At 49.3% G+C, this 70,181-nt stretch overlaps 5 protein-coding genes and 1 pseudogene across 5 annotated transcripts; 2 read left to right on the top strand and 4 right to left on the bottom strand.

The window, feature by feature from the left end:
- Window positions 1-12,714: 12,714 nt before the first annotated feature.
- LOC124789190 (eukaryotic translation initiation factor 3 subunit A-like) lies at window positions 12,715-13,221 on the bottom strand. Its single transcript, XM_047256484.1, has one exon. It carries the CDS (start codon window positions 13,219-13,221, stop codon window positions 12,715-12,717), a length of 507 nt encoding a protein of 168 aa, XP_047112440.1.
- Window positions 13,222-18,513: 5,292 nt separating this feature from the next.
- On the bottom strand, window positions 18,514-20,916 carry LOC124789189 (glycine-rich cell wall structural protein 1.8-like). Its single transcript, XM_047256483.1, has one exon. The coding sequence runs from the start codon at window positions 20,914-20,916 to the stop codon at window positions 18,514-18,516; it is 2,403 nt and encodes an 800-aa protein (XP_047112439.1).
- Window positions 20,917-22,149: 1,233 nt separating this feature from the next.
- LOC124789188 (protein qua-1-like) lies at window positions 22,150-22,809 on the bottom strand. The gene has a single exon (XM_047256481.1). It carries the CDS (start codon window positions 22,807-22,809, stop codon window positions 22,150-22,152), a length of 660 nt encoding a protein of 219 aa, XP_047112437.1.
- Window positions 22,810-22,849: 40 nt separating this feature from the next.
- LOC124789187 (glycine-rich cell wall structural protein 1.0-like) lies at window positions 22,850-25,688 on the bottom strand. The gene is made up of 2 exons (XM_047256480.1): window positions 25,542-25,688; window positions 22,850-23,785 (listed from the first exon to the last, which is right to left on the bottom strand). The coding sequence occupies exons 1-2, from the start codon at window positions 25,686-25,688 to the stop codon at window positions 22,850-22,852; spliced, it is 1,083 nt and encodes a 360-aa protein (XP_047112436.1).
- Window positions 25,689-27,513: 1,825 nt separating this feature from the next.
- On the top strand, window positions 27,514-30,253 carry LOC124789184 (basic proline-rich protein-like). Its single transcript, XM_047256478.1, has 2 exons — window positions 27,514-27,532; window positions 28,479-30,253. Exons 1-2 carry the CDS (start codon window positions 27,514-27,516, stop codon window positions 30,251-30,253), a joined length of 1,794 nt encoding a protein of 597 aa, XP_047112434.1.
- A 31,857-nt stretch (window positions 30,254-62,110) lies between these two features.
- LOC124790844 lies at window positions 62,111-62,228 on the top strand (annotated as a pseudogene).
- Window positions 62,229-70,181: the final 7,953 nt, after the last annotated feature.

Genomic DNA, 70,181 nt, shown 5'->3' with positions numbered 1-70,181 from the left:
CCTTTCCCATCCTCTTCCCCTCCATCTTAACTCCTCCCTTTCCCATCCTCTTCCCCTCCCTCTTAACTCCTCTCTTTCCCATCCTCTTCCCCTCCCTCTTAACTCCTCTCTTTCCCATCCTCTTCCCCTCCCTCTTAACTCCTCTCTTTCCCATCCTCTTCCCCTCCCTCTTAACCTCCCTTCCTCCTTTCCTCCTCCCTCATCCCTTCCCCCAGTCTTCCTCCTTTCCTCCCCCCTCATCCCTTCCCCCAGTCTTCCTCCTTTCCTCCCCCCTCAACCCTTCCCCCAGTCTTCCTCCTTTCCTCCCCCCTCATCTCTTCCCCCATTCTTCCTCCTTTCCTCCTCCCTTCCCCATTCTTCCTCCTTTCGTACTCCCTTCCTCCTCCTTTCCTACTCCCTTCCTCCTTTCCTCCTCCTTTCCTCCTCCCTTCCTCCCCCCTTCCTCCTCCCTTCCTCCCCCCTTCCTCCTTTCCTCCTCCCTTCCTCCTTTCCTCCTCCTTTGCTACTCCCTTCCTCCTTTCCTCCTCCCTTCATCCTTTCCTGCTCCTTTCCTCCTCCCTTCCTCCCTTCCTCCTTTCCTACTTTCCTGCTCCTTTCCTGCTCCCTTCCTCCTTTCCTGCTCCCTTCTTCCTTTCAGCTCCCTTCCTCCTTTCAGCTCCCTTCCTCCTTTCAGCTCCCTTCCTACTCCCTTCCTGCTCCCTTCCTCCTCCCCTGCTCCCTTCCTCCTCCCCTGCTCCCTTCCTCCTCCCTTCCCCCTTTCCTCATCCCTTCCCCATTTCCTCATCCATTCACCCTTTTCCCCTTCTCTTCCCCTGTCATCCCTCCTTCATCCTTTCTCTGCCTTGCATGACCTTTATTTCCTTTACACGTACTATATCCTTCCTCATCTTTTTTCCCAACTTCCCTTTTCCCCCTCCCCCTACCCCATACCCCTTCCATGCCATTTCTCCTTTCACCTATTTGCCCTCTTAACCAATTTCCCCAATCTCTCTATCCCACACTCTGTCTTTATCCTCTTGTCATTTGCTACCTCTATCCATCACTTCTCTTCCTTGCGACCCCTTCCCCTTCACATTCCATATCTTTTTCCCCTTCTGGTTTTCACTCCCACATTCCCCTCTGGCCCCCATATCCCCCCAGCCATTCCCCTCTGGCCCCCACATCCCCCCTGCCATTCCCCTCTGGCCCCCACATCCCCCTGCCATTCCCCTCTGGCCCCCACATCCCCCCTGCCATTCCCCTCTGGCCCCCACATCCCCCCTGCCATTCCCCTCTGGCCCCCACATCCCCTCTAGCCCCCACATCCCCTCTGGCCCCCACATCCCCTCTGGCCCCCACATCCCCCCTGCCATTCCCCTCTATCCCCCACATTCCCCCTGCCATTCCCCTTTGGCCCCCACATCCCACCTGCTATTCCCATTTCCCCCTACCCTTCCCATTTCCCCCCTACCCTTCCCATTTCCCCCCCTGCCCTCCCACTTCCCCCCTGCCCTCCCATGTCCCCCTGCCCTTCCATATCCCCCTGCCCTTCCATGTCCCCCTGCCCTTACCATCTGCCCCACATCCCCCCTGCCATTCCCCTCTGGCCCCCACATCCCCCCTGCCATTCCCCTCTGGCCCCCACATCCCCCCTGCCATTCCCCTCTGGCCCCCACATCCCCCCTGCCATTCCCCTCTGGCTCCCACATCCCCCCTGCCATTGCCCTCTGGCCCCCACATCCCACCTGCTATTCTCATTCCCCCTACCCTTCTCATTTCCCCCCTACCCTTCCCACTTACCCCCTGCCCTCTCACTTCCCCCCTGCCCTCCCACATCCCCCCTGCCCTCTCACTTCCCCCCTGCCCTCCCACATCCCCCCTGCCCTCCCACATCCCCCTGCCCTTCCCTATTCCCCTATGCACTCGCACATGCCCCCTGCCCTTCCCTTTTCCCCCTATGCTCTCGCACATGCCCCCTGCCCTTCCCTTTTCCCCTATGCCCTCTCACATGCCCCCTGCCCTTCCCTTTTCCCCTATGCCCTCTCACATGCCCCCTGCCCTTCCCTTTTCCTATATGCCCTCTCACATGCCCCCTGACCTTCCCTTTTCCCCTATGCCCTCGCACATGCCACTTGCCCTTCCATTTTCCCCTATGCCCTCGCACATGCCATCTGCCCCTCTCATTTCCCCTATGCCCTCCCACATCCCCCCTGCCCTTTCCCTTTCCCCTCTGCCCTTTCCCTTTCTGCTCTGCCCTTTCCCTTTCCCCTTTTCCCTGTGCCTTCCCACATCACACCTGCCCTTTCCCCCCTGCCCTCCCACAACCCCCTGCCCTTTCCCCCCTGCCCTCCCACAACCCCCTGCCCTTTCCCCTCTGCCCTCCCACAACCCCCTGCCCTTTCCCCTCTGCCCTCCCACAACCCCCTGCCCTTACCCCTCTGCCCTCCCATAACCCCCTGCCCTTTCCCTTTCCCCCTCTGCCCTCCCACATCCCCACTGCCCTCCCACATCCCCCCTGCCCTTTCCCTCTCCCCTCTGCCCTCCCACATCTCCCTTGCCCTTTCCCCTCTCCCTTTCCCTTTCCCCTCTCCCTTTCCCCTTGCTCCTCTGCCCTCCCACATCTCCCTTGCCCTTTCCCCTCTCCCTTTCCCCTTGCTCCTCTGCCCTCCCACATTCCCCCTGCCCTTCCCCTTTCCCCCTGCCCTTCCCCTTTCCCCCTGCCCTTCCCCTTTCCATTCTGCCCTCCCACATCCCCCCCTGCCCTTCCCCTTTCCATTCTGCCCTCCCACATCCCTCCTGACCTTCCCCTTTCCATTCTGCCCTCCCACATCTCCTTCCACTTCTCCTCCCCTTCTCCTCCCCCTTGCCCTGCCACATCCCTCCCACCCTTCCCGTTTCTCCTCACTCCCCCTCGTCCCTCCCACCCTTCCCCTTTCCCCTCACCCCCCCTCATCCCTCCCACCCTTCCCCTTTCCCCTCACCCCCCCTCATCCCTCCCACCCTTCCCCTTTCCCCTCACTCCCCCTCGTCCCTCCCACCCTTCCCCTTTCCCCTCACTCCCCCTCGTCCCTCCCACCCTTCCCCTTTCCCCTCACTCCCCCTCGTCCCTCCCACCCTTCCCCTTTCCCCTCACTCCCCCTCGTCCCTCCCACCCTTCCCCTTTCCCCTCACTCCCCCTCATCCCTCCCACCCTCCCCTTTCCCCTCACTCCCCCTCCTCCTTCCTGCCCTTCCCGTTTCCCCTCACTCCTTCCATGTCCACCCTGTCATTCCACTTTCTCCTTTGCCCCCACTTCCCCCTGCCTTTCCCCTCTCCCCGTCTGCCCCCATGTACCACTGCGTTTCCCTTCTGCCCAACTCAACCCATTGCCTTTCCCCCCTGCCTAACTCAATCCACTGCCTTTCCCCTCTGCCCCCAAGACCCACTGCCTTTCCCCTCTGCCCCCTCCAAGACCTACTGCCTTTTCCCTCTGCCCCCTCCAAGACCTACTGCCTTTTCCCTCTGTCCCCCTCATGACCTACTGCCTTTTCCCTCTGCCCCCCCAAAACCCACTGCCCCCCAAGACCCACTGCCTTTTCCCTCTACCCCCCCAAGACCCACTGCCTTTCCCTTCTGCCCCTTCCCCACGTCCCCCCTGCCTTTCCCCTCCGTCTCCTTTGCCTTTCCCCTCTGTCCCCCAAAGTCCCACTTGCCTTTCCCCTCCCCCCCATGCCTTTCCCCCCTGTCCCCCATTCCCCTTCGTCCCCCTGCCTTTCCCCTCCGTCCCCCATTCCCCTCTGTCCCCCATTCCCCTCCGTCCCCCCGCCTTTCCCAACCGTCCCCCAAAATCCCACCTGCCTTTCCCCTCCATCCCCCTGCCTTTCCCCTCCATGCCCCAAAGTTACCCCTGCCTTTCCCCTCCGTCCCCCCCTGCCTTTACCCTGTGCCTCTCATGTCCCACCTGTACTTTCCCTTTCACCTCTGCCACCCAAGTCCCACCTGCCGTTCCCCTCTGACCTCCCACATCCCCCTCTGCCATTACCACGTGATCTCACACATCCCCCTCTGACCTCACACGTCCCCCTCTGCCGTCCCTCTCTGACCCCACACGTCCCCCTCTGCCGTCCCTCTCTGACCCCACACATCTCCCTCTGACCCCATACGTCCCCCGGCCGTCCCCCTCTGACCCCACACGTCCCCCTGCCGTCCCCCTCTGACCCCACACGTCCCCCTGCCGTCCCCCTCTGACCCCACACGTCCCCCTGCCGTCCCCCTCTGACCCCACACGTCCCCCTGCCGTCCCCCTCTGACCCCACACGTCCCCCTGCCGTCCCCCTCTGACCCCACACGTCCCCCTGCCGTCCCCCTCTGACCCCACACGTCCCCCTGCCGTCCCCCTCTGACCCCACTCGTCCCCCTGCCGTCCCCCTCTGACCCCACTCGTCCCCCTGCCGTCCCCCTCTGACCCCACTCGTCCCCCTGCCGTCACCCTCTGACACCACACGTCCCCCTGCCGTCCCCCTCTGACCCCACACGTCCCCCTGCCGTCCCCCTCTGACCCCACACGTCCCCCTGCCGTCCCCCTCTGACCCCACACGTCCCCCTGCCGTCCCCCTCTGACCCCACACGTCCCCCTGCCGTCCCCCTCTGACCCCACACGTCCCCCTGCCGTCCCCCTCTGACCCCACACGTCCCCCTGCCGTCACCCTCTGACCCCACACGTCCCCCTGCCGTCACCCTCTGACCCCACACGTCCCCCTGCCATCCCCCTCTGACCCCACACAGTCCCCCTCTGCCCTCACAGGTCCCCATCTGCCGCCGCATCTGACCTCCCACACCCCCTTTGCTGTTCCCCTCTAACCTCCCACACCCAATTTGCTGTTCCCCTCTAACCTCCCACACCCAATTTGCTGTTCCCCTCTAACCTCCCACACCCCATTTGCTGTTCCCCTCTAACATCCCACACCCCCTTTGCTGTTCCCCTCTAACCTCCCACACCCCCTTTGCTGTTCCCCTCTAACCTTCCACACCCCCTTTGCTGTTCCTCTCTAACCTCCCACACCCCCTTTGCTGTTCCCCTCTAACCTCCCACACCCCCTTTGCTGTTCCCCTCTAACCTCCCACACCCCTTCTGCCATTCCCTCTGACCTCTCCCGTCCCCTCTGCCATTACCCTGTGACTTCCCACACCCACCCTCAGACGTTCCCCTGTGACTTCCCACTCCCACCCTCAGACGTTCCCCTGTGACTTCCCACACTCACTCTATGCTGTTCCCCTGTGACTTCCCACACCCACCGTATGATGTTCCCCTGTGACTTCCCACACCCACCGTATGCTGTTCCCCTGTGACTTCCCACACCCACACTGCCATTCCCCTGCTCTCCCAGCTCCCACCCTCACTCCCTCTGCCCTCCCAGGTCCCACTCCAGCTCCTCCTCTGCCCTCCCAGGTCCCACCCCAGCTCCTCCTCTGCCCACCCAGGTCTCACCCCAGCTCGTCCTCTGCCCTCCCAGGTCTCACCCCAGCTCGTCCTCTGCCCTCCCAGCTCTCACCCCAGCTCCTCCTCTGCCCACCCAGCTCTATCCCCAACTCCCTCTCTGCCCTCCCAGCTACCACCCCAACTCCCTCTCTGCCCTCCCAGCTACCACCCCAACTCCCCCTCTGCCCTCCCACTGGCTACCCCAAGTCCCCCTCTGCCCTCCCACGTCCCCCCAAACAACCCAACCCCCTCTCTGCCCTCCCACCTCGCCCAACTTCCTTTTATGTGCATCTGCCTCCCCCAACTCCATTTTTTGCCCACCCACCTCCCCCGAACTCCGTTTTTTGCCCATCCACCTCCCCCGAACTCCCTTCCTGCCCTCCCACATCCCCCAACCACTGTCAACCCCCTCCCTGCACTCCACCTCCCCCAAATTCCTCTCTGTGCTCCCACCACCCCCCAGCTTCCCCTTTGCCCTTCCAACTCCCCGTCTGCCCTTCATCATTCCCCCAACTCCCCCTCTGCCTTCAATTCTCCCCCAGCACCCCCTCTGCCCTCCCACCTCCTCCAACTACCCCAACGCCCCCACCTCCCCAACTACCCCACTGCCCTCCCACCTCCGCCCTCCCACCTCCTCTGCCCTCCTATATCTTCCACTTCTCTCCCACAGCCCCCACTGGCCTCCAACTACCCCCTCTGCCCTACCATGTCAACCCCTACCCTCCCTCATTCCCCTCTACCCTCCTACGGCCCCATTTCCCCTACCATATACCCCTGTTCCTCACACATTCTCCTCTGCCCTCCCACTACCACTCTTCCCTCCCACGTCTCCCTTTGCTCACCCGCACTGCAATCCATTCTCTTATAATCCCCTCCCCCCACAATCTCCCTGTTTTTCCACCTATCAGCACGTTGTTTGCAGCCCATTCCGTAACTTGTTCACCCATCAGTTCACCTGAAGTGCCTCCTTGCATACTACATGGCGCTACCTTCCCTGTCCCGACCCCTTTCTCCCTCATCTCGGTCCCTTTCTCTTCTCCTGTTTCTTCCCCCTTGGCCCCTTTCTCCCGCCCATCGGCCCCTTTCTCCTGCCCCTCGGCTCCTTGCCGGCTGGCTGCAGTATTTTTACTGCAGAGCTGGTGGCCATCTTGCGCGCTCTTGAGCATATGCGTTTCTGCTCAGGTAGGTCCATCGTCATCTGCAGTGACTCCCTGAGCAGCCTTCAGGCCATCGACCGCTGCTATCCCTCTTCTCCTCTGGTGTCCTCTATTCAGGAGCCTGTTTCCGCCATTGCCCGTTCTGGACGTTCGGTGGTCTTGGTTTGGACGCCAGGTCATGTTGGCATCCCGGGGAACGAACGTGTTGACAGGCTGGCCAAAGGGGCGCTCGACGCCCCAGCTTTGGAGATCGGCCTCACGGCTCCCGATCAGCAGCTGGTGTTGCGCCGTAAGGTGCTTGGGATGTGGTCTGCTGAGTGGCGAGGCTTGACAATGCCTAATAAACTGCGGGCTGTCAAGGAGACGACCGATGTGTGGTGCTCCTCCCTGCGGTCTTCTCGCAGGGACTCTGTTATCCTGTGTCGGCTCCGCATCGGCCATACATACCTGACGCACGGCCATCTTTTGCGTCAGGAGGATCCCCCCCTGTGTCGGTGTGGGTCCCGGCTGACGGTCGCCCACATTTTATTGGAGTGTCCCCGACTGCGCACCCTTCGGCAGTCTTTTAATTTCCCGGGCACCTTGCCTTTGATTTTATGCGACGATGCCTCCATGGCTGACAATGTTTTACATTTTATCCATGCTAGTCCTTTTTATGGATCCATTTAGGGGGTCCTGCACTTTTCCGTTTCTGTGTCTTTTGTCCTCGCGTCTCTCCATATTTGTTGCTGTTTTGGTGTCTCATCGGATGGTTGACTCTTTCCCTTTTTTTGATGTCGTGGTCAGTCAACCAGTCTCCTGGCCATCTTCTTTTCTTCTATTTCTTTCTGTCTGGTGTTCGTCTGTACTCTTCTTTTCTGTAGTGTTCGTTGCCTAATTTGTGTTCTTTAGCACCTGGGGGGGGGCAGTCTCCTTCCCCTTGGGGTTTTATCTGCTCTGCGACTTTGTCTCGCTTGTTTTTGGAATGGGGGACTGATGACCTTAGCTGTTGAGTCCCCCTTAAACATCCCAACAACCACCACCACCACCCTTTCTCCCGCCCCTCGGCCCCTTTCTCCCGCCCCTCGGCCCCTTCGTCCCGCCCCTCGGCCCCTTCGTCCCGCCCCTCGGCCCCTTCGTCCCGCCCCTCGGCCCCTTCGTCCCGCCCCTCGGCCCCTTCGTCCCGCCCCTCGGCCCCTTCGTCCCGCCCCTCGGCCCCTTCGTCCCGCCCCTCGGCCCCTTCATCCCGCCCCTCGGCCCCTTCGTCCCGCCCCTCGGCCCCTTCGTCCCGCCCCTCGGCCCCTTCGTCCCGCCCCTCGGCCCCTTCGTCCCGCCCCTCGGCCCCTTCGTCCCGCCCCTCGGCCCCTTCGTCCCGCCCCTCGGCCCCTTCGTCCCGCCCCTCGGCCCCTTCGTCCCGCCCCTCGGCCCCTTCGTCCCGCCCCTCGGCCCCTTCGTCCCGCCCCTCGGCCCCTTCGTCCCGCCCCTCGGCCCCTTCGTCCCGCCCCTCGGCCCCTTCGTCCCGCCCCTCGGCCCCTTCGTCCCGCCCCTCGCCCCCCTCTCTCCCGCCCCTCGCCCCCCTCTCTCCCGCCCCTCGCCCCCTATCTCCCGCCCCTCGCCTCCTCTCTCCCGCCCCTCGGCCCCTCTCTCCCGCCCCTCGCCTCGGCCCCTTTTCCCCCCTCACCACGGCCCCTTTTCCCCCCCTCACCACGGCCCCTTTTCCCCCCTCGCCATGACCCCTTTTACCCCCACTCGCCTCGGCCCCCTTCCCCCCTTTGTCTGCCGCTTTCCCCCACCTCTGCCCCTTTCCCCGTCTCGGCCCCTTTCCCCCCGTCTCGGCCCCTTTCCCCCCCTCTTCGGCCAATTCCCTCCCCTATTCGGCCCCTTTCCCACCCTCTTCGGCCAATTCCCTCCCCTGTTCGGCCCCTTCCCCCCCTCTTCGTCCATTTCCCCCCACCTCGTCCCCTTTCCCCCCGCCTCGTCCCCTTTCCCCCCGCCTCGGCCCCTTTCCCGTACCCTTTCCCCACATCATTACTGTTTCCCTTCCCGTTACAGCTCCTTGCGCCAATTGCCTCCATCATGGCCCTTTTTTTCCATCTAGGTTCCTTGACCCCATCACAGTGACTTCCTTTCCTGTTGTTTCCCTTTCCTCCCGTATTCCCACCATCATGTCTACTCACTCCCATTGCCGCCTCTTCGTCCTATCCTCCTCTACCACCCATTGCAGGCCCTACCAAACCCGATGCAGCCCTTTCCCCCATCATGGATCTTTGTGCCCCCAAAGCAGCCTCTTCCCCCCATTGTGGTTCATCCCCTCGTTGCACCCCCTTCTACCCCCCCCCCCGTTGTCCTTTCCCTCCCCAAGTCGTGGTTCCTCCCCTCTTTATAGCCACATCACCCTGTTGTGTCCCCTTCCCTCCTCCCCCCCCCCCCCCCCCAATCACATCCCCTTTCCCTTGTCATGGCACCTTACCACCCATTCCCATTCTTTGTGCCCTCTCGTACCTACCTCCCACTGTCCGTCATCATGGCATTGGAACTCTCACATTTCCACTGCTGTGGCCCCTCCCCTCACTGTGGCCTCTCCCCCCAACGCAGCCCCTGCCCTCATTTTGGATCCTTCCTCATTTTGGATCCTTCCTCATTTTGGATCCTTCCTCCTTTTGGCCTCTACCCTCATTCAGACCTTTTTGAAGCTCCTCATATCCCATTCCACCCATCTGGGTCCCTGCCACATGTTGTGATCACCTTTCGCCCCCCCCCCCCCCAGTGGTCACCTCCCACTAGCCGCATTCACCTCCCCCTCATGGTCAACTCCCACTACTCCTGTTAACCTCCCCCGCCCTCGTAGCTGCCTCCCACTGGTCTTGGTGACATCCCCTCTCCCTGTTGTAGTTCCTCCCCGCCCCCCCCCCATCGCAGTCTCCTCGTTCTATTGCAATGCCCTCCCTTTTTCATGGTATTCTCTCCCTGTCGCTATTCTCTCCACTATTGCTATCCCATCCCCCATCTCGATCCCCTCTCCCCCCTCAGTCTTCCTTTCTGTCTTTGGCCTCTCTACCATCTGAATCCTCTCTACCGTCTCAGGTCCCTCTACCATCTCGGGTCCCTCGACCGTCTTGGGCCCCTCTTGCGCATTAGTCCACTCGCTCCCTTGTGGTCCCTTCTCCTGCCTTGATCCTCTCTCCCATCGTGGTCCCATCATGTCCCATTTCCTGCCTCGATCCCCTCTCTTGTGTCAGCCCTTTGACCCTGTCATGCTCACCTCTCCCTGTCACAGTCTCCTAACCCTGTCACAGTTCCCTCACCCATCTCAGAGCCCTCACCCATCACGTTCCCCTCCCACCATTGTGCCCCCTCATGCTATCATGGCTCCCCCATTCACAGCAACATGACCTCCTGTATTGCCCCTCCCCTGCAGATGCCCCTCCACTTTTGATGCCCCTCCCCTGTAGATGCCCGTTCCTCTACTGTGGTCCCTTCTCACTGGTGCTGTCCCCCCATTATGGTCTGTTCCTCCTGTTGCTACCCTCTTCCCTTTGTGGTCCCTCCCTGCCATCGCAGCCCCTCCCTGCAATTGTGGCGCCTACCTGCTGTCATGGCCCCTCCCTGCCTTGCAGCACCTCTTCCCATCGTGGCCACTCCTCATCATTGTGGCACTCCTCCCATGTGTCTCCACCCTCTGCCACATCTTGTACCCCCTAATTGTGGTCCCTTTCCTCCTCTGTATTAGACCCTTTGAACCAAGCCATTGCTCCTCCTTCCCCCTTCACTGGTCCTCCCCCACCCATAGCTCTCCCCCCTTTACTGATACTTCCCCACCCATAGCTCTTCCCTCCCCTTTTGCTGATCCTCCCACACCCATCTGTCTTGGCTCCTTGCCCCAACTATTTGTGGCACCTACCCCCAACTGTCGTGGCCCCAACCCTGCCATTGTCGTGTACCTTACCCCACATCTTCCTGTCATGGGTCTGCCCACTCTCGTGTGTCCACTAGGCTCTTTGACACTCTGTCCTGTCTGCCCACTCGTCCCTCCAACCCCCTCTGCTATTTCTGCTCGCTGAGCCCTCCTTCTCCCTCTCCTCTGTCTGCCTGCCTGCTTCCTTCTCCATCTACCTGTCCATTCTCTCCTTAACGGTTCCCTCTTTCTGTTCAAACCCCACACTGTACCAAACCCCTCATATCCCACTTCCATATCCCATTTCCTTTCGCTCCCTCATTCTTCCTTCTGGATGATGTTCCCTCTTTCACATCTACCTTCCCATTTCCACCTTCTCTCTCTCTCTCTCTCTCTCTCTCTCTCTCTCTCTCTCTCTCTCTCTCTCTCTATGATCTTCACCCTCCTGTGTCCTTTCTCCTCCTACATTGTTTACCTTCTTGAGTCCCTTCCCCTACTGCATCCTTACCCATCCTGCGTTCTTCCCCCACTTGCGTTCATCCCCCTCCTGCGTTCTTCCCCCACTTGCGTTCTTCCCCGTCCTGCGCCCTTCCCCGTCCTGCGCCCTTCCCCGTCCTGCGCCCTTCCCCGTCCTGCGCCCTTCCCCGTCCTGCGCCCTTCCCCGTCCTGCGCCCTTCCCCGTCCTGCGCCCTTCCCCGTCCTGCGCCCTTCCCCGTCCTGCGCCCTTCCCCGTCCTGCGCCCTTCCCTGTGCTGCACCCTCGCACGTCCTGCATCCTGTCCTTGCCCGTCCTGCCTCATTCTTCTATCCAGGTGTCCTTCCAAGCTCCCACATCATCCCCCCACCAGCCTTCCCCTCCAGTCTCCATTCCCCTCCAGTGCCCACCCTGTCCAGCGTCTCTTTCCCCATTATGCATCAGTCCCCATGCGATATCCTCCACCTGCTGTCACCTCCCCCTGCCGCATCCACCCACCTGCCGCGTCCACCCCATGCCACGTCCACCCCCCGCCCCATCCACCACCTGCCGCGTCCACCTCCTGCCGCGTCCACCCCCCCTGCCGCGTCCACCCCCCTGCCGCGTCCACCCCCCTGCCGCTTCCACCCCCCTGCCGCGTCCACCCCCCTGCCGCGTCCACCCCCCTGCTGCGTTCATCCCCTGCCGCACTGCAGCAGTCCCAAGTTTTTCCGCTCGTATGTCTTTCTTCCCTTCTGCCTCATTCCATCTCCCACGTCCTTCACTCCTCCTACCTCATTCCTCCCTCACATCCTTCATCCCCTATGTGTTTCCTCACTGTGTCTTTGACCCCCTCCACGATCTTCAATCCACGTGATCTCCTCCGACAACCTCCTCCCCCCCTCCTGTGTAGTGCTGAGCCCTCCTGCAATGCCCTCCCCCCTCCCATAGAGTCCTGCCTCTTGCATAGAATCCTCCTCCTGTATAGTCCTCCCCTCCAACATAGTCCTCCCATTCATACGGAGCCCTTCCCATTCCCACGTAGTACCTACCCTTCTCACATTGTCCTTTTCCCTTCCACGCAATCCTTCCCATTCCCACATAGTACTTCCCCTTCTCGCATTGTCCTTTCCCCTCCCACGCAATCCTTCCCATTCTCGAGTAGTTATCTCTCTCCCACGTAATCTTTCCCCACACATACATTTAATTCCACTGTCGCATAGTCTTTTCCCCTCCCTCAAGATAGTTATTTCCCCTCCTCCAAATAATTATTTACCTTCTGGATAGACTTTGCCCCCCTCATAGTCTGTACCCTCCCACAAACCTTTCTGGCTTCCTTTCCCCCCCTCATAGTCTGTACCCTCCCACAAACATTTCTGGCCTCCTTTCCCCACCTCGTCCTCATCCCTTTCTGGCCTCCTTTCCCCACCTCGTCCTCATCCCTTTCTGGCCTCCTTTCCCCACCTCGTCCTCATCCCTTTCTGGCCTCCTTTCCCCACCTCGTCCTCATCCCTTTCTGGCCTCCTTTCCCCACCTCGTCCTCATCCCTTTCTGGCCTCCTTTCCCCACCTCGTCCTCGTCCCTTTCTGGCCTCCTTTCCCCACCTCGTCCTCATCCCTTACTGGCCTCCTTTCCCCACCTCGTCCTCATCCCTTACTGGCCTCCTTTCCCCACCTCGTCCTCATCCCTTACTGGCCTCCTTTCCCCACCTCGTCCTCGTCCCTTACTGGCCTCCTTTCCCCACCTCGTCCTCGTCCCTTACTGGCCTCCTTTCCCCACCTCGTCCTCGTCCCTTACTGGCCTCCTTTCCCCACCTCGTCCTCGTCCCTTTCTGGCCTCCTTTCCCCACCTCGTCCTCGTCCCTTTCTGGCCTCCTTTCCCCACCTCGTCCTCGTCCCTTTCTGGCCTCCTTTCCCCACCTCGTCCTCGTCCCTTTCTGGCCTCCTTTCCCCACCTCGTCCTCGTCCCTTTCTGGCCTCCTTTCCCCACCTCGTCCTCGTCCCTTTCTGGCCTCCTTTCCCCACCTCGTCCTCGTCCCTTTCTGGCCTCCTTTCCCCACCTCGTCCTCGTCCCTTTCTGGCCTCCTTTCCCCACCTCGTCCTCGTCCCTTTCTGGCCTCCTTTCCCCACCTCGTCCTCGTCCCTTTCTGGCCTCCTTTCCCCACCTCGTCCTCGTCCCTTTCTGGCCTCCTTTCCCCACCTCGTCCTCGTCCCTTTCTGGCCTCCTTTCCCCACCTCGTCCCTTTCTGGCCTCCTTTCCCCACCTCGTCCCTTTCTGGCCTCCTTTCCCCACCTAATCATAGTCCCTATCTGTCCTCCTTTCCCCACCTAATCATCGTCCGTTTCTGTCGTCCTTTCCCCACCTAATCATCGTCCCTTTCTGTCCTCCTTTCCCCACCTAATCATCGTCCCTTTCTGTCCTCCTTTCCCCACCTAATCATCGTCCCTTTCTGTCCTCCTTTCCCCACCTAATCATCGTCCCTTTCTGTCCTCCTTTCCCCACCTAATCATCGTCCCTTTCTGTCCTCCTTTCCCCACCTAATCATCGTCCCTTTCTGTCCTCCTTTCCCCACCTAATCATCGTCCCTTTCTGTCCTCCTTTCCCCACCTAATCATCGTCCCTTTCTGTCCTCCTTTCCCCACCTAATCATCGTCCCTTTCTGTCCTCCTTTCCCCACCTAATCATCGTCCCTTTCTGTCCTCCTTTCCCCACCTAATCATCGTCCCTTCCTGTCCTCCTTTCCCCACCTAATCATCGTCCCTTCCTGTCCTCCTTTCCCCACCTAATCATCGTCCCTTTCTGTCCTCCTTTCCCCACCTAATCATCGTCCCTTTCTGTCCGCCTTTCCCCACCTAATCATCGTCCCTTTCTGTCCGCCTTTCCCCACCTAATCATCGTCCCTTTCTGTCCGCCTTTCCCCACCTAATCATCGACCCTTCCTGTCCTCCTTTCCCCACCTAATCATCGACCCTTCCTGTCCTCCTTTCCCCACCTAACCATCGTCCCTTCCTGTCCTCCTTTCCCCACCTAACCATCGTCCCTTCCTGTCCTCCTTTCCCCACCTAACCATCGTCCCTTTCTGTCCTCCTTTGCCCACGTCGTCCTCATCCGTTTCTGTCGTCCTCCTTTGCCCACGTCGTCCACATCCGTTTCTGTCGTCCTCCTTTCCCCACGTCTTCCACATCCGTTTCTGTCCTCCTTTCCCCACGTCTTCCACATCCGTTTCTGTCCTCCTTTCCCCACGTCTTCCACATCCGTTTCTGTCCTCCTTTCCCCACCTCGTCCTCGTCCCTTTCTGTCCTCCTTTCCCCACCTCGTCCTCGTCCCTTTCTGGCCTCCTTTCCCCACCTCGTCCTCGTCCCTTTCTGGCCTTCTTTCCCCACCTCGTCCTCGTCCCTTTCTGGCCTCCTTTCCCCACCTCGTCCTCGTCCCTTTCTGGCCTCCTTTTCCCACCTCGTCCTCGTCCCTTTCTGGCCTCCTTTTCCCACCTCGTCCTCGTCCCTTTCTGGCCTCCTTTCCCCACCTCGTCCTCGTCCCTTTCTGGCCTCCTTTCCACACCTCGTCCTCGTCCCTTTCTGGCCTCCTTTCCACACCTCGTCCTCGTCCCTTTCTGGCCTCCTTTCCACACCTCGTCCTCGTCCCTTTCTGGCCTCCTTTCCACACCTCGTCCTCGTCCCTTTCTGGCCTCCTTTCCACACCTCGTCCTCGTCCCTTTCTGGCCTCCTTTCCCCACCTCGTCCTCGTCCCTTTCTGGCCTCTTTTCCCCACCTCGTCCTCGTCCCTTTCTGGCCTCCTTTCCCCACCTCGTCCTCGTCCCTTTCTTTCCTCCTTTCCCCACCTAATCATCGTCCCTTTCTGTCCTCCTTTCCCCACCTAATCATCGTCCCTTTCTGTCCTCCTTTCCCCACCTAATCATCGTCCCTTTCTGTCCTCCTTTCCCCACCTAATCATCGTCCCTTTCTGTCCTCCTTTCCCCACCTAATCATCGTCCCTTTCTGTCGTCCTTTCCCCACCTAACCATCGTCCCTTTCTGTCGTCCTTTCCCCACCTAACCATCGTCCCTTCCTGTCGTCCTTTCCCCACCTAACCATCATCCCTTCCTGTCCTCCTTTCCCCACGTCGTCCTCATCCCTTTCTGACCTCCTTTCCCCACGTCGTCCTCATCCCTTTCTGACCTCCTTTCCCCACGTCGTCCTCATCCGTTTCTGTCCTCCTTTCCCCACGTCGTCCACATCCGTTTCTGTCCTTCTTTCCCCACGTCGTCCTCATCCGTTTCTGTCCTCCTTTCCCCACGTCGTCCACATCCGTTTCTGTCCTCCTTTCCCCACGTCGTCCACATCCGTTTCTGTCCTCCTTTCCCCACGTCGTCCACATCCGTTTCTGTCCTCCTTTCTCCACCTCGTCCTCATCCATTTTTGTCCTCGTTTCCCCACCCCGCCCTCATCCCATTCTGGCCTCAGTCCTCCCCTCATCCCTTTCTGGCCTCAGTCCTCCCCTCATCCCTTTCTGGCCTCAACCCCCCACCTTGTCCTCTTCCTTTTCTAGCCTACTTCCACCACTCCTGTCTTTGTCTCCTCGTACCCCTTTCTGACCCCCTTCCCAGACCCCTGTCTTCGTCCCTTTCTGACTTCCATTTTCTGCCCTTATCCACTTTCCCCTCACTCACATCTTCTGTGCCTGCCGTCTTTCGTTTCTCGCCTCCTTCTTTTCCCCCTGCTCTCATTCATTTCTCGCCTCCTTCTTTTCCCCCTGCTCTCATTCATTTCTCGCCTCCTTCTTCTCCCCCTGCTGTCATACACTTCTCGCCTAATTCTTCTCCCCCTGCCCTCATTCCTTTCTCGCCTCCTTCTTCTCCCCCTGCCCTCATTCCTTTCTCGCCTCCTTCTTCTCCCCCTGCCCTCATTCCTTTCTCGCCTCCTTCTTCTCCCCCTGCCCTCATTCCTTTCTCGCCTCCTTCTTCTCCCCCTGCCCTCATTCCTTTCCCTCCTCCTCCTTCTCCCCCTGCCCTCATTCCTTTCCCTCCTCCTCCTTCTCCCCCTGCCCTCATTCCTTTCCCTCCTCCTCCTTCTCCCCCTGCCCTCATTCCTTTCCCTCCTCCTCCTTCTCCCCCTGCCCTCATTACTTTTTCACCTCCTCCTTCTCCCCCTGCCTTCATTCCTTTCTCGCCTCCTCCTTCTCCCCCTGCCCTCATTCCTTTCTCGCCTCCTCCTTCTCCCCCTGCCCTCATTCCTTTCTCGCCTCCCCCTTCTCCCCCTGCCCTCATTCCTTTCTGGCCTCCTCCTTCTCCCCCTGCCCTCATTCCTTTCTCGCCTCCTCCTTCACCCCCTGCCCTCATTCCTTTCTCGCCTCCTTCTTCTCCCCCTGCCCTCATTCCTTTCTCGCCTCCTTCTTCTCCCCCTGCCCTCATTCCTTTCTCGCCTCCTCCTTCTCCCCCTGCCCTCATTCCTTTCTCGCCTCCTCCTTCTCCCCCTGCCCTCATTCCTTTCCCTCCTCCTCCTTCTCCCCCTGCCCTCATTCCTTTCCCTCCTCCTCCTTCTCCCCCTGCCCTCATTCCTTTCTCGCCTCCTCCTTCTCCCCCTGCCCTCATTCCTTTCTCGCCTCCTCCTTCTCCCCCTGCCCTCATTCCTTTCTCGCCTCCTCCTTCTCCCCCTGCCCTCATTCCTTTCTCGCCTCCTCCTTCTCCCCCCTGCCCTCATTCCTTTCTCGCCTCCTCCTTCTCCCCCTGCCATCATTCCTTTCTCGCCTCCTCCTTCTCCCCCTGCCCTCATTCCTTTCTCGCCTCCTCCTTCTCCCCCTGCCCTCATTCCTTTCTCGCCTCCTCCTTCTCCCCCTGCCCTCATTCCTTTCTCGCCTCCTCCTTCTCCCCCTGCCCTCATTCCTTTCTCGCCTCCTCCTTCTCCCCCTGCCCTCATTCCTTTCTCGCCTCCTCCTTCTCCCCCTGCCCTAATTCCTTTCTCGCCTCCTCCTTCTCCCCCTGCCCTAATTCCTTTCTCGCCTCCTCCTTCTCCCCCTGCCCTCATTCCTTTCTCGCCTCCTCCTTCTCCCCCTGCCCTCATTCCTTTCTCGCCTCCTCCTTCCCCCCCTACCCTCATTCCATTCTCGCCTCCTCCTTCCCCCCCCTGCCCTCATTCCTTTCTCGCCTCCTCCTTCTCCCCCTGCCCTCATTCCTGTCTCGCCTCCTCCTTCTCCCATGCCCTCATTCCTTTCTCGCCTCCTCCTTTTCCCCCTGCCCTCATTCCTTTCTCGCCTCCTCCTTCTCCCCCTGCCCTCATTCCTTTCTCGCGTCCTCCTTCTCCCCCTGCCCTCATTCCTTTCTCGCCTCCTCCTTCCCCCCCTGCCCTCATTCCTTTCTCGCCCCTTTCTTCTCCCCCTGCCCTCTTTCCTTGCTCGCCCCCTTCTTCTCCCCCTGCCGTCTTTCCTTCCTCGCCTCCTTCTTCTCCCTTGCCCTCTTTCCTTTCTCGCCTCTTTCTTCTGCCCCTGTCCCCTTCCCTTTCTCACTTCCTTCTTCTGCTCCTGTACCCTTTCCTTTCTCACTTCCTTCTTCTGCTCCTATCCCCTTTCCTTTCTCAATTCCTTCTACTGCTCCTTCTCCACTTTCCTTTCTCGTTTCCTTCTTCCGCCGTGTCTCCTTTCCTTTCTCGCCTCCTCCTTCCGCCCGTGTCTCCTTTCCTTTCTCGCCTCCTCCTTCCCCCCGTGCCACCTTTCCTTTCTCGCCTCCTCCTTCCGCCCGTGTCCCCTTTCTTTCTCGCTTCCTTCTATCGCCCGTGTCCCCTTTCTTTCTCGCTTCCTTCTATCGCCCGTGTCCCCTTTCTTTCTCGCTTCCTTCTATCGCCCGTGTCCCCTTTCTTTCTCGCTTCCTTCTATCGCCCGTGTCCCCTTTCTTTCTCGCTTTCTTCTATCGCCCGTGTCCCCTTTTTTTCTAGCTTCCTTCTATCGCCCGTGTCCCCTTTCTTTCTCACTTCCTTCTATCGCCCGTGTCCCCTTTCTTTCTCGCTTCCTTCTGTCACCCGTGTCCCCTTTCCTTTGTCGCTTCCTTCTTCCGCCCCTGTTCCCTTTCCTTTCTCACTTCCTTCTTCCGCCACTGTCTGCTTTCCATTCTCACTTCCTTCTTCCGCCACTGTCTGCTTTCCATTCTCACTTCCTTCTTCCGCCACTGTCCCCTATCCATTCTCACTTCCTTTTTCTCCCCTGTCCCCTTTCCTTTCTCACTTCCTTTCTCCACCCCTGTCCTCTTTCCTTTCTCGTTTACTTCTTCTGCCCCTTATCACCCCCTTGCCTCTCTTCTCGCCTACTTGCCCCCTTGTCGCCTACTTGCCCCCTTGTCGCCTACTTGCCCCCTTGTCGCCTACTTGCCCCCTTGTCGCCTACTTGCCCCCTTGTCGCCTACTTGCCCCCTTGTCGCCTACTTGCCCCCTTGTCGCCTACTTGCCCCCTTGTCGCCTACTTGCCCCCTTGTCGCCTACTTGCCCCCTTGTCGCCTACTTGCCCCCTTGTCGCCTACTTGCCCCCTTGTCGCCTCCTTGCCCCCTTGTCGCCTACTTGCCCCCTTGTCGCCTACTTGCCCCCTTGTCGCCTACTTGCCCCCTTGTCGCCTACTTGCCCACTTGTCGCCTCCTTGCCCACTTGTCGCCTCCTTGCCCACTTGTCGCCTCCTTGCCCCCTTGTCGCCTCCTTGCCCCCTTGTCGCCTCCTTGCCCCCTTGTCGCCTCCTTGCCACCTTGTCGCCGACTTGCCCACTTGCCGCCTCCTCGTCGCCCCCTTGCCTCCTCGTCGCCCCCTTGCCCCCTCGTCGCCCCCTTGCCCCCTCGTCGCCCCCTTGCCCCCTCGTCGCCCCCTTGCCCCCTCGTCGCCCCCTTGCCCCCTCGTCGCCCCCTTGCCCCCTCGTCGCCCCCTTGCCCCCTCGTCGCCCCCTTGCCCCCTCGTCGCCCCCTTGCCCCCTCGTCGCCCCCCTTGCCCCCTCGTCGCCCCCTTGCCCCCTCGTCGCCCCCTTGCCGCCTCGTCGCCCCCTTGCCCCCTCGTCGCCCCCTTGCCCCCCCTTGCCACCTTGCCCCCTCGTCGCCCCCTTGCCCCCCCTTGCCACCTTGCCCCCTCGTCGCCCCCTTGCCCCCTCGTCGCCCCCTTGCCCCCCCTTGCCACCTTGTCGCCTGCTTGCCACCTTGTCGCCTCCTTGCCCCCTTGTCGCCTCCTTGCCCCCTTGTCGCCTCCTTGCCCCCTTGTCCCCTCCCTGCCCCCTTGTCCCCTCCCTGCCCCCTTGTCTCCTCCCTGCCCCGCCTCTCGCCCCGTCCCCTTGTCGCCCCCTTGCCCCGCCTCTCGCCCCGTCCCCTTGTCACCCCCTTGCCCCGCCTCTCGCCCCGTCCCCTTGTCGCCACCTTGCCCCGCCTCTCGCCCCGTCCCCTTGTCGCCACCTTGCCCCGCCTCTCGCCCCGTCCCCTTGTCGCCACCTTGCCCCCTCGTCGCCCCCTTGCCCCCTCGTCGCCCCCTTGCCCCCTCGTCGCCCCCTTGCCCCCTCGTCGCCCCCTTGCCGCCTCGTCGCCCCCTTGCCCCCTCGTCGCCCCCTTGCCCCCCCTTGCCACCTTGTCGCCTGCTTGCCACCTTGTCGCCTCCTTGCCCCCTTGTCGCCTCCTTGCCCCCTTGTCGCCTCCTTGCCCCCTTGTCCCCTCCCTGCCCCCTTGTCCCCTCCCTGCCCCCTTGTCTCCTCCCTGCCCCGCCTCTCGCCCCGTCCCCTTGTCGCCCCCTTGCCCCGCCTCTCGCCCCGTCCCCTTGTCACCCCCTTGCCCCGCCTCTCGCCCCGTCCCCTTGTCGCCACCTTGCCCCGCCTCTCGCCCCGTCCCCTTGTCGCCACCTTGCCCCGCCTCTCGCCCCGTCCCCTTGTCGCCACCTTGCCCCGCCTCTCGCCCCGTCCCCTCGTCGCCCCCTTGCCCCTCCTCTCGCCCCGTCCCCTCGTCGCCCCCTGGCCCCGCCTCTCGGCCCGTCCCCTTGCCCCGCCTCTCGCCCCGTCCCCTCGTCACCCCCTTGCCCCGCCTCTCACCCCGTCCCCTCGTCGTCCTCTCGCCCCGCCCCCTTGCCCCGCCTCTCGCCCCGCCCCCTTGCCCCGCCTCTCGCCCCGCCCCCTTGCCCCGCCCCCTCGCTTCGCCCCCTTGCCCCGCCTCTCGCCCCCTTGCCCCGCCTGTCGCCCCCTTGCCCCGCCTCTCGCCCCCTTGCCACGCCTCTCGCCTCGTCCCCTTGTCGCCCCCTTGCCACGCCTCTCGCCTCGTCCCCTTGTCGCCCCCTCGCCCCGCCTCTCGTCCCGCCTCTCGTCCCGTCCCCTCGCCCCGCCTCTCGTCCCGTCCCCTCGCCCCGCCTCTCGTCCCGTCCCCTCGCCCCGCCTCTCGTCCCGTCCCCTCGCCCCGCCTCTCGTCCCGTCCCCTCGCCCCGCCTCTCGTCCCGTCCCCTCGCCCCGCCTCTCGTCCCGTCCCCTCGCCCCGCCTCTCGTCCCGTCCCCTCGCCCCGCCTCTCGTCCCGTCCCCTCGCCCCGCCTCTCGTCCCGTCCCCTCGCCCCGCCTCTCGTCCCGTCCCCTCGCCCCGCCTCTCGTCTCGTCCCCTCGCCCCGCCTCTCGTCTCGTCCCCTCGCCCCGCCTCTCGTTTCGTCCCCTCGCCCCGCCTCTCGTCTCGTCCCCTCGCCCCGCCTCTCGTACCGTCCCCTCGGCCCGCCTCTCGTCCCGTCCCCTTGCCCGCCTCTCGTCCCTTCCCCTTGCCCCGACACTCTCCCCTCCCTGCTCCGCCATTCGCCCCTCCCTGCCCCGCCACTCGCCCCTACCTGCCCCGCCACTCGCCCCTCCCTGCCCCGCCACTCGCCGCTCCCTGCCCCGCCTCCCGCCTCCTTGCCCCACCTCCCGCATCCTTTCCCCGCCTCCCGCCTCCTTTCCCCGCCTCCCGCCTCCTTTCCCCGCCTCCTTTCCCCAACTCTCGCCTCGTCCCCTTCTCTCCTCCTTGCCCACATCCTGCCTCGTCCCCATATCTCCTCCTTGCCTGCATCTTGCCTCGTCCCCTTATCTCCTCCTCTCCTACATCTTGCCTCGTCCCTTTCTCTCCTCCTTGCCCGCATCTTGCCTCGTCCCTTTCTCTCCTCCTTGCCCGCATCTTGCCTCATCCCTTCCCCTCCTCCTTCCCCCACCCGTGTTCTTATCCATTTCTTGCCTCTTCCTGCCTCTGTACCCCCCTGTCCTCGTCCCTTTCTCACGTCCTTTCTCTGCCCTGTCCGCATCTCCTTATCCTCGTTCCTTATTGACATTCTTTCCTTCTCCTATTGCCCTTTCACTTCTTAACCTCCTTCCTTTCTCCCATTTCTACTTCACTTCTTGACCTTCTTCCCTCCTCCCACAGCCTCTTCAGTCCGTGGCCTTCTTCCCTCCTCCCAAAGCCCCTTCAGTCCGTGGCCTTCTTCCCTCCTCCCAAAGCCCCTTCACCTCATGATCTTCTTTCCTCCTTCCAAAGCGTCTTCACTTCATGATCTTCTTTCCTCCTTCCAAAGCGTCTTCACTTCATGATCTTCTTTCCTTCTCCTCACCTGTTCCCTTCTTGTCCTCTAGCCACCGTCCCCCACTTGACATTCGCACTCATCCATTCCCATCCATTCTCAATATCCTGCCCACTTTTTCCCCTCCATTGTCTTTGTTCCTTTTCGACCATGTTTTCCTTTCCATGTCCTCTTTCCTTTCTAACCTAGTTTCCCCTCGGGATTGTCGTTACTTGGACCCTTTTCGACATCGTTTGCACTCCCAGGTCGACCCTTTTTCGCCTCATTTCCCATCCTGAGTCGACCTTTTTTGACGTCATTTTCTCTCCCAATTCCTTAACCCAGTTAGACTTCTTTTCTCCTCCCTCATCTTCATCATTTAACTGACCTCGTTTGCCCTCCAATTTTCTCCCGTTTTGACCTCTTTTCCTCTCCCTAATCTTCCTCCCTTTTTGACCTCTTTTGCCCTCCTTTTTTGACCTCATTTCCCCCTCCATCATTTTCCTCTTTTTTTGACCTCTTCTCTCATCCCTCATGTTGCTCTTTTTTGACCTCTTCTCTCGTCCCTCATCTTCCTCCCTTTTTGACCCTGTTTCCTCTTCGTTATTTTCACCCACTTTTGGACTCTGTTCCCCTCCATCGTCCTTGGCCCTATTTAACCTTGTTTCCCGTTCCTCATCTTAGGATCTGTTTGATCTCGTTTTCCCTCATGTCCCTTGTAGACCATATCTCCTCATCCCCAAATTTGTCCATTGCTGACGTTGTTTCTTCCTCCCATGTCCTTGTTGCTGTCACCCTTGTCCTCATTGATCCCTCCACTGTCCTTGTTTGTGCCATCAGTATCCTCATTACTCTCTCCACTGTCCTTGATGCTATCACCTCTCTTCTTGTTGCCTGCTCCATTGTCCTTGCTGCTAGCATCTCTGTCCTTGCCGCTACTGTCTCCGTCCTTGCCGCTACCGTCTCCGCCCTTGCCGCTACCGTCTCCGCCCTTGCCGCTACCGTCTCCGCCCTTGCCGCAACCGTCTCCGCCCTTGCCGCAACCGTCTCCGCCCTTGCCGCAACCGTCTCCGCCCTTGCCGCAACCGTCTCCGTCCTTGCCGCTACCGTCTCCGTCCTTGCCGCTACCGTCTCCGTCCTTGCCGCTACCGTCTCCGTCCTTGCCGCTACCGTCTCCGTCCTTGCCGCTACCGTCTCCGTCCTTGCCGCTACCGTCTCCGTCCTTGCCGCTACCGTCTCTATTCTTGTTGGCCCGCTCCCTCGCCCTTTTGGCCCGCTCCCTCGCCCTTTTGGCCCGCGCCCTCGCCCTCGCCCTTTTGGCCCGCGCCCTCGCCCTTTTGGCCCACTCCGTGGCCCTTTTGGCCCACTCCGTGGCCCTTTTAGCCCACTCCATCGCCCTTTTGTCCCACCCTCTCCTGTATACGTCCCCTCCACTATCCTATTTCCCCCCTCCCTCTGCATCGTTGTTGCCCCCCTCCCCCCGCGTCGTCGTTGCCCCCTCCCTCCACATCGTCGTTGCCCCCTCCCTCCGCATCGTCGTTGCCCCCTCCCTCCGCATCGTCGTTGCCCCCTCCCTCCGCGTCGTTGCCCCACCCTCCGTGTCGTCGCCCCCCTCCCTCCGCGTCGTCGCCCCCCTCCCTCCGCGTCGTCGCCCCCCTCCCTCCGCGTCGTCGCCCCCCTCCCTCCGCGTCGTCGCCCCCCTCCCTCCGCGTCGTCGCCCCCCTCCCTCCGCGTCGTCGCCCCCCTCCCTCCGCGTCGTCGCCCCCCTCCCTCCGCGTCGTCGCCCCCCTCCCTCCGCGTCGTCGCTGCCCCCTCCCTCCGCGTCGTCGCCCCCCTCCCTCCGCGTCGTCGCTGCCCCCTCCCTCCGCGTCGTCGCTGCCCCCTCCCTCCGCGTCGTCGCTGCCCCCTCCCTCCGCGTCGTCGCTGCCCCCTCCCTCCGCGTCGTCGTTGCCCCCTCCCTCCGCGTCGTCGTTGCCCCCTCCCCCCGCGTCGTCGTTGCCCCCTCCCCCCGCGTCGTCGTTGCCCCCTCCCCACGCGTCGTCGTTGCCCCCTCCCCCCGCGTCGTCGTTGCCCCCTCCCCCCGCGTCGTCGTTGCCCCCTCCCCCCGCGTCGTCGTTGCCCCCTCCCCCCGCGTCGTCGTTGCCCCATCCCCCCGCGTCGTCGTTGCCCCATCCCCCCGCGTCGTCGTTGCCCCATCCCCCCGCGTCGTCGTTGCCCCCTCCCCCCGCGTCTTCGTTGCCCCCTCCCCCCGCGTCGTCGTTGCCGCCCCCTCCGCGTCGTCGTTGCCACCCTCCCTCCGCGTCCTCATTGTCCCCTTTCCCTCCCTTTGTGTCCCCGTTGCCCCCTTCGTCCGTATCCTCATTAGCCACCTACATCCGCTTCCTCTTTGAACCCCTCCATATCCTTGTTGCTCTCTACTCTCACTTCAGTGTCGTCGTTCTCTACTCTCACTTCAGTCTCATCGTTCTCTACTCTCACTTCAGTCTCATCGTTCTCTACTCTCACTTCAGTCTCATCGTTCTCTACTCTCACTTCAGTCTCATCATTCTCTACTACCAATGCAACCTTGTCATCGCCCCTCCTGCTGTTTCCTCATCAGGTCTACCACTGTATGTTTTCATGAGCATAGGATACTGAATGGTGCACCCACAGTACACCAAATATACTAAGTGTTGTCAAGGAGACAACGAATGTGTGGCAGTCATCCACGAAAACCACTCACAGGGACTCCATTGTCACTTGCTGCTCCGCATTGGCTACACTTGGCCAATACATGGTCACCTCCTCCACTGTGAGGACCCAGATTGCTGTCGTGGCTCGCGCATGACTGTTATCCTCATCTTGTTGGACTACCCAATTTTAGCTGCTCTGTGGCGGACTTATAGGGGGATTATATCATGCTGTCTAAGAGTGGGCCTCTGGCCTTCTCTCTCAGGCCTCCACTGTCCCCACATTTTAACTTTTCTGCACTCTTTCTTTGCTGTTTGTTTGCCTATGTGTGTTCATCTCACCTTCTCTTTTAGGCTGGAGATTTTAGTGGTTTGCATAGTGTCTAGCTCATCCTTTCTTATTCTTCTGATCGGGCAGCCTCGACCATCTGCTATATTATTTTAATATCTTCCACTACTTTTCCGTTTAGTGTATGTTTTCTCGTTTTGGTTAGCTTCTTTTGTTTTCTCTTTCTTTGTGATTCCCCATTAGTTTACCAACCTGTCTCTTTCCCCAACTCCTTGGGAATTGTTTTAACTTGAGCCTTCTTTCCATCTGGAGAAAGAAACTGATAACCCTATAGTTTGTTTCCTTTATCTTCCAAATCAACCAACCAATCCTCATCAGCCTCCACTCTGTTGTGTCTTTGTTTGTCAGGCCCCTCCCTCCACATTCATGTTGACTTCCATCCTCGTCCATCCACCTCCCTCCTATACTTTATTCTTTCCTCACACCCTTCATCCTACCTCCTATACCTTATTCTTCCCTCACACCCACCCTCCTATGTCCTTGACCTTGTTCTTCTCTCACACCCTCCCTCATACTCTCATTACCCTCCTCCCTTCCTGTCCTTGTTCCTCACTTATTCCCTCCCCCAATATCCTTCTTCCCTTATTTATTCCCTCCCTCACTATCCTTCTTACTCACTTATTCCCTCCCCCAATATCCTTCTTCCCTTATTTATTCCCTCCCTCACTATCCTTCTTACTCACTTATTCCCTCCCTCACTATCCTTCTTCCTCACTTATTCCATCTGTCTCTCCCCAGCCTTCTTCCTCACTTATTCCATCTGTCTCTCCCCATCCTTCTTCCTCACTCATTCCGTCCGTCTCTCCTCATCCTTGTTCCTCACTTATTCCGTCCGTCTCTCCTCATCCTTGTTCCTCACTTATTCCCTACTACCCTATCCACCTTCCTCAGTTACTCCCTCCCTCCCTATCCTGCTTCCTCATTTGTTTCATCCCTCCCTCCCCAATCCCCACTTAATCTCTCCCTCCGTCCCCATCCTTGTTCCTCACTTCCCGCCCTCCCTCGTCCGTGTACCACACTTGTTCCTTTGCTCCCTCCCTCCTTCACCGTCCCTGTTCCTCACTTGCACCTTCCTTCCCTCCCTCCCTCCTCGTCCTTGTTCCTCACTTGCTCCCTCACTCCCTCCCTCCTTCCCTGTCCTTGTTCCTCACTTGCTCCCTCACTCCCTCCCTCCTCGTCCTTGTTCCTCACTTGCTCCCTCCCTCCTCGTCCTTGTTCTTCACTTGCTCCCTCACTCACTCCCTCCTCACTCATTCCCTCCTTACTCCCTCACTCCCCCCTCCCTCCCACCCTCCTCACGCCCTCCATCCCCCCTCCCTCCCACCCTCCTCACGCCCTCCATCCCCCCTCACGCCCTCCATCCCCCTCCCTCCCTCCCTCCTCACGCCCTCCATCCTCACTCATTCCCTCCTCACTCCATCCCTCCCCCCTCCCTCCTCACGCCCGCCCTCCCTCCCTCCCTCCCTCCCTCCCTCCCTCCTCCCTCCCTCCCTCCTTACTCCCTCCCTCCTCATCTTTGTCCCTCACTTACTCCCTCCCTCCTCATCTTTGTCCCTACTTGCTCCCTCCTTGTCCTTGTTCCTACTTGCTCACTCCCTCCCTCCCTCCCATCTCATCTGCATTCCCCACTTGCTCCCTCCCTCCCTCCCTCCCTCCCACCTCGTTCGCATTCCTCACTTGCTCCCTCCTTCCCTCCCTCCTCGTCCGCATTCCTCACTTGCTCCCTCCCTCCCTCCCTCCCTCCTCGTCCACATTCCTCACTTACTCCCTCCCTCCCTCCCTCCCTCCCCGTCCGCATTCCTCACTTGCTCCCTCCCTCCCTCCCTCCCTCCCCGTCCGCATTCCTCACTTGCTCCCTCCCTCCCACCTCGTCCGCATTCCTCACTTGCTTCCTCCCTCCCTCCCACCTCGTCCGCATTCCTCACTTGCTCCCTCCCTCCCTCCCTCCCACCTCGTCCGCATTCCTCACTTGCTCCCTCCCTCCCTCCTTGTCCGCATTCCTCACTTGCTCCCTCCCTCCCTCCTTGTCCGCATTCCTCACTTGCTCCCTCCCTCGCTCCCTCCCTCCCTCCTCGTCTGCATTCCTCACTTGCTCCCTCCCTCCCTCCCACCTCGTCTGCATTCCTCACTTGCTCCCTCCCTCCCTCCCACCTCGTCCACATTCCTCACTTGCTCCCTCCCTCCCCCCTCCCCCCTCCCTCCCTCCCTCCCTCCCTCCCTCCCACCTCGTCCGCATTCCTCCCTCCCTCCCTCCTCGTCCGCATTCCTCACTCCCTCCCTCCCCATCCGCATTCCTCCCTCCCTCCCCATCCGCATTCCTCCCTCCCTCTCTCCCCATCCGCATTCCTCCCTCCCTCCCCATCCGCATTCCTCCCTCCCTCCCCGTCTGCATTCCTCCCTCCCTCCCTCCTCCCCTCCCTCCCTCCTCGTCCGCATTCCTCACTTGCTCCCTCTCTCCTCGTCTGCATTCCTCACTTGCTCCCTCTCTCCTCGTCTGCATTCCTCACTTGCTCCCTCCCTCCCACCTTGTTCCCATTCCTCACTTGCTCCCTCCCTCCCACCTTGTTCCCATTCCTCACTTGCTCCCTCCCTCCCACCTTGTTCCCATTCCTCACTTGCTCCCTCCCTCCCACCTTGTCCTCATTCCTCACTTGCTCCCTCCCTCCCACCTTGTGCTAATTCCTCACTTGCTCCCTCCCTCGCACCTTGTCCGCATTCCTCACTCGCTCTCTCCCTCCTCATCCGCATTCCTCACTCGCTCTCTCCCTCCTCATCTGCATTCCTCACTCGCTCCCTCTCTCCCTCCCTGTCCGCATTCCTCACTTGCTCGCTCCCTCCCTCCCTCCCTCCCTCCTCGTCCTCATTCCTCACTCCTCACTTGCTCCCTCTCTCCCTCCCTCCCCCCTCCTAGTCAGCATTCCTCATTTGCTCCCTCCCTCCCTCCCCATCTGCATTCCTCACTTGCTCCCTCCCTCCTTCCCCCCCTCCCTCTTCATCTGCACTGCTCACTTGCTCCCTCCCTCCCTCCCTCCCCGTCCTCATTCCCCACTTGCTCTCTATCTTCTCTTCTGAGTTCCTCATGTGCTCCCTCCCTTCTCGTCTGCTTTCCTCACTTGCTCCCTCCCTTCTCGTCTGCTTTCCTCACTTGCTCCCTCCCTTCTGGTCTGCTTTCCTCACTTGCTCCCTCCCTTCTGGTCTGCTTTCCTCACTTGCTCCCTCCCTTCTGGTCTGCTTTCCTCACTTGCTCCCTCCCTTCTGGTCTGCTTTCCTCACTTGCTCCCTCCCTTCTGGTCTGCTTTCCTCACTTGCTCCCTCGCTTCTGGTCTGCGTTCCTCACTTGCTCCCTCCCTTCTGGTCTGCGTTCCTCACTTGCTCCCTCCCTTCTGGTCTGCGTTCCTCACTTGCTCCCTCCCTTCTGGTCTGCGTTCCTCACTTGCTCCCTCCCTTCTGGTCTGCGTTCCTCACTTGCTCCCTCCCTTCTGGTCTGCGTTCCTCACTTGCTCCCTCCCTTCTGGTCTGCGTTCCTCACTTGCTCCCTCCCTTCTGGTCTGCGTTCCTCACTTGCTCCCTCCCTTCTGGTCTGTGTTCCTCACTTGCTCCCTCCCTCCCTTTCTCCTCGTCCGTGTTCCTAACTTGCTCAACACCTCCCTCCCCTTCCTCACTTACTACCTCCCTACCCATCCTCACACTGTCACTTACTCCCTGTTCTTATTCCTCACTTCCTCACTCACTCCCTGTCCTTATTCCACACTACCTCACTCACGCCCTGTTTGTATTACTCACTCTCACTCACTCCCTGTTCTTATTACTCACTCTCACTCTGTCCTTATTCCTCACTCGCTCACTGTCCTTATTCCTCACTCACTCATTCTCTGTCTGTATTCCTCACTCACTCACTCACTCTCTCTCTCTTTCCTCCCTCACTCACTCACTCTCTCTCTCTTTCCTCCCTCCCTCCCTCCTCTTTCTTTCCTCCCTCCCTCGCTCTTTCTTTCCTCCCTCCCTCGCTCTTTCTTTTCTCCCTCCCTCCCCCGCTTTTTCCAGCCCTCGCTCGCCCTTTCGAGCCCTCGCTCGCCCTTTCGAGCCCTCGCTCGCCCTTTCGAGCCCTCGCTCGCCCTTTCGAGCCCTCGCTCGCCCTTTCGAGCCCTCGCTCGCCCTTTCGAGCCCTCGCTCGCCCTTTCGAGCCCTCGCTCGCCCTTTCGAGCCCTCGCTCGCCCTTTCGAGCCCTCGCTCGCCCTTTCGAGCCCTCGCTCGCCCTTTCGAGCCCTCGCTCGCCCTTTCGAGCCCTCGCTCGCCCTTTCGAGCCCTCGCTCGCCCTTTCGAGCCCTCGCTCGCCCTTTCGAGCCCTCGCTCGCCCTCGCTCGCCCTCGCTCGCCCTTTCGAGCCCTCGCTCGCCCTCGCTCGCCCTTTCGAGCCCTCGCTCGCCCTCGCTCGCCCTTTCGAGCCCTCGCTCGCCCTTTCGAGCCCTCGCTCGCCCTCGCTCGCCCTTTCGAGCCCTCGCTCGCCCTTTCGAGCCCTCGCTCGCCCTTTCGAGCCCTCGCTCGCCCTCGCTCGCCCTTTCGAGCCCTCGCTCGCCCTCGCTCGCCCTTTCGAGCCCTCGCTCGCCCTCGCTCGCCCTTTCGAGCCCTCGCTCGCCCTTTCGAGCCCTCGCTCGCCCTTTCGAGCCCTCGCTCGCCCTTTCGAGCCCTCGCTCGCCCTTTCGAGCCCTCGCTCGCCCTGCCCCGCCCCGCCCTCGCTCGCCCTGCCCCGCCCCGCCCCGTCCCGCCCTCGCTCGCCCCGCCCCGCCCCCGCTCGCCCGCCCCGCCCCGCCCCCGCTCGCCCCATCCTGCCCTACCCCGCCCGCCCGCTTCCCCGTACCATCCTCGCCCACCCACTCCCGTGCACCACCCTCACCCACTCCACCATACCGCACTCACCAGCCCGCTCACCACCTCCCTCCTCGTTTGCCCGTCCGCCCGCTCCCCCATTCCCGCCCTTGCCCGCCCGGTCCCTCATTCCCGCCCGGCCCCCCATTCCCGCCCGGCCCCCCATTCCCACCCTTGCCCACCTGCCTGCCCCCTCCCCCGTTCTCCCTTTGTCTGCCCACCCCCCTCTCCCGTTCCCCCTTTGTCCGCCCGCCTGCTCCCTTCCCCCCGTTCCCCACTCGCCCGCCCCCTGCCCTCTCCCCCCCTGCCCTCTCCCCCATTCCCCACTCGCCCGCCCCCTGCCCTCTCCCCCCCTGCCCTCTCCCCCATTCCCCACTCGCCCGCCCCCTGCCCTCCCCCCGTTCCCCACTCGCCCGCCCCCTGCCCTCCCCCCGTTCCCCACTCGCCCGCCCCCTGCCTGCTTCCCCATTCCCCACTCGCCCGCCCCCTGCCCTCCCCCCGTTCCCCACTCGCCCGCCCCCTGCCCTCCCCCCGTTCCCCACTCGCCCGCCCCCTGCCCTCCCCCCGTTCGCCCCTCGCCCGCCCCCTGCCCTCCCCCCGTTCGCCCCTCGCCCGCCCCCTGCCCTCTCCCCCCCTGCCCTCTCCCCCGTTCGCCCCTCGCCCGCCCCCTGCCCTCTCCCCCCCTGCCCTCTCCCCCGTTCGCCCCTCGCCCGCCCCCTGCCCTCTCTCCCGTTCGCCCCTCGCCCGCCCCCTGCCCTCTCTCCCGTTCGCCCCTCGCCCGCCCCCTGCCCTCTCTCCCGTTCGCCCCTCGCCCGCCCCCTGCCCTCTCTCCCGTTCGCCCCTCGCCCGCCCCCTGCCCTCGCTCCCGTTCGCCCCTCGCCCGCCCCCTGCCCTCTCATTCCGTTCCCCCTTCGTCCACCCCCTGCCCTCTCCCCCCATTCCCCCCTCGCCTGACCGCCCGCCCTCTCTTCCGTTGCCCCCTCGCCCGCCCGCCCGCCCTCTCTTCCATTGCCCCCTCGGCCGCCCACCCGCCCTCCTTCCCTCTCTCTCTTTCGTTGCCCCCTCGCTCGCCTGCCCTCACCCCACTCCCCCGTTGCCCCCTCCTTTGCCTTCCCGCCCACCTGCTCCCTCTGTCCCCCCACAGACCACCAGTAAACCAGCTCTGGAGATCAGCTTGATGCTGACTGATCCTGGATCGGTTTTCTGCTACAAAGTTTTCACGATATGGGATAGATCATGGTGGGCCCTGAGTACACCAAACGAACTACATGTTATCAAGGAGTCAGCGAATGTTCGGCAGTCATTCATGCAAACCACTCACAGGGGCTATGCTGTATTTGTTGGCTCCACATTGGCTATACTTGGCTAACATATGGTCACCTCCTCCATTCCGATGACCAAGTTCGATGTCATCATAGCTCACAGATCACTTTTACTTCTTGTTGGACTGCCCAATTTTAGTCTAATCACTCTGTGGCAGACTTGTAACCTTCCCAGCACCCTGCCTCCAGTCTTGGATGAGAATGCCTCAATGGCTATGTTTTACATTTTCTTTGAAAGGGGGGTTTCATCACGCAATCTAAGGGTGAGCCTCTTGTTTTCTCTCCCAGACCTCCACCATCCCTCCAATTTAACTTTTCCACACTCTTTGTTTGCTGATTATTTGACTTGGTGTTAGTCATGTACATGTGTGTGTTCATCTCGCTTTCTCTTTTAGGCTGGAGATTTTAGTGTGTTTCATAGTGGCGGGCTCTTCCTTTTTGTTTTATTCTTGTGATCAACCAGCTACATTATTTTAATACTTTCCACTACCTTTCATTTTCTCCTTTCCGTGTGGTCCCCCATTAGTTTTCTGCACGTTTTCCTTTCCCCAACTCCTTTTGAGAATAGTTTTAGCTGTAACATTGTTTGCATGACGATAAAGGGACTAATAACCCTGTAGTTTGGTCCCTGTACACCCCAAACCAACCAACCAACCTCTGTCTCCCTTCACTCTTTCCCCCTCTGTCTCCCTTCACTCTTTCCCCCTCTGTCTCCCTTCACTCTTCCCCCCTCTGTCTCCCTTCACTCTTCCCCCCTCCTCTGTATCCCTTCACTCTTCTCCCCTCCTCTTTCTCCCTTCACTCTTCCCCCCTCCTCTGTCTCCCTTCACTCTTCCCCCCTCCTCTGTCTCCCTTCTCTCTTCCCCCCTCCTCTTCCCCCCTTCACTCTTCCCCCCCCTCCTCTTCCCCCCTTCACTCTTCCCCCCTCCTCTGCCACCTTCCACTCGCCCCCCCTCCTCTGCCACCCTCCACTCGCCCCCCCTCCTCTGCCACCCTCCACTCGCCCCCCCTCCTCTGCCTCCCTCCACTCGTCCCCCCTCCTCTGCCTCCCTCCACTCGTCCCCCCCTCCTCTGCCTCCCTCCACTCGTCCCCCCCTCCTCTGCCTCCCTCCACGCGTCCCCCCCTCCTCTGCCTCCCTCCACTCGTCCCCCCCTCCTCTGCCTCCCTCCACTCGTCCCCCCCTCCTCTGCCTCCCTCCACTCGTCCCCCCCTCCTCTGCCTCCCTCCACTCGTCCCCCCCTCCTCTGCCTCCCCCCTCCTCTGCCTCCCTTCACTCGTCACTCCCTCCTCTGCCTCCCTTCACTCGTCCCCCCTCCTCTGCCTCCCTTCACTCGTCCCCCCCACCTCTGCCTCCCTTCACTCGTCCCCCCCCCTCCTCTGCCTCCCTTCACTCGTCCCCCCACCTCTGCCTCCCTTCACTCGTCCCCCCCTCCTCTGCCTCCTTTCACTCGTCCCCCCTCCTCTGCCTCCCTTCACTCGTCCCCCCCTCCTCTGCCTCCCTTCACTCGTTCCCCCCTCCTCTGCCTCCCTTCACTCGTCCCCCCCTCCTCTGCCTCCCTTCACTCGTCCCCCCCTCCTCTGCCTCCCTTCACTCGTCCCCCCTCCTCTGCCACCCTTCACTCGTCCCCCCCTCCTCTGCCTCCCTTCACTCGTCCCCCCTCCTCCTCTGCCTCCCTTCACTCGTCCCCCCTCCTCCTCTGCCTCCCTTCACTCTCCCCTCTCCCCCCTCTGTCTCCCCTCACTCTCCTTCTTGTGTCTCCCCTCACTCTCCCCCCATTCTCCATTCACTTTCTGCACTTTCCCCTCCTCTGCCTGCACTTTCCCCTCCATCTCCCTTCACTTTCCCCCCCATCTCCCTTCACTTTCCCCCCATCTCCCTTCACTTTCCCCCCATCTCCCTTCACTTTCCCCCCATCTCCCTTCACTTTCCCCCCATCTCCCTTCACTTTCTCCCCATCTCCCTTCACTTTCTCCCCATCTCCCTTCACTCTTCCCCTCTCTACTCCCTCCACTCTTCCCCTCTGTACTCCCTCCACTCTTCCCCTCTGTACTCCCTCCACTCTTCCCCTCTGTACTCCCTCCACTCTTCCCCTCTGTACTCCCTCCACTCTTCCCCTCTGTACTCCCTCCACTCTTCCACTCTGTACTCCATTCTTCCCCTCTCTACTCCCTCCACTCTTCCCCTCTCTAGTCCCTCCACTCTTCCCCTCTCTAGTCCCACTACTCTTTCCCCTGTCTATTCACCTCTATAGTCCCTTCACTCTTCCCTTCTCTACTCCAGTCACTCGTCCCCTCTCTCTCTTCCCCTCTCTAGTCACTTATCTCGTCCCCTCTGTCTCTTCCCCTCTCTCTACTGTACATAGCAGGTTTGTAATTATACTCACCCGAATGCCTTGCAGTACTTACAGCTAAACTGACATACAAAGTGATTGCTTTCACAGTGGCCTGCCCTCTGATACGTAGGTGTTTCTGTTGAAGGGTCTGGAAGAGAAGGTGGTGAAAGATCAGTTAAGTATGTCTTGTGTTAAGCCTTAAAAGAGAATGGTTGGATGGGGGTGAAAGAAACTTGAAAACAATCTACTGATCCTTCAACCAGTGTTACTTGTCTCACTTTTAACGTCTCTCTCCTAGTGGTACATGTCCCTGTGCCTCACCAGTGAAGTCAGTGCATGAAGAGACACTTTGTGAAGAAAACTTTTTTTTTTGCGAATGAGGGGGGGCCATCTGCTGTCATACTCCTCTCTGGATAGCCCCAGGAATCATTTCTTCAGCGTCCAAAGAGGCAAATAAGTCCACTGAAGTGTAAAGGTTAAAACAGGAGTAGTAAGGTCTTGCTTGTATACCAAATGGGTTTTAAACTTGTGGGCAGTTAGTGATCACATGAGTGGGCAATCAACGAGCTGAAATTCACTTGACTTTGGATTAGACAGTGTGTTGTCTCAGCACAGAGGTTGGCAATTAAGCCTGTGGCCAACTTGATGCATTTATGTTGGACTGTTTTGGCGAGTTTTAGATGTATGAGCCATGCTAATAACATCAGTCCATCTAGGATTATATGAAGACTACGAAATTGTGAGAGATTTGTTGTGTTGTGTCACCTCCACAGGACCTATGACTTAGGCATTTCAGAGCTGTTGTTTTTATGTTGCTCAGGTTTGATAACCAAAGAGCTTTTTGTCAAATGTGAGGCCTAGAAACTTTATTGAATCATTGATCTTCATTACATTGTTCTTTGTGACCATGGTTTGTGGAATGTAAATGGATGATGAATGTAGCAAATGGATGTGAGCAGTTTTCCCCAATGAAAACATGCAACCATTGCACACTGTCTACTCAGTCAGCCCCTTGATAGCCACTATATCACTGTTGCAGGGTTGGAGTAGGAGCAAAATGTGCCTTAAATAAGTGATTAGGCCCACCTCTCTAGATTTGTAATCATGTACATTGATAATGAAGGTTGTAATACTCAGTACATCCAAGACCCCCTCCCTATGGACACTGTTCTCCTATTAAAATCTATTGGACAGGACTTTGTATGTGAAGAATTATATAAAGATTGGAGTCGTACCCAAAGGCCAGATTCATGAAACTATCTGATGGTATTATGCCTCCATGTAGTAACATAGCCTTTCTGTGAGAAGATGCATACTACGTAATGCCTATGTAGGATAGTGTGCTTCCAGCTGGATCAGATTATCAGTGGTGAGTTCATATCTCTGGAACCAAGTAAGTGGATTCAAATACTATATGGCAGTTCATCATCCCCTCCAAGGTCATTCCTACACAACTAGTGAAGATAATACTAAGAAAACTATTAGGACAGTTTTTGTCCTTGACTGCTTCCTGGCAGCAAGACAGTTTTTTCTAACTAATCTCAGAAGTTGTTTTTTGCCTCAGAAATTCGTTGCATTCAAGCTTAAAACATGCTTAAGGATCCTGCGGTATTTAACATCTCCAAATTGCAGCAACAGGCCCAACACAGGTAGGAGATCTTTCTGTGATCAACAGCAACCCTCCTCAAATCTTTATTGGCATGGCTCCCCACTGCAGCACTGTTCCATCCACATAATCTTGTTGGGCTTTTTCCTGTTCCACTTACTATGAGTGCAGAAGCCTTTCTCTTAAATACTGGGTGGTTATAATTAAACTTTTCCTATTTAACACATTATAACACACAAACTAATTACAGTATGAGGAGCAAATTTGGTAGCATTAATGTCAAGGATGTGAGGAAGAGAAATAAAGCAGAATCAGTACAATTGAAACACTTCTAATGTGGTGCTACAGTGCATCATACCATTACATACTGGTACCACTACTTCTTCAGAAGGGGCTCTATGTAGTGCCCATCAGTGTCCAGAAAAGTCTGAAAGCACAGAATTGCATTCTACACAACAGAACAAAGCATGTCTGTAGATATGCTGGCTACCTCTCTTGATGTACTGTGCTTCAGATCAGCACATGTGTGAATGTTCCCCTGGTAAACCCTATCATTCAGGTAACCCCACAACCAAAAATCACAGGGAGTCGGATTAGGTGATCGTGCTAGCCAGACATTTGGAAACAGTCAAAGCAGGTGAACTTCATGAGAGATGTGTGGTGGAACCCCGTCTTACATGAAAACTGTTGAGTTCAACGCATCTCCCTCTTGTAGGTATGACATGCTGGCAAAGCATATGGCAGCAGTGCTGGCCAGTCACATTGCACGTCTTTGGTCCTGGAGCACCAATCTGTTCAGAAAAAGAATGGGCCATTGATGAACTTAGCTGTGAAGCCACACCATATGGTGGCACATTCATCATACAGAGGAACTTCATGCACAGTCACTGGAGGTGAAAATCCCCATACTTGGCAATTCTATGTGTTCAACCCACCTGTCAGAGGAAAATGAGCTTCATCTATCCTTAGGATGATCAAGGGCCAGCCCTCATCAACTTCAATCCTTGTGAGAAAGTGGAGAGCAAAGTCGACATGTCAGTGTGCATGCTGTAGTGCAAGCTGCTATATGATATGAATCTTGTATGGATACCATATGCGAATGGCTCAAATCACCTTGTGTACAGTGGACCATGGGATGGTCAACTGTTGTGACACAGCGCGCGCACTGCCTGATGATTGGGAAGTGCACGCAGTGTTGTCTGCCATAACAACAGGAATTTCATCAATCATGTGTGGTGCAACTGGTCATCGGCATCTTCCCAGAGTGACATCCAGTTCTCCAATTGATTCAAACTTTTTCATCACGCTCTGCACAACAGGTGGAGGAAGAGGACCCTTCTGTAATCCTTTCAGCTGGTGATATTCTCGATGTGCAGCTGCAGCATTACTGTTGTTTTGACAATAGAGCTTCACCAATAATGCCGTGCTCCATTTGTCCAAGCTCATGTTGACACGTCAACAAGTGAACTGTGATTGGTCAGGTGTGTGAGACTATGAATCATGATGACTGATCATGGCAGCTGGTGGCCATAGTTGGAACTGGACGGTGGCGCTGTGACACATGGAAATCATGCACCCCATACCCTAGACTTTAATGCTACCATGTTTGGTTGTTGTTGTTGTTGTTGTGGTCTTCAGTCCTGAGACTGGTTTGATGCAGCTCTCCATGCTAGTCTATCCTGTGCAAGCCTCTTCATCTCCAAGTACCTACTGCAGCCTACATCCTTCTGAATCTGCTTAGTGTATTCACCTCTCGGTCTCCCTCTTCGAATTTTACCCTCCACGCTGCCCTCCAATACTAAATTGGTGATCCCTCGATGTCTTAGAACATGTCCTACCAACCGATCCCTTCTTCTAGTCAAGTTGTGCCACAAGCTCCTCTTCTCCCCAATTCTATTCAATACCTCCTCATTAGTTATGTGATCTACCCATCTAATCTTCAGCATTCTTCTGTAGTACCACATTTCTAAAGCTTCTATTCTCTTCTTGTCCGAACTATTTATCGTCCATGTTTCACTTCCATACATGGCTACACTCCATACAAATACTTTCAGAAACGACTTCCTGACACTTAAATCTATACTCGATGTTAACAAATTTCTCTTCTTCAGAAACGCTTTCCTTCCCATTGCCAGTCTACATTTTATATCCTCTCTACTTCGACCATCATCACTTATTTTGCTCCCCAAATAGCAAAACCCCTTTACTACTTTAAGTGTCTCATTTCCTGATCTAATTCCCTCAGCATCACCCGATTTAATTCAACTACATTCCATAATCCTTGTTTTGCTTTTGTTGATGTTCATATTATATCCGCCTTTCAAGACACTGTCCATTCCGTTCAACTGCTCTTCCAAGTCCTTTGCTGTCTCTGACAGAATTACAATGTCATCAGCGAACCTCAGAATTTTTATTTCTTCTCCATGGATTTTAATACCTACTCTGAACTTTTCTTTTGTTTCCTTTACTGCTTGCTCAATATACAGATTGAATAACATCAGGGATAGGCTACAACTCTGTCTCACTCCCTTCCCAACCACTGCTTCCCTTTCGTGTCCCTCGACTCTTATAACTGCCATTTGCTTTCTGTACGAATTGTAAATAGCCTTTCGCTCCCTGTATTTTACCCCTGCCACCTTTAGAATTTGAAATTTGTCAAAAGCTTTCTCTAAGTCTAAAAATGCTAGAAACGTAGGTTTGCCTTTCCTTAATCTTTTTTCTAAGATTAGTCGTAGGGTCAGTATTGTCTCACATGTTCCAACATTTCTACGGAATCCAAACTGGTCTTTCCCGAGGTCAGATTCTATCAGTTTTTCCATTTGTCTGTAAAGAATTCGCATTAATATTTTGCAGCCATGACTTATTAACCTAATAGTTCGGTAATTTTCACATCTGCCAACACCTGCTTTCTTTGAGATTGGAATTATTATATTCTTCTTGAATTCTGAGGGTATTTCGCCTGTCTCGTACATCTTGCTCACCAGATGGTAGAGTTTTGTCAGGACTGGCTCTCCCAAGGCCGTCAGTAGTTCTAATGGAATGTTGTCTACTCCGGGGGCCTTGTTTCAACTCGGGTCTTTCAGTGCTCTGTCAAACTCTTCATGCAGTATCATATCTCCCAGTTCATCTTCATCTACATCCTCCTCCATTTCCTTAATATTGTCCTCAAGTACATCGCCCTTGTATAGACCCTCTATATACTCCTTCCACCTTTCTGCTTTCCCTTCTTTGCTTAGAACTGGGTTTCCATCAAAGCTCTTGATATTCATGCAAGTGGTTCTCCTTTCTCCAAAGGTCTTCTTAATTTTCCTGTAGGCAGTGTCTATCTTACGCCTAGTGAGATAAGCCTCTGCGTTCTTACATTTGTCCTCTAGCCATCCCTGCTTAGCCATTTTGCACTTCCTGTCGATCTCATTTTTGAGACGTTTGTATTCCTTTTCGCCTGCTTCATTTACTGCATTTTTATATTTCCTCCTTTCATCAATTAAATTCAATATTTCTTCTGTTACCCAAGGATTTCTGCTAGCCCTCATCTTTTTAGCTACTAGATCCTCTGCTGCCTTCACTACTCCATCCCTCAAAGCTACCCATTCTTCTTCTACTGTATTTCTTTTCCCCGTTCCTGTCAATTGTTCCGTTATGCTCTCCCTGAAACCCTGTACAACCTCTGGTTATTTCAGTTTATCCAGGTCCCACCTCCATGAATTCCCACCTTTTTGCAGTTTCTTCAGTTTTAATCTACAGTTCATAACCAATAGATTTTGGTCAGAGTCCACATCTGCCCCTGGAAATGTCTTACAGTTTAAAACCTGGTTCCTAAATCTCTGTCTTATCATTATATAATCTATCTGATATTTTCTACTATCTCCAGGGTTCTTCCATGTATACAACCTTCTTTCATGATTCTTGAAACAAGTGTTAGCTATGATTAAGTTATGCTCTGCGCAAAATTCTACCAGGCGGCTTCCTCTTTCATTTCTTAGCCCCAATCCATATTCACCTATTATGTTTCCTTCTCTCCCTTTTCCTTCTCTCGAATTCCAGTCACCCATGACTATTAAATTTTCGTCTCCCTTGACTACCTGAATAATTTATTTTATCTCATGATACATTTCATCAATTTCTTTGTCATCTGCAGAGCTAATTGAAATATAAACTTGTACTACTGTAGTAGGCGTGGCCTTTGTGTCTATCTTGGCCACAATAATGCGTTCACTATGCTGTTTATAGTAGCTTACCCGTACTCCTATTTTTGTATTCAATATTAAATGTACTCCTGCATTACCCCTATTTGATTTTGTATTTATAACCCTGTATTCACCTGACCAAAAGTCTTGTTCCTCCTGCCACCGAACTTCACTAATTCCCACTATATCTAACTTTAACCTATCCATTTCCCTTTTTAAATTTTCTAACCTACCTGCCCGATTAAGGGATCTGACATTCCACGCTCCAATCCGTAGAACGCCAGTTTTCTTTCTCCTGATAACGACATCCTCTTGAGTAGTCCCCGCCCGTTTGGTACATGTACAGTAATTACTTTCTGTGTCATAAAATTTTAAATAGGGAAAGTTTACAATAGTATGGTAAGGAAAGCTGCTACTCAGCATACATGGAGGTGATGAGTCACAGACAGGCACAACACAAAGGCTCTCACAATTAAAGCTTTCAGCCATTAAGGCCTTTGTCAGCAACAACACACACACACACACACACACACACACACACACACACACACACACACACACACACGTGCGCCCACACACAGATGAAACTCTCACACACGACTGCAGTCTCAGGCAGGCCTGAGACTGCAGTTGTGTGTGAGTTGCATGCTGCCTGAGTCGGCAGTTGTGTGTGAGTTGCATGCTGCCTGAGTCTGCAGTTGTGTGTGAGTTGCATGCTGCCTGAGTCTGCAGTCACCTGTGTGAGTTGCGTTTGCACACTTTAATTATAATCACTTGGTGTATGAGCACATGACCTCTGTGTTCTTTCTAAACTGGCATCCAATACCTAACTTTATTTGTGGCATCTAATGTACACCCCTCCCATGACTGCTACCTAGAAGCAAGACAGTTTTTGATATCTACTTGATTTTCTTAGTGTCCTAGCCTGAAAGTCATTATTGTGTGTCAGCTCCACCACACTTTTCTCTGAAGTTTCCTTGAGGCAGCACCTTTCATGTTTCAGGTAACAATTGCTAATTCCTATTTTCAGGTTTGCTTTCTAAATTCTTGTCCTCTCTTTTCCCCCCTGGTTATCTTTATCCATTTTGCACTTCAATGTCATTAAAAGTGCGCTATTTCTAACTCTGCCGGCCGGTGTGGCCAAGCGGTTCGAGGCACTTCAGTCTGGAATCGCGCGACTGCAGCGGCCACAGGTTCGAATCCTGCCTCGGGCCTGGATGTGTGTGTGTTGTCCTTAGATTAGTTAGGTTTAAGTAGTTCTAAGTTCTAGGGGACTGATGACCTCAGATGTTAAGTCCCATAGTGCTCAGAGCCTTTTGAACCATTTTCTAACTCTACCTGAAGGCCACAAATATGTTTTTGCTGTTAACTAACTGATATAATCTGCAGATCCAAAGAAGGGTCTCCTAACTATAACCATCCCAATGAAAGATCAAAGCAAAATCTTCATGTTACCCCCAGACTGAGTAGCCTACGGTAATGGCCACATGCTACTAATTTTATAACAACAGAGAACAATAACACAAACTCAAAATACAGAACAGAAAGAACTCTAAACACTTGAAAAGAAATGGCACATATTATTCAATGGGCTGGACACCAAAGCAGTTCAGTTAATTTCATCAGACTATAAAGAGTTATAAAAATAAAATGAAGTAAATGACTGACATATTGAAATTTTGTACTTGATCAGGTCTGAAAAACCATTGTGTTAGGTTTTTTGCTGGCAGTACACTGCCAGTTGTATGCATGAGAGCAAGAAGAGGAAATTCTACATTGGTGGATGGGGTGAGTGGTACAGACTATCTGCATATACGTATTCTGTCCAGAATTGTATACATTTTTTATTGCTGATAATTTTATTTATTAGAGTTTTCCTAGATAATCTTGAAGCATAGTAAAGCTCCAAACACATAATATTGTGTACTGTCTGTGAAATGTTTGATAATGTTGCAGGTGTGCATAGCAGGTAGTTTATGTATCCTGTTGCAATTAAAAAGAAGTTGTATCAGCTCTGAAGAACTGAATCAGCTCAATTGCATGTTCCAAAGTAATTACAATGTTTCACTGAAAAGTAAATCTAAAAAATGCAACAGTATTCAAAGATTAGGAGAGGAGGTGTATACAATTTTTAAGTCCTCTGGGGCAGTTCTGTTGCCATTGTACTTGATTGATTAGAAATGCAGTTATGCAAGTGTTGAGACTGAAAGAAATTAATAAATGCTAATAAAAAGATCACAGAAGTGACCTGATCTCCCATACCCATTGAAACTGTTAACCTTTGTTAGTACATGAGAGAGTCAAAAATCAACAAGTGAAAAGATAGGCCAACAAGTTTAATCTCCTGCTTGAAAATACTACTCATTCTTCTCATTGGAGTACTGATAAAACAGAAGTTCCACTAAATTCAAATATAATGTTGCTTAAATGTGATACTGGTCATGTGTGTTTCACTTATCAGCTTTCTGCATAAACCAAAGAACTACAGTGAAAGAAAATAACAAAATGTACGAGGGGCATACAGTAAGTAATACGAAACATTTTTTTCAAAAAGCAAGTTGGTTTAATTCAGAATTCCAATACATCATATTATTCTCTCTTCTTTTGGCTACAAAACCCTCTTTTTTAACATAGTCTCCATTTAGTGTGGTGGCCTTATGCCACTTTACTGGGAGGACCTGTACGCCTGCACGATGCCACTCTACTGGTTGATGTCAGATCAGTGTCTCGATGCATCAATAATGTTCCCACTATCCACACACTGCTTCGCCCAGAGTGCATCCTTCAATGAGGGAAACAGATGAAAGTAAGAAAATTTGAGATACAGGCTGTAGGGTGTATGAGGAGGAAAATTCAATAAAGTTTTCTGAATTCCTCTTGGGTGAGGCTTTGCATTGTCATGAAGAAGGAGAAGTTCGTGTGCATTTTTGTTAGGAGGAACATGCTGAAGTCATTTCTTCAATGTCCTTAGGGTAGCAAAATAAACTTCAGAGTTATCATTGCACCATGAGACAAGACATCAAACAGAATAACCTCTTCAGAGTCCCAAAAGTCTGTTGCCATAACTTTACCGACTGAAGGTGTGGCCGGCTTTGAACATTTTCTTTGAAGGATAGATGGTGTGGTGCCACTCTGTGGGTTATCATTTTGTTTCCAGTGTAAAATGATAAACCTATGTTTCATTGTCTCTGACAATGTTTTACAAAAAATTGTCACTCAACCTCACAACGTGCTAGGAATTCTGCCCAGATGGTCATTTGTTGCTCATCGTGGTCTTCAGTGAGGCAGTGGGGAACCCAGAGGGCAAAAACATTAGAGTACCCCACCAGGTAGACAAGTGTGTCAGCACTAGCAACAGAGATGTCAAGTTGACCAGCAAGGTGATTGTTGTAATGCATCGATCACAGTAAATGAGTGGGTGTTCTCATTTCAGCATTGCAGGTGATTGGACAGGTTTGCGCAGCCTTGTTGTGATGATGACAGAAGCTTCACCCAATAACTCACCATGCCTTTGTTCACTCCCAAGCCTCTGTAGACATAGAGCAAGTGCCTGTGAATATCTGTGATGCTCTGGTTTTCAGCCAAAAGAAACTCAGTGACAGCTCTCTACTTGAAACTCACCTCCGTTACAGGTGCCATTTTGAAGGCTATGTATAGTGCCACCACCTATCAGAACTTTATGAAACTATAGGGGCTGAAGTCAGAATATTTCACCTTGGCCCACAACAAATTCCACAGTTTTTCAACCCAAACTGGCTAAGGAAAAAAAAAATGTATTGCATTACTTATTGACCGCCCCACATAGAATGGTAATACAGAGTACAGATTATGGCAAGACATAGTATGTTAATGAGAGGAAACAGTGAAAATTAGATGGCATAGCTGTTATCAGTTCTTGAAGTCTCACTGTAACCCTTACTGTAAAATATAAACACCATTCACAATAAAGTAGAAACCTTGCTTAAGAGCAGTGTGTACACAGCCATGAACTTTTCTAGTGCAGCAGTAGATCTCATTTACAAATGTAACATAAACCTTGGCAAGAAGCAGTGTGTGCTATTATTTTCGATGGTTTTTCAGATATGCCAATATTTCCTAAGAAAGCTCGGAAACTATAAGTGCAATTAATCATATTTTAAACAATGATTTATCACTATTATTTAAATGAAGATTTGGGAATGTGCTAAATATTTCACACCAGTTGGGCTGAATCAATTCTTGGAATGTTATTTCAAAGAAAAAAAATGAATATGTGGTGTGTGCTATCCACTATCTAGTGGTTTGACCTTTCCTTACACTGCTGTAGTCTGAGAGTATTCTTTATAATTATTGATTATCCTGAGCATGAATGAACATATTCTGTGGAGGATGTATAGTTTCATGCCTTATTCTTGTTTGCCCAGGGTTTCTACCTCGACAGAACCAACCAGATAGTCAACAAGAACTTTCGTATTCTGAATATCAGATGTCATCAGATGGAATGGCAAATAGCTGTCCAAACTGTGGGAAAAATTACCAACACAGAAGAACCATGCTATCACACCTTAAACTACAGTGTGGGAAGGAAGCACAGTTTCCATGCCCATTTTGTCACAAGAAATACAGGAAAAAGTCATCTGTTATTTTTCATGTAACCCGTGTCCACAAAAGTTTTATCAGCCCTTCTTCTTTAAGTCAGAGTAGTATATCTTAAATCAGGTGTATCATCTGAACTGAAAATGAATGTGTGTGGAAACGTCTGTACTACTGTGGATTTGTAAGCCTATAGTTTGGACTCACTTGAATTCTGTCTGCTGTCTAGTTCAAGTAAGACCTCAATGCTCACTTCACTTAGAGAACACTGGACTTATTTTAACCTCAACATGATCCTAAGATTTGAGGTGTACTGAACCAAAGAAACAACGTGATTTTTCAAATATTTCTGTTAGTTTGTTTATTTGCATTGTGTATAGTTTTTTTTATATATATTAATACGTTGTGGTGTTGTAAACTGTATTCTGGTTAATTATCATGATATTCATAGAAATAATAGTGTAGATGCAGTTCTCTCTTTGTTCCTGTCACCAGTATTGATTAATTGTGTTCATTTACATACTTTTCTCGTTTTAGATATAACTGAAATCGATGTCATGCCAATACAATAGGAGTGACTAAATGATTATTTATTTCCATTTATGGGTATAACTGTGAAGCTACTATCAATTAGCCTTGTGAAGAAGGGTGGAGGGATGGGGTGTGAAACATATTACTATATTGTGTAGATAGTAATTTTGATAGACTCACTACTGTCTCCCTGTTTTATGAAAGCTGTTACAATATTTAAGATCATAACATGTGTCTTTATTGTATGCAAGTCCTTGTGTATTTCTGGCTGAACATCTTCCTGTGATACTTAAGAAGTCAACAATTACTCATACTGAGCATTTGTTTAAATGAATTTTCTGTGCACCCTATTAAATTTTGAATTTCGTGTCAAATATTAAATATGGGTGATCTCAAACATACCAGAGTTTCTTATTCCTTAGGTACATGACATCTCCCAGATCCATATGAACAGTGATATGCAATATTTCAGAAATCTAGTTTATTCCACATGCAACATACAACAGTGCTCTGTATGGGTTCTGATACTGAATTTGGTAAATCCTTAGGGATATACCTCCCAAACAAGGATTTCACCTTTGTATCACTATTTCCAGTCTGTACCTACTCCCAGCTGTATGTCTTATGAGTTATGTCTCTTTACTTCTTATTGCAGTTCTGTCTCCAGCATATCCCATACTGAGGAAGACAGGACCATCAGCTTATCTACACATAGCCCCCTTCTCTCCACCCCCTCCTTCCTCATACATAGCAATCATATTTGAAGTATGCAAGTGGGAAGTGTCCACCACTACATCATATTGTATGTTTCCATATACACTCCTGGAAATTGAAATAAGAACACCGTGAATTCATTGTCCCAGGAATGGGAAACTTTATTGACACATTCCTGGGGTCAGATACATCACATGATCACACTGACAGAACCACAGGCACATAGACACAGGCAACAGAGCATGCACAATGTCGGCACTAGTACAGTGTATATCCACCTTTCGCAGCAATGCAGACTGCTATTCTCCCATGGAGACGATCGTAGAGATGCTGGATGAAGTCCTGTGGAACGGCTTGCCATGCCATTTCCACCTGGCGCCTCAGTTGGACCAGCGTTCGTGCTGGACGTGCAGACGGCGTGAGACGACGCTTCATCCAGTCCCAAACATGCTCAATGGGGGACAGATCCGGAGATCTTGCTGGCCAGGGTAGTTGACTTACACCTTCTAGAGCACGTTGGGTGGCACGGGATACATGCGGACGTGCATTGTCCTGTTGGAACAGCAAGTTCCCTTGCCGGTCTAGGAATGATAGAACGATGGGTTCGATGACGGTTTGGATGTACCGTGCACTATTCAGTGTCCCCTCGACGATCACCAGTGGTGTACGGCCAGTGTAGGAGATCGCTCCCCACACCATGATGCCGGGTGTTGGCCCTGTGTGCCTCGGTCGTATGCAGTCCTGATTGTGGCGCTCACCTGCACGGCGCCAAACACGCATACGACCATCATTGGCACCAAGGCAGAAGCGACTCTCATCGCTGAAGACGACACGTCTCCATTCGTCCCTCCATTCACGCCTGTCGCGTCACCACTGGAGGCGGGCTGCACGATGTTGGGGCGTGAGCGGAAGACGGCCTAACGGTGTGCGGGACCGTAGCCCAGCTTCATGGAGACGGTTGCGAATGGTCCTCGCCGATACCCCAGGAGCAACAGTGTCCCTAATTTGCTGGGAAGTGGCGGTGCGGTCCCCTACTGCACTGCGTAGGATCCTACAGTCTTGGCGTGCATCCGTGCGTCGCTGCGGTCCGGTCCCAGGTCGACGGGCACGTGCACCTTCCGCCGACCACTGGCGACAACATCGATGTACTGTGGAGACCTCACGCCCCACGTGTTGAGCAATTCGGCGGTACGTCCACCCGGCCTCCCGCATGCCCACTATACGCCCTCGCTCAAAGTCCGTCAACTGCACATACGGTTCACGTCCACGCTGTCGCGGCATGCTACCAGTGTTAAAGACTGCGATGGAGCTCCGTATGCCACGGCAAACTGGCTGACACTGACGGCGGCGGTGCACAAATTCTGCGCAGCTAGCGCCATTCGACGGCCAACACCGCGGTTCCTGGTGTGTCCGCTGTGCCGTGCGTGTGATCATTGCTTGTACAGCCCTCTTGCAGTGTCCGGAGCAAGTATGGTGGGTCTGACACACCGGTGTCAATGTGTTCTTTTTTCCATTTCCAGGAGTGTATATCCTACACTACTCCCATTCCATTTGCCTCTGCTACATTCCCAACCTCACAGCCTTGATCCTCACCTTTCCCACTCTCTCTTCACCTTTTCAAAGTGTGTATTGGAGGGGCAGTTACCCCCTTCTAACTGTTATCCTCTGCAATAGCTCCTCCTCTGTTCACCATGGTCCATCTTTAATTGCAACTACTACTCCACCCATATTTCTTAACCAGGCACAAAATGCAATGTCCCTTTCCCTTAATTAATCTACATTGTCATGACCCAAGAAAACTACAACTATGCCTGAGTTCTTTTCGTTAGGCATGGAAATCAAAAATAGCATCTCTGAATCCTTCTCATCTCTCCAAAAGAGGTATTCAGCTACAAAATGTTTAGTCTCAGCTTTCTCCTGCTGTTAACTTTGTGTTCATTAAGTAATATCCTTGTGAAAGCTCTGTGTGGAATATTTATGATATACAGAGAGAGGCAAAAAGATTGCCCAGCCTGAATAATTTAGAGTCCAAGAACAGAGCCATGCCCAAGTTTGCAAGTGCCGGTGTTCACAACTCTGGCAGTCTGTGGAGCTTCAGCTTGGAGTTTAATCGTCAAATAGAAGCATGACTCATCGTATCATTTCTTTTGAAAATCATTATTCGAGCACGTAGAAATGACTGAAATATAAGAACTCCACATTGGTAGAATAACTTAGATGATGAGTGTTTCACATCTGTTTCAATGGCTGAGTGAATAGGCTGATGGTTTATGAACATTAAGGATGAGCATTTTAATCAAACTGGAGTCAGTTGTCTGTCTTTTTTTCTGTTATTTAGCTGTGTGCATGTAATATTTTAAACCTTAATTCACTGTGAATTGAGCATTTGTAGGATCTTCTAGGTTCCATATTCTTTCAAAATATTCCATTTTATAATAGTCTAATCTTTAAAAAAACAGGCAAATGTCAAAATGGCTGACATGAATGTTCACAAGCGAGTAACTGCTCTCTTTGAAAATGGTTTTAGTGCATCTGAGGCAGGACTTTGTTATGGTGTTGATGCTTCACAGTAAGGAGATGGATTAGACAGTTTAGAGATAATGGTGAGGTAACAAAACATCCAATACCTGGAAGATCACGGGTCTCTATATGGAGAGAAGATGAGGAGTTGGTCAGGCTGACCCTGAATGTTTCTTTGTCAATCATCTGGGCACAAACAAGAGCTTCACATTTCCCAGGCTCATCGGGAACTGTTCTGTGAAGATTAAGGGGCCATGGAATCAGGTCCCATCATCCTCTTATCAAAGAACCATTGTCTGATAAGCTATGGATAGAATAGCAGTTGTGAGTTCCTGGGAAGATGGCTATTAAAGGAATGCCATTTTCTCTAAGGAGTGCACAATTGAGTCCACGAGCATAGGTCTGGCTCTTTTTACCACACAGATGGGCAACGATATGATGTGCACTTTGTAGCCACACATGCTAAAAGTGGATACATAAGTGTGAAATGTTGGACTGGATATGTTACATTGGTAAAGGAAAATTAGAATGTATCTAAGGCATGTTCAATTCAGCATGGTGTGAACATTTCGTTGAAAATGTAATTATCCCTGGAGCTTCACTTTGGTATCCTCAACGACACCTGACTTACCAGCATGATAATCATCTATCACACATTAGAATTAGAATTCAGAGCTGGTTTCAAAGGAGAAGGAATATTATTCAGTGCCTTCCATGGCCTCCAAAGAAACCTGATCTCAATCCCATAGAGCACGTATGGCCTCAACCTAAGAAGACTCTGTGGGACAACTGGCCAGACCTTCCTCTGGAGACTCTGAATGCCCTATGGGATTTGGTTCATTCTTCATAAGAGAGAATTGCCATGGATGAGGACTTTTTCCATAGACTTGTAAATTCTGTGCTTGGAAGGATCCAAGCTGTTCTTGATGTCAATGGCATGTGGACAAAGTACTGAAACTATATGTAACATACTCTTCATTTTATTTCATTTTTCTGTAAAATGCTTGCATAGATATTAGACCAACGATATTAATTTCAAAATACGAATCTACCTGCTACTATATTACTTGTATTTTTATGGGAAGTCAGATGAGTGTCACTCTTCAAGAAATGTTATTTTTATTGTTATGGAAGGTCAAATGCTGTAAATATTGCTTTCCAAGGAAGATTATTTGTAGACATCAAATTCATAAAACATAATTAGTTATTTACTGAAGAGAATATTAAAAAAGTAAAAAATGAAAATATAATTTAATGACAAAAAGTAAATAAAGTTCAAAACATTTGTGACACGATAAAAAAAAAAAAAGTGGTGTGTGAGATTCGATCTGACATATACTACAGTTACCAGTACAGTAAGCTGACACACTACCAAGGAGCTACCAATCTCTGGTTTTAGCGTAACGTTTGAATAGGCCTACTGTAGTTGAAGAATGAATATTTAACTGGAAATAACAGATACAGGAAAGATCATCCTTGTGCTTTTGTAAACCACGTGTAAGGACTCAGAAAAATATGCCAGTTACCAAATTCGTTTCACTTAGCTGAAAACTACAGAGACCCCAGGTGGCAGTCAAAGCAATTACAAACAACTACATTACCAGAGAAGGAAAATTGCTGCTCATCATATAGCAGAGATGCTGAGTCGTGATAGAGAGGGAAAGACGAAAGGATGTGGGTTTTAAGGGAGAGGGTAAGGAGTCATTCCAATCCCGGGAGCAGAAAGGTATACACTCGCGCACACACACACATATCCACTGTTTGCGAGTGTATACCTGTCTGTGTCTGTGTGTATACCTGTCTGTGTCTGTGTATGTGCGGATGGATATGTGTGTGTGTGTGTGTGCGCGATTGTATACCTGTCCTTTTTTCCCCCTAAGGTAAGTCTTTCCGCTCCCGGGATTGGAATGACTCCTTACCCTCTCCCTTAAAACCCACATCCTTTCGTCTTTCCCTCTCCTTCCCTCTTTCCTGATGAAGCAACCATTGGTTGCGAAAGCTAGAATTTTGTGTGTTTGTTTGTGTTTCTATCGACCTGCCAGCGCTTTCGTATGGTAAGTCACATCATCTTTGTTTTTAAATATATTTTTCCCGCGTGGAATGTTTCCCTCTATTATATTCAAAATATATAGAATGGTGGTTTTAATGTTATACTTAATGTACTAGTTTCATTTGTATGTCTCCTGGTTGTACATATTTGTCTACAGTTAAATACATCTGTAGGATAATCGCTGAATCCAAGAAATCCCAGTTAACAGCTTTAAATGAAGACTCTGCGAATAAATTTTAACCAATCCATCCAAGATTATATAATGATTTATTAATGTTAATGAAATAACATACTGGATACCAAACCAAGATAAATCAATCATTAAAAGGATAGAAATTCTTGAAATAAAGTACTGATAATATAAAATTCTGTAAAAGGTGGAAGTTGTAAGAAGTGTAAAACTAAACATTGTAGCTCTTCTTTCACACCTGCATACTTCATGAAAGCAGCCTACACACATGGGACTGTGTTCTGACTGGAATGTGTGAGAATCTCGAACAAAGTGGGCTGGGCTTATGTGTAAAAGACAGTAATATGTAAAGGAAGAGAACTATCTCTCAAGTGCAGATGCACATTTTCCACAATGATACAGACAAAGGAGGAATTGAGGAGGCAAGATGGTAGGAAACAAAAACTTCATTAAAGAAACACAGACAAGTATGAAGTTGTGAAGAGGTCAGAAAAAAGAGTGAGATCATTGGGAGGGAGGGAGGGAGGGAGGGGTGGGGAGGCTGGTGTAGAACAGGGTCTAGAAGAGACTTTAGAAGATTTGATTTGGTATGTGGGTGATGGGGTACTAATGGTGTGGGATGTGTAACAGCAGTTGGAGTTGACCACATTGTGCTGAATAGATTGCTGGCCAAACTTGCCAAAGTTTGGCCAGGCCATTTATCTTGGCAGACAGGGACAGATAGGTTGGGATCGTGTGTGTGTGTGTGTGTGTGTGTGTGTGTGTGTGATGGAGGGAGGGATTGAGTGTTTTTTGTTAGTCAGTCAGCTCTTAAGCAGGACATTCTCCAAAAGCTTAGCGACATTTTCATCTTGTTTGTGTTCCTCTTAACCACTCAGTGCCAGAACTATCTGTTGAGTGGTTACCTTTACAATTCTATGCACATTTTTACAATTTGTTGCAAATTTTATAATTAAGGGAAGAATGAAAGAAAACGTTTAGTTCTGAAAGACTGAAAATTACTGTATTTCAGTCTTGTTTGTGTTGCTAATGTATTAATTTATGTCAACATTATTCTTCATAAATTTCTAATATTATGTAAATAAAGTTAGAATATTTTATTTCACAGCAGTAATTTTGATAATATAAACATTGCAGTTTGTGTTGCATAGGCATAGTAAAAAAATTTGTTTCAGATTTATGATAGCAGTTATAAAAATCAACATGACTGACTCTGTGTTCAAAGAAGAAAAATTCTAAGCATTTTGGTCTTCACGTAAAGATCTTCTGCTTGTAAAGTAATGTTGAAAGATGAGATTAAATGTGCCGATGTTAATTGCTCCCCCCCCTTCCCCCCTCTCTATTCGATAATATTCCAGTTATATATGAAGAAGTCTGTATCTGTTTTGCTCGCAGTGATTATTTATTCAGTTTTTCATTCTTTATTCTTGTTTGTCCAGGTGTTCTGCCAGGACAGGATCTGCCAGGTAATCAGCAAGAACTTGCATATTTTACTGACTATCCAATGTTCAGAGATGGCACGGCAAACAGCTGTCCAAATTGTGGGAAGATATACCAGTACAGAAGAAGCATGCTAGCACACCTTAGACTACAGTGTGGTAAAGGAGCCCAGTTTCCATGTCCAGTTTGCAATAAGAGATACAGGCAAAAGTCTTATTTGAATTTTCATATACTGCACAAACACAAAGGCTCTACAGACCCTCCTACACCATCAAATCAAAGTAATACTTACTGAATCAGTGGTATTTAGGTGGTTTACATGTTTGTATTCACACTGATAATGACAAGCAAAATTTTGTGATTAGGCACAATTCAAATAGTGGTTAGGTTCACTTGCATGCAAAATGCTGTCAGGATTTAAATACTATTTTTGCGTGGTGAATGTTAAATATGACTTCCGTTCCTCTCATAAGGTTTGAGATGGATTGACATAAACAGTATCATTATTTTCATCATGTATATTGTAACACTAATGTTTTGCTGTAGTTGTTATGTTATGATATTTCTAAAAATATACATTAGAGGAGAAAAGAAACTAAATGACACTAAAGTGAAATATGAGTCATGTATTTTGTTATTACACTTCATGAATTTTTATCTGTGGGCTCTTTTTTTTTAACTTATCCTTGTTCCATAAAATTACAATAAGAAGATTTCACTTAAAGAAAATATGCTAGTAAACATAAACACAGTGAGAATTAACAGTACAGCTTTCAAAGAGAGAGAAACAAATTCCTGTATTCTGCGTAAAATTATATTTCTGTATTGTACATATGTATTTCTTCAAATGGAAGATAAGCTTCTGATGTTTAAAATTTACATTAAAGTATGTGTTCAAATATCAACAGCTTTCCACTTGATTTGTTACTGCTGGATGGTTGTCTACTGCTATTTATCCAGCAGTGGACTTCAGAAAGATGATGATTTTTAGGTACTTGTGAGTATGAAAATTCACTGAAGTTCTTTGCAGTTTTTATATTATTTGTTAGTTGAGCAATAATTTGTTAATATTTCAAAATGTAGTATGTATAGCATGTGAAATACAGAGTGATGTGTTGGTAAGGTTGGGGGGAGGTGGGCAATTTATGACTATTTGCCCCACATAGATATTTACTTTTATTTAAATACAGTATAGATATTTTAGTTTCTATGACAATTGAGTTGTGACAATGTGTTGTTGGGATTCTGCATCAAGCACTGCTTTCCACACATGAGGAAGAATCACAAAACCATCAGTAACTAGCAGAAATAAGATCCAATTGCCAGAAATGTTGAGTACAATGTTAATGCAATACTGCGTGGGGGGGGGGGGGGGGGGGGGAAACTACTACATGCAAACTGATGCTTAATTGGTTAGTTGTTTACAAGTTCCCTGGATCATAATTGCGACATCATACTGTGATATGCAGTTCCTCTTGTCAGCAGAAAATATGGCAACATGCTGACCATTTATACAATTCCTTAAGAATTTTTTCTATTAAGCATACAGTGATTTATGCTTAGCTAAATTCAATGCCTCCCCCTCTGTCTCTTACACACACACACACACACACACACACACACACATATACACACACACACACACACAAAAACATACTAATACACACCAAAAGATTCATTTACAGAGTAAGAGGAGTCAACAACGTAGTTTTTCAGTGTGACATCCTTGAATAAATGCTTCATGGACTTCATGCTGCATCAGATTTGTATTCAGTCTCAACCATTCATCTGCAACAGACTCTGTCATCAGCATAAGGAGATACCAGTAATTGTTGGATGCCTTATTTAGTGGACCAAATTATGGATAAGTCTCAAAGTCACAGGACTTCCATATGCTATGTCGATTTCTATGACTGAAGAACATTGATAGCAACACTGGTTTCATTGGATGGTGGCTCATTCCTATGTTGCCTTTCAGCATCATGTATCACTAAATGTGTAGCCACTTTCCAGTTAAAGTATTTGTTACACATTCTGATCTCATTGGTTTCTTTGATAATGGAATACCAGTAGGTAGATGAGTGGGGTAATATTTCCATATCATCAAACATAATAAATATATTAGTTCATGAAGCTGTGTTCAGCAACAGCAGATTTGTTGAAATCATGATATTTAATATGACTTCTTTGTCTTGTGCAGTGTCCTGAAATCATTTGTATTGACTGACCAATTTAACTGCTGCCACATTCATAAGGAACTTTATTAATTCAAGGAACACCAACACTAAGACCATCTTTTACTGGCCACAGCATGTCTAATTTTCTTGGATGGTTGGAAAATGGACTGAATACTCTGATTACCCAGGGGTGCCTCTCTCTCTCTCTCTCTCTCTCTCTCTCCCCCTCTCTCTCTCTCCCTCTCTCTCTCTCTCTCTCTCTCTCTCTCTCTCTCACACACACACCCCCTTTTCTCTCCTTTTTTTTTTAAAAAAAAGCTCTGTAGAAAGGAAGGAATTAGCACATTCTACCGATTGAGTATCTCTATGTTTCTGTTTCTTAGAGATGAATGATATCTTGATCACTATACATTCCACTGAGATACGTTTCTTGTATATCTGATCTCAGAATTTAGATGCTCTTTGTCGCAGATAGTTTCAGCTCTGTGTATCAGTATATTTAAAACTGCTTTCTTTTGAGTTAGATGATGAAAGCTTTGCCCTGAGATGTAGTTCAGGATGTGATGACTTCCAGTAAACAGTGTGTCCTAGCTGCCCATCTGATTTTCAGTCAAGTAAGAATACAAAAATGCTAGTTTTCCTTCTCCCTCCATCTCAATGGTGAATATGATATTATGGTGCATGTATTCATATGCTCAACAAACAGGTGAAGAGCTTTGACTCTATTTAGGCAGACCATAAATAGGTCATAACCATAGTGAAAGTAGTTGAATTTAATGTGTGTTCTTCAAAATGCCATTGCAGGAAGCAATGGAGATCCAAGGCTACTCTGTTACTTATTTCATGAATTTTACCACTACACAAAAAGTAGGTGGTTGTTAAATTATGGTAAAACAGTTTGATAGTCTCAGTAGGGAAATAGTTTGCTAATATCTCTAATGTGTCTTCCATGGGTTTTTCGTGAACAGAAAGGCCCCATCCAAACTGACCATAATTTCACCTGTATTGTTGTTTACTTGAACATTTGAGATTTATTAATACGATGATCACAACAACCAACAACTCACTTAAATAACTTCGTTAGAGATTTTTCTTGCCTGTAGATTGGGAAATCTACAGCATTAATTATAGGTTACAATGGAACATCTTCTCTGTGAATTTTAGGCAGACCATACAGCCTTGGCAGCATAGTGGATGGCGTTGACAGATTCCTTATCATGTCATCTGGTAGACCAGATTCTTCAGCAACTTCACTATTTTTCTGTAGGGTGATTAAGAAGGATAATGTTTCATAGCTTTGTAGCACTCCGTGAAGCATTTATTCAATAGAAGCAGTTGTCAAGCAAATGTGATTTCAGTTTAGATTGTTATGCCTGAATACCTCACTTCTTTCTGTGCTAAACTAAGGTTGAGTCATAGATAGTGTAAATCATTTGTCCTCCTAATGTAACAATTATGAACGTTACTGTTCTTTTCAAACAGTAGTTAGTAGTTGATAAAAAACCTCAAAAGGGAGTAAATGTACTCTGAGACTGTTTTCAGTGTGCCCAACTGTTTAAACAGCTGGGTGCCAGAAGTTCTACAGTAGACACCACTATTATCCTTATTACATGCTTCAGTGCAACAAACACTTTTTCCCCTCTGTGACAAGTTATCCCAGAATATGATGCCATAAGACATTAATGAATGGAAAAAGGAAAAGTAAGTCAACTTTGTAACATTTAATCTCCAAAATCAGGTATTATCTGTAATTAGAAAGTTGCAGGGCTTAGACATTCAAGAAGATATGCGACATGATTTCCAATTAAGATTCTTCTCAGTTTAAACACCTAAAAATTAAGAATATTGTTTGTAATGTATTCATTTATCCTCATTCATTATAACTCTGTCAAATAGTCTCTAGGCACCATTTACCAAACAAATTGTAGTGAATGGTTATAGATTGACTGCAGGCAGCTCAAAATGCAGACAGAGGTGGTGAGGTGATAAAATTTTCACCCTTCTCTTATTCGTTGGTAAACACAGTTTTTTTTCCTAAAAATTTTGACAAAATGTGAATTGGCTTATTGAGTTTGACCTAGATATTATTTAAAATCATTTATATATTAAACTCATGTTTGGAAAAAACAGAACAACTTGAACGACTCATTTGGTGTAATGGCATGTGTTTACATTTAATTTGTCCCCACCCAAAAATCCCCAATTTCCCCACTTGTCCGTTAGTTTCATTATATTTTTGGAGGAATATCTGTTTGGTGGTTTTTCGATCTATTTTCATGTTTGTTGTCATGTTTACATGATGACATCATAGGAGTGGTATGGGAGTTGTTGTGAATGGTCATTTCCACCATATTTGTGACGTATATTGGTCAAAGCAGAGGGGTGGAATCGAATGTTGGTCACCGTCCATCACAATTCATTTACATTTTAAAATACTAACAAGGAAAAAACATCAGCCAATATACATTTTTTTCCTGCAACTGGATAAAGCAATAGATTGCGAAAACTTCTATACCTACTGGTCTACTGAAGTAATTATGACACTAGGGCTCTAGGATTTATGTTCAGTTAGTGCTCAAAAAGCTTGTGAATCACAACGCATTACACTAGTAACTTGCTTTAGAAAGAACTGAGGCCTAATTAAAGCCTCAAAGAGAAAATGTTTTCATAATTTCTTTGCAGACTTAGATATCTGAATTTATGCTCTTTTTCATAATTCAGCTATCATTTGAGCAAATCAGTAAGCAGTGTTAGTAATGCCATACTATTTCAGCTTCCATAATAATACAGGGTGTCCATAAAAGACTGGTCCATTTTCAATAGTATATTATAACAGTTTAATTCGAATTCTTTACAATAGACCATAAATAAAATTGAAAATAAGCTAATCTAGTTTTTCTTACAAATGTTCAGTATGTGCACCTTCAGCTATGGGGCACATATCCAACCCAAAATCGAATTCTTCCCACACTTTGGTTAACATGTCTGGAGTAATGGAAGCAGTAACCTCTTCAGTTTTTTGTCCCAACTCTGGAAAAACATTATATAGTGGCAGAACATAGACAGGAACGTTTTTAAAGCCACAAAGGAAAAGATCATGTGGTGTGAAGTCAGGTGAACATGGAGGCCAGAGGGAAAGAGCTCTGTCGAAATGACAAGTATGAGCAATCTAATCGTTAGGCACTCCAGTGTTCAGCCACTTTCATACAAATAGATGCCAGTGGGAGAGCCTCCATCTTGTTGCAAAATAAGGGCTTCAGGTTCACCCTTGAATCATGGAAAGGGCCATTCTTACAACATATCCAGATAAGCCACCCCAATTACGGTAGCCTCTGTGGGGGGAGGGGGGGGGGGGGGCTGGTCCTACACTTGACACTGGAACACAGTATTCATATTCACAGGATAGGTACATTATTACTTTCTGTATTTGAACCATGTTGGATCACAGATCAAGGTCAACATCGATATCGCTGCTCAAACCCACTTGCTGATAAAATGTACCTTCAGCTCTTGTTGTTGCTGTAAACCAAAGTTAATGGATCAGTGTGATGTGCAGGATGCCTCACAGACAAAAGCGCAGACCGTACTGTCAGATCAGTGAGTTCAAAAGAGGGCACTTTATTGGCATGAGAGAATGTAATGCATCCATCCAGGAAATTGCTGCTCTTGTGGGACGAAGTGTTTCAGCAGTGCAATGTGTGTATGCAGAATGATTCCTGGATGGCTGTAGAAGATGAGGAGGTGGGTCAGGTCCCACCATCCAGACCACCCCACTAGAAGATCGACAGCTCATCCGAATGGCATTGCAGGACAGATCTGTCTCCTCCTTGGCTGTGATGCAACAGTGGAACAGTGTAACACGTCATGTACCATCAGGGCTGACAGACAGTCACCGTTTATTATGGCATTGGTTACACGCATACCGTCCACTTCTCCAGCTATCTGAGGAATGTGCAGAAACATGTTAGACAGCAGTGATGTTTGGAATGATGTCTCGGGGACAGTAATGACATCAGATAGTGTCTCTGGACGAATCTAGGTTCTGTTTGTTTGAAAATGATGGCCACATTTTGGTTAACCACAGACGGGGAGCTGCATCACAGTGACTACATTCGCATAAGATATACAACAGCAGTTCATGGCCTTATGGTGAGGGGTGCTATTGCATACAAACGAAAATCACAGTTGGTGTGTGTCCAGGACACTGCAACCTGTGTGACGTAGGAGAGTGATATCCTGCCACTCATAGTCATACCATTTCTGAACAACACCCCAGATGCCATTTTTCAGCAAGCCAATGCATGACCACATGTTGCTGCATGAGCATGTGGCTTCTTGGTTTCACAGGATGTCAGCCTTTGGCCCTGACTCACCAGAGCACCAGTCTTTTCACCAGTCAAAAGTGTGTGGTATGTGATGAAATGACAGTTGCAGTTCTGTGACCCAATGCTAACCACCACAGATGAATTTTGGAACCAGGTGAATGCATCATGACTGGCTATATTACAGGATGCCATTTGTGACTTATATGTGTTGATGCCATCGCAAATTGAACAAGTTATCAGGGCCCATGGTGCACCATTTGCATAGCAGGCAACAGGACACATGCTGAACTGAGGTGACTGAAAAATTAATCATTTCAGCAGAACATGGTACTGTATGTGTCCTCTGAATATGAATGTCCTACCTCAAGTCATTCAAGGTGATTTGTTTTTTCTGAACACGAGGGTGTTACCAACAGCTGAGAATAAACAGGCCAACAACATTAAAGGTCTTATGGGTAGTGTCTGTGTGTCTGTTGCATGATATTTCTTCAGGCAGATGCACGTCCACACACTAAGTGCTATCCACTTAGCACCACAGCCACTGTGCACATTACTTTATGATTATGATAACTCTTATAGGAAAGTATAAATGACGATATAAGGACAGGTGATAATTTGGCCCAAAAAATCAAAGTGAATAAGAGATAGGCACAAAAAAGTAGTTATTGCTGGAGTAGCTATTCAACATTAGTTGGTTAGTTGCATGTTCCACTGATCGTTTGTACAATTAATCCTAATGATGTGGAATAAGTCACAGTTCACATTCATAAATAAATATGGCTACATGCTGACCCATTACAGGGTGGGTTTTTTCCTCAAATTACCCATGACCTTTCACACCTTAAAGAACAGAGTAGAAGGAGTTGTCAAGGATAAATCTTTGCAGTTTTAACTTTACTGTATTGGCCAAATATCTTATTGCATTGGGTTGGTGGCCAAAAAGCTTGGTGGCAGCATTGTGCACCCCTTTTTGCACTAAGGACAACTTTAATGTAGGGTAATGACTGTCAGTTTTTCTTCGGGTATTGTAGTTAATACGAGGCTTTATCAAAAAGTACTGAGCGAGGTGGTGCAGTGGTTAGCACATGCGCTGGACTCGCATTTGGGAGAATGACGGTTCAATCCCATGTCCAGCCATCGTGATTTAGGTTTTCTGTGATTTCCATAAATCTCCTGGCAAATGCTGGGATGGTTCCTTTGAAAGGGCTTGGCCGACGTCCTTCCCCATCCTTCCCTAATCCAATGAGACCAATGACCTTGCTGTCTGGTCTCTTCCCACAAATCAACCCCCCCGCCCCCCTTATCAAAAAATAATGTGAATTTTTGTTTTTATTAAAGAAGTATTAACATCAACTTTGCACCCTTCAAAATAATCCCACTCAGATATAATACACTTGTGCTAGTGCTTTTTCCAAACTTGGAAGCTCTTCTGGAACGCAACTGTTCATTATGGTGTTCAGCTTCTTCAGTGATTCTGTTTTTATCTCACCAATGGTGGCAAAATTACATCCTTTCATGGTGCTCTTCAGCCTTGGAAATAGAAAGAAGTCTGAGATGGCCATGTCTGGCAAATATGGTGGTTGAGGCAACATAATGGTTTTGCTTTTTGACAAAAAAATCTTGAATGAGCATTGAGGTGTGAGTGGGAGCATTATCGTGATGCAATTTCCATGAGTGATTTTGCCACAATTTTGGTCATTTTCTCCAGATTGTTTCACACAAATGGTGCAAAACTACCAGGCAGCATTCCATATTAGCTCTCTACAACCATAGGGCAGGAACTCATGATGCACTATCCAATTGTAATCAGAGAGAACAATGAGAAGAACCTTCACATGTGATCGAACTTGCTGAATTTTTTTCGGTCGTGGCTCTTCAGGCAGTTTCCATAGGAATGATTGGGCCTTGGTTTCGATGTCATAACTATGTACTTGTGTTCCATCACTTTTTTATAACCTTCTTTAGAACTTCTTGATTGCTGTTGACATTGTTTCAGCAGTTTCTGAAAAATGTCTACATGAAATTAATCAATTTCAGAACAAAATTTGCTGCTACACATTTCAAGCCCAAAAAAATCTGAAAAAATTACGTGGCATGATCCAAAGGATGCCAACATCATCAGCAACCTCTCTGATAGTGATTCGGCAATTTTCCTGAACCATTTTCTTTACTTCCACATTGTCATCAGTAATTGATGTACAAGGGCTTCCATGGGGTAGTTGTTTTCAGCATCTTCTCTACACACTTTGAAATATTTATACAACTCATAAATTCTTGTCATGCTCATAGTTGCTTCCTCAAAAGCCATAGTTAACATTTAAAATGTGGTGCTGCATTTATTCCAGTTTTCGAGCAAAATTTAACGCAAATTTTTTCATCCATCTTTTTCAGAAGGAAAGATTCACCATGCAGTCAAAAACACATATAACCTTTTATGACCGTCAACAATAAACTAATTGCTGAAAATAGCTGAAAATGCAGACATACATCAGGAACATGTGTACCAACAAGATAAAAAGTTTGAAAATCGGATGTATAAACCATACAAAATTAAAAAATTCCTGTTCTTCTTGATCACACCTCGTACATGATTGTTACTTTTGTACTGCATTGGATTATTTATGACAAACTTCATGAGGAAATAAATATACTGTGAAGTGATACTAAATATGCAAAACTCCTTAAACCAATGTCTTCTAGATGGTAGTGGATGAGCACCACATTATTCCTACAGCATATTTTTGAGCTAAGAATACTTTCTTTCTTAAAGGTAAGTTATCCCAGAACATTATTCCAAATGACATTAGTGTATGAAAATTAACAAAATATGGTAACTTAAGAGATTTACTTATATCAAAGATTTGGAATTATTCAGAGGTCAAATATGGCTCAAATAAGTTGCTTTAGGTGTTCCATAATATTTATCCAGGTTAAATTCTCATCAATACTGAAACCTAAAATTTTTGATGTTTCCACTTTTATTACATTGATTGAATTATGAAATACAACATTTTTGCATTCTTTTGGTTGGATATGACTTTGCCCTTCGTTTAACTGTATCATCAGTTACATAAAACCTGAATTTATCAAGGAGAATATTGTAATTCACAGTCAAATGCATTTGGTAGTCACAGAAAATACCAACAGGTGCTATTTTGTCATTTAATACTTGTAAAATTTGATGATTGGACATGTAAATAGTATTCTCATTTGAGCAACAATCCGAACAGTGATTTTATTATAATATTATTTTGCTCAGGTGGAAACTAGAATACATCACCTTCTCCAATGATTTGGAGAGTGATGAGTAGGGAAACAGATTGGTACTTATTGTCATTTGCCTTATCACCTTTCTTATGGAGGGTTTTGGCAGTGGTATATTACAGTCTCTCTGTAAAAATGCTCTGAATTACTACTGTGCTACATGTTGCAGAAAAGACAACAAGTGTTTAGTATTCTGTCTGAAACACCATCAGATCCAGATAAGGTGTTATCATGAGAGAATATATAGTTTCCTTAATTTCAGTAGGAGAAGTGGGTGAGACACACTCATGATTGAATTTTATGTTAGTTTTCTTTTTAACATCCTGCTTTGACCTTTATCTTGAACATTTCATCCCTATATTTTGTACTACATTTAATAAATGATTATTAAATATACCTGCTACTTGTGAATGATCATGTATAGTCACATTATCAGTTAGAGCACTATTTAAGAAATGATTATTAAATATACCTGCTACTTGTGAATGATCATGTATAGTCACATTATCAGTTAGAGCACTATTGTCTTTATCCATGTGTTGGAAATTTAATTACTGATATCAAATCAGTGGTCGTGGTATGCTGTTTTGATGTCAGTAGTCCTGTCCCTCATTTCACTACATTCCATATAGACTTTAGTTTTTTCTCAGGCTAACTGATTTCTGGTATAAAGTGCATGGTCCTAGGTTTTTTAATAGCTTTTTTTTTTTTTTTTTAGTGATTCTGAGTAGTTTTTGTAGTGAGCAATTACTACAGGCCCGTTACTTTTTCTTGCTAACAATCTTATATAGAGATCTATTTTCAAATAATTACATGGATTTATCATGGAACTGATTAAATTACATTTAAAATTTTGGTTCAGATAATCTCTTGTAAATTATTCTTAGAAATTTTATCCTAGAGTTTTTAAGTATTATGATTTCCACTGAAGAGTATCTGCACTATACTGCAGCGCCATATTTATCTTAATTACGCATCATAATCAGAGAGAGCAATGTTTACTTAGTGTACAGTTTTTTTCTAGCTTTGAGCTTCATCAAAGAAAACATTATCAGTTGGAGCACTGTTGTCTTTATCCATGTGTTGGAAATCTAATTACTGATATCAAATCGTAGATTCCAAAGAAGGTTTCCAACTCATTTTTCCTGTCAGAATGTGTATTTTTCATAAGAGCTCTCTCTCTCTCTCTCTCTCTCTCTCTCTCTCTCTCTCTCTCTCTCTCTCTCCTCCCACTGATATTTTAGTTTATCTATTTCTTTATTATCTAATTATTACTAATTTATTATCTGTTTGTTGTTATATCTGATCACGGCAGACAATAATTAATGCATCATTAGTAATTTTTTTTGTATTTGGGGTCATGTTTTTGTGCACCACCCTTTAGTGGTCCCAGCTGCAGCAGAAGGTGAAAATGTAAAACACTGAAGGGAAGAAGGAAGAACAAAAGGAGAAGGTGTATAGGAGTACAAAGCCAGTACTAGCGCCTCCAATGAAAGATATTAGTCAAAATAAATTTTAATGAAGAAGAAATGATCTATGAATTACAGCTTGGCAATAAATCTGGTCTAACCCCCTAACAGCCAACAGTTTTGCGGCAGTGGTAACACCGGTTCCCGTCAGATCACTGAAGTTAAGTGCTGTCCGGCTGGGCTAGCACTTGGATGGGTGACCATCTGGTCTGCCAAGCACTGTTGGCAAGCAGGGTGCACTCAGCCCGTGTGAGGTAAACTGAGGAGCTACTTGATTGAGAAATAGTGCCTCCGGTCTTGGGAACTGACATACGGTCGGGAGAGCGGTGTACTGACCACATGCCCCCTCATATCCGCATCCAGTGACACCTGTGGGCTGAGGATGACACAATGGCTGGTCATTAATGTTGGGCCTTCATGGCCTGTTCAGGAGGAGTTTGGTTTTTAACCCCCTATACAGTTGTCTAAAATGCTATTGTGCTGAGCAGCATGTATATACAATTTCTAAAGGACAGGAATAAAAATAAGCAAATATTCAAACTTTTTGATTTGTTTCTGCCCAAGGATTGCAAAAATAGTCAACAGTCCATGTCTTTAGTTCCCAAGTCCCTGGTAACAGTATGTTAAAGGTTACTTTTCATTGTATTGTACATTAAGTTCATGATGAACTAAGTACCCTCTGTTTCATTCATGGGTAAAGCACAGGAAAGTGACTGCTTATAAGATTCTTGGCAATCATTTGTCTCTTCAGTTATGCTGTGGTCTCTACAAGAGTGATGATTAAGGATCTGAAGAATATTTCTAGATTCTATGCTGAGAATTGTCTCTCGTAATTTTCTCAGTTAATTTGCATGTGACATTAGCAGTTTCTCTTTAAGTGTCTGGCAAGTGAGAATTGTTTCCATCTCATATTTGTTACACTCTCCAGCAGAATTGTGACAGTCTGTGTTGTGTTCCTTGTACTGCTTCATGTTACCAGTCACTGAATCTGATACGTATCACACATATTTGAGCTGTAATCCAGTATGTACTGTAAGCTTTCTCTTTCATAGGTTTACTGCAATTACCAAGTGTTTTATGATTTAATGGAAGCCTTTTTTCCATAAATGAGATATGAATACCTTGTGCTTGTATTTTGTGAATTCCATTTTGTGCCTCATTTTTATATTTTGTTAAGTGTACGACATGTAGATTTGTGTACATTGTGAGGTTACAAGGGATACTGTAATAGTATAACTAATTTGCTGGATGTGGTAATGTTTACAGTGGAAGAACAGTTGGGGTGTAGCAAGCACAAGTCAATATATTTATGGAGCCACCTTCTTGATAAAGAGAGGAGGCAGCATATAACAGTTTCACGTTGAATTACTTAGTTACATAATTGCCTATGTCTCAGTGCATAACTTGGTACATATGTTAATAATGTAAGGTGTTCTTGTCTTGCTAATCATTGGATTTGCTGGGTATCTGATCACTGAAATAGGAGTACTCCATAAACATAAGAGCTCTTCAAAATAGTTCAAAACTCAAATTTAAAGCATAGTAGCAGGGATAATATTTTGGACATTAAAGGACATGCTTTATATAAAAATTAAGTTGTAAGAATGTTTGAGAACCTCTGCGTAATAAGTTATTGTCTTTTATTGTGAAGGTACTGTTCATTTTTCGATCTATGTAGAGCAAAATGAGTATTTCATATGCCACACCTTTCAGGCAAATACGTGATTAAACAAAAGAAGAGGGGTGAAACTGTCAAAAAGTGGACTGCCCTTAAATATGTAAATAATCTAATGAGTGTCTACAAAACAATATAAGGTATTTAGTTTTATGTATTTTAGTATTGTAACATTGTAAAAGCATGATGGCCATGTTTAGAAATAATATATTTGACTGACTGACCGGACACAGGACAGAGGACAGGGGCAAAGGCCATGGTCTTTTGATCATGGTCCGTCGGTGCAGTAAGGTCGGTGCAGCTAAGAGCCGCCGACATAGTGTCATGTGGCCATCAGTGTGTTTTGTGGATGTGAGTTAGTAAAATAAAAAGTTTTCGTTCTAAACTGTTGTCAGTGTAAATCATTTGTGAACGATCGTGATTTAGACAAATACTTGAATTCATTCACTGCTGTACTTAGGCTGGCTATTTACTCAATATAGGGTGCGAATGCAACTGTGCACAACCAAATCCCTTTTGCAGACGAGTCTTGATGAAGGGTTGTGTACAAGCCCGAGTGAAGTTGCAACATCATAAGCTGTTTGCCTGGTACTCAGATTCTGGCATGGCATTGTTACAATTTTTATTTGATAACATTTTTTTGCAGGTAGCTATGATGTCTGCAGAAAAATGTTTGAGATTGAACCTAACATTATCCATTCAGTTATTAACATATAGCATGAATGGTGCTGTCCCTATTACAAGTCTCCGTGACTCTCCTGCAGTTATATGTATGTGTAGAAGACTCACTGAATTAGAATAATGTGCTGTGCTCTACCTATCTATAAGTTCTCTATCCAGTAATAAATGTGACTAGCTATCTGTACTAACATGTTTTTTGTGGTAGATGTTGGAGAGATACACAGTCAAAAACACTGACTCCAGGATAAAATTTTCACTCTACAGCGGAATGTGCACTGATATGAAACTTCTGAAACTTCCTGGCAGATTAAAACTGTGTGCCAGACTGAGACTCAAACTCAGGACCTTTTTTACACTCCAACTTAGTATCTGTATCCATTGCATTGAGAATACCACCTGTGAAGTGCAAAAGTTGGATTTGCATGATTGGTGTGTTGTAGAATTCATTCTAGGGGAAATAGGCAAGATCATTTGTTTTAGGTTTGTTATCATCTTTGAACTCTCAATGTGTTATAAAATTCTGCTATGGATATAGCTTAATGGTGTGGGATACTTGTTTGATAGCTCTGCTGCCTTTTTTATAAACAGGTGTGATAAATACTCTTGTGTAGTCGCTGAGAGAATTTACCTGCTATATGGATATGTAGAAAATTATGGTTAAAAATGGAACAAATTTACTTGTGAATTACAAAAATAATTTGACTGACTCCCTCAAATGCTTCTGGCTTGAAGAATTTTGATTATTTCACCACAAAAAAGCACCATGATATTTTTACCATCAAGTTAATTTACTTTCAATGTGTACACCCCAAAATTCTTATCCACACACAAAATTCCTAATTAATACTCAGAACTGAATATCCTCACATTTATTATTACTGAAGTTGTAGGTCATTTGCAAAACAGTCAGTTGATAATTCTTTAAAATGTAGTATTTAAATGTATTTTGTTGCCTTGTTTGTAATAGGAGTGAATATAGTAATTGTATTGTCTATGGAAACCACTAATACTGGCATTGGCATGTTAGATGGAAATGTGTTTACATATACAAGTCAGTATTAGACCTAAGGCTGAACCTTGTGGGGCTCATTTGATAATTTCTTCCTAGTTAGGAAAAAAATGTGTATATTCATTCACATATGTTGCTGCAGTGAGAATGACCTATATACTTATTTCACCCCAAGTGCTAATTCTCTCTCATCTTCTTTGTATGCGATATCTTTAAAGTCTTGATTCAATTGTACTACTTCTTTTTATTATTTATTTGTTTTAAATATACGGTTCTGAATATGTATTTATCTTACATCACAGAAAATTTCCCTGGCAGTGTATGCATTAGCATTGTTTAAGAATAATTATCTAGGAACTTTAATGTTTTTAAATCTGTTTTTTTGCAGTTATGCACATTTCAAGAACTATATATATGAAGATTTTTGAAATTTACATGCTTGTGTATTTAAAAGAACTGAAAATTAAATAAAAAATAAGTTTTGCTTAAGACTGTAGTGAAATAGTATATTTCCTTGTGTGTGTGTGTGTGTGTGTGTGTGTGTGTGTGTGTGTGTAACGAAGGATGAGCTAGGTTGTTCTCATTCTCCAGATGATCACACAGAGAAGTCTCAGCTGATCTCATTGCGCATATCACGAAATCTTAATATGTTGAAAACCTATTTTTCTGTTACCAGTCTACTCAACAAACAGTGTGTAACAAAAAAATGTTGATTGACATTGTAGCATTGAGGCTGAGATAAGAGATTGTGTACTTTGAAGAGGAAACTATCACATGTTCTCCAAATTTGAGGTTTTCCTCACTATGAATCTATGGAACAGAAAGTACATCTAATTGGGGTTGAATTGTAATCAAGAATTGAGATGGCATTATAAACCATACTTCAAATCATGAACACAGTTTCTGAACTGAAAGTGATTCCCTATACTGTAAAGCAAAATAAATGTGAAAATTTACTGGAGCAGATACAAAAGTGGTAACAAAAAAGGGCTTAATTCATTGTCAGTTGCATTGAGATAGTTAGGTGTGCTCACTATTGTCAGTGACATATTCTTAAGTGACAAACAGTATAAGGATTAAGAAGTACTTATATGAACTTGGGATTACATGTGCTGATAGTATGATTTTCTATTATGTGCTGTTCAGTATCTTTTCTTAACCTCTCTATACACTACTAATTCTGAGAGAATTTTGTACCATTCCTTCTTATTCTGAGCTTTCATTAATGTATTTTGTGGAGGATGTGTAGTTTCATTCCTTATTCTTGTTTGCCCAGGTTTTCTACCGGAACAGAATTCACCAGATAATCAACAAGAACGTGCATGTTCCGAATATCAGATATCATCTGATGGAACAGCAAATGGCTGTCCAAACTGTGGGAAGATTTACCAATACAGAAGAAACATGCTATCACACCTTAGGCTACAGTGTGGGAAGGAAGCGCAGTTTCCATGTCCATTTTGTCATAAGAGATACAGACAAAAGTCTTACTTGACTTTTCATATACTCCACAAACACAAAGGCGTGAAAGTTTTAGATGGATTGAACAATAGAGATAATTAATTTTTTGTTTATTTGCTTTGTACAGTACTTTTTGGTATAATAATATTAAAATACATTTTCCAATCTAGAAACTTTTCATGATCAGTATACATATTACTTCAACTTTGAAGCACGTCTTTGTTGAAGCACTTCTTTGTTGAACCACTTCTTTTTTTCTTTGTTGAACCACTCATTGTCATTCATGAAATGTAAGGCTGTCTATACATCAGCACCTTCTGGTCAGAATTGTCTTCTGTGTTAATGTCATGAAAATTATGGTTATGGTTAATCGTGAATTATTGTTTTCAGTCCAAGAAAATATGCTGCTAATCATGGGTCAGTTGCCTCAAGATGAATAAGACATTCGATAGAGCAAATGAGAGAGACTCATATCTGTATTACAAAAGATTTAGAACTATATTTTGTAAATGAATTGCATTGAGTGAAACTTTCTTGAAAGTATGCAACAATTTACATTATTATTCATGCAAAGATCTTACTGTGTGTGTGTGTGTCTTCCAAAGAAAATGTTTCTGCGATTGTTCAAAAATGTACATTAAAGTACTTGAAACAAAATCAGATTGATATTTGCTTAGCAACATGTCCTTCTTTTTATTTGAAATGTGCCAAACACATTAAAGTGTGTATTTATTGTTAGATCTTAGTAGTTCTGGGAATGGATTGAGGATTAACTGCTTACTTCAACAAAAGAAAAGCTTTTGGCCATTAAGGCCTTTGTCAACAACACACACACACACACACACACACACACACACACACACACACACACACACAATGCAACTCGCACACACATGACTACAGTCTCTGGCAAGTGAAGCCACACACTGTGTGTAACTCCAGTTGTCAGAGACTGTAGGGTTGTGTGTATATGTGTGTGTGTGTGTGTGTGTGTGTGTGTGTGTGTGTGTGTGTGTGTGTTTTGTCTATTTTTGACAAAGGCCTTACTGGTCAAAAGCTTCTTTGCGACAGTCTTTTTGTTGTGCCTATCTGCAACTCAGCATCTACGCTATATGGTGAGTAGCAACTTTCCTTTTCATAAAATTGTTACATTCCATCTTGAATTTTTCATTGTTTGATTTTCTGTGCATTCTGATTTGTTTGTCTGAGAAACTCAGCTTGCATCCTCCCACAATGAAGGAAAAAATAAGCTCAAGATGATGAAAGGAGGTTATATTTTCTATCACAAAGCTTGGAGATACATTTTTTCAGTAATTTTTGTTATACTCTGAAAACATTTTTTAGAGTGACAGAGATCTATTATTTTTTAATTGTAAACAACCCTGAAATTCTATGGCAAGCTCTATTTTTTTATTTGAGTAACTTTTACTGATTAGTATATTTTATTTAAGAGGTATTCTTTAAATAGTAGTTTAAATATATTGTTTTACTTATCTCTTTCATTGCCTTTGGCATTGTGTTGCACAGTTTTATTTCCTGGTAGAAAGTACTATTGTGAGTTTTTTATACAGTTTTTCTCAAGAGGTTAAGTTTGTATCTTGTTCTATCATCATGTATAGAGCTTATAATGTAATAATAATTGTAGTCATATTAATATGCGTAATAGTTTGGTATATATGTTGTCAGAAGATGCAGTTACAATCATCAACTCTTTAAACAGTTTGTTGCAATGCCTGAGCATTGTTTTTAGATGTTATTCTAATGATCCTTTCTGGTATGCTTAAGAAAATAGAAATAAAAACCCAAGAGGCAAGCAGTACAGTTTTAAGAACATTGGTAGGTATATAAATTCTGTTACAAACACTGCTCAGCTCTTCATGTGAGTAGATACAACTTTCCTGTCATATGTAAGACTGTTTCCAGAAAGAACATGACCATCTAATAGCCTCTGCTTTCCCCATTTTGTATTTTTCTGTGCATTTTTCCCTCCCCTTGATATTGGTCTTGCCTAGTTATCCTCTGTTCTCTCAGTCTCAATATTTTTCTCTGTTTCTTTATTTACATTATATAATTAATTTTTGCATCTCTAGCATTCTTTGTCCATTTCTTTCCCATTCTGTTTACTCTAACTCCCTTTCACACTTGTTTTCAGTGGTCCAAGTTTTGTATTTGTGCTGCACTTTACTCTCACCTAAACATTTCTTATGAACTTCAGACTGTCATCAGACAACAGTGTTGAGTGGGAAAGAGGTACGACAGTCTTTCTTGCTTTGCTAAGCTGCAGTTCACATAACATTCTCTCTCTCTCTCTCTCTCTCTCTCTCTCTCTCTCTCCCCTCCCTCCATCCCTCCATCCCCCCTCCCTCCCTCCCTCCTCCCTCCCTCCCTCCCTCCATCCCTCCATCCCCTCCCTCCCCTCCCTCCCTCCCTCCCTCTCCCCCTCCCCCCGTCTCTCTCTTCCCCCCTCCCTCCCTCCCACCTCCTCTCCCTCCTCCTCCCCCTCCCTCTCTCTCTCTCTTCCCCTCCCTCCCACCTCCTCCCCCTCCCTCCCTCTCCCCCTTTTTTTATGGTAACATTTTGATGTGTGTCTTGAAGTTTTCTTGGTGGTTGTAACATTCCATCAACTTTCAGGTGGGCATCTGGGATATTATTAATTCTTGTGCTGATATTTTGGCTGACAACCTTCCAGCCATTCTCAAGGTGAGTCGCTTGCAGGTTTATTGGGCTATATGAGGTGGTGTTCAGTGCAACATACTTTCCTTCCACTGGCCAAAACAGCTCTTCTGGTATCTTTAAATTAGTTGTTCTGTGAAGGGTGATATACTTTTACAAAAGGAGGATATATATGAAGTTCCTTCTGTGTGTGGTAAAAGATACATAGAACAAACAATACACATAATAAAAGAACATTGCATTGAGCATCAGTGATACACCTGCCTTCTTGGTAAATCTGCAATGGCTGAATATTTTATTTCCAGTGGCCATCCCATGGATCTTGGGAAAGTTAAGTTATTGGCCACAACCTCATCCTACTGGGATTCAGTGGTTCAGGGAACTGTGGAAATACAATTAGCACACAGCTTGCTCAATTGAAACAAGGGTTTTCAGATTGACAGATCATGGAAACCCCTCATTTCACACCTGTTCTCTCAAGGGAATATTGTTCTAGGTTTTCACTGCCTAGCTTTCCAACATATTCCATCCATAATAATCAACCAAATGCTTCACAAGCACTCTAGATTCACTGAGTCTGTGATTGCTTTGTTTTGCTCATAGAGGTGTAAAGTTTTATCTATGACTAATGATCTTGTTACCAACAATGTTATCTCTGGCACATGTGTGATTACTCCACAGT

The sequence above is a fragment of the Schistocerca piceifrons genome, chromosome 3 (genome assembly GCF_021461385.2).
Source record: "Schistocerca piceifrons isolate TAMUIC-IGC-003096 chromosome 3, iqSchPice1.1, whole genome shotgun sequence".
Classification (NCBI taxonomy): Eukaryota; Metazoa; Arthropoda; class Insecta; order Orthoptera; family Acrididae; genus Schistocerca; species Schistocerca piceifrons.
The sequence above is the reverse complement of the archived record's forward strand: the minus strand, read 5'-3'. Positions and strand labels throughout refer to the sequence as shown.

Excerpts from the sequence above, each read along its gene's own strand:
- LOC124789188 (XM_047256481.1), bottom strand. The coding sequence starts at position 22,809 with ATGGAGTGGGCTAAAAGGGCCACGGAGTGGGCCAAAAGGGCCACGGAG.
- LOC124789190 (XM_047256484.1), bottom strand. The coding sequence starts at position 13,221 with ATGATTAGGTGGGGAAAGGAGGCCAGAAAGGGACGAGGTGGGGAAAGG.
- LOC124789187 (XM_047256480.1), bottom strand. The coding sequence starts at position 25,688 with ATGAGTGAGGAGGGAGTGAGTGAGGGAGCAAGTGAAGAACAAGGACGA. Across the intron at positions 23,786-25,541 it reads GGGAGGGAGTGAGGGAGCAA|GTGGCTAATGAGGATACGGA; the intron begins GTGAGGAACAAG and ends AAGCGGATGTAG.
- LOC124789189 (XM_047256483.1), bottom strand. The coding sequence starts at position 20,916 with ATGGGGACGAGGCAGGATGTGGGCAAGGAGGAGAGAAGGGGACGAGGC.